Here is a 57,874-nt window from a genome sequence, read left to right on the forward strand (position 1 = left end):
GGGCCGAGTTACTACGAAGTGAAGCAACAGGTACAAGCAACAGAAAGAAAATCACAGCTCCAGCACTGGAGTACTGATTATTTTTCCTCGCTAGCAACAAACTCTTGATGACTTTAACAAAACACAATGAAAATGTTGAGACTGACTCATTTCTGACTTGGGAAGAATCTAAACTCCTCCTCCCTCCGGTGTGAGGGCGGATGAAGATGGGTACGATGCCGGTACCGTCCCTATGGCGGGACGGGACCGGAGCATCCCTCGGGCACGGCTGGCTCTGGCTCAAATGATTCAGAACAGTGCCATCTGCCGGGGCCAGGGGTGGGAGGGAGCCTCCCCCAAAGGTCCACTGCCTGGTGTTTTGCTCCTGTTCGTAATTTAATGTCGGTGTTTTGACAGAGGAGGCAACCGTTGATGAATGCTAAAGATTTTAGAAGTACCTTTTGCATTTCATTAAAATACCTGAGAAAATGTTTTCTAAAGGTCAAACTGCTCCCTATGCTCCTCACTTTATTTTTCTTTTTAATCATGAGGGAGTCAAAGGGATTTTTTTGTTGTTTTAATTGATACTCTCCAGTGCCATAAAAGCTCAATCAGTAAAGCACTTAAGCAAATGCTCACCTTTGAGTATCTAAGTGGCTTCTCAGATGATGGTGGAAATAATTGCATTTCCTCAAAGTCCTGTAGAGTGAGATGGGAAATCAGTGTAAAAAGGAAAAATATCCTATTTATAAAAGTAACTGTCCCTTCTCCACCAAGGAATCATGCAGACATATTCTAAATTCAGAATCATGCATGAAAAAAATAAAGCAATGAGGAGACTATGTGAAGCAAAAATTCAGTTTTAATGTGAAGAAAATATATATTGTAAAATCACTGCTTGAATTGGAACTAATAGAAAATGGACCACTTAAAGTCATTAGCAAGTTAATATTCAGCAGCTCAAAAATTCTTAATTATCTTTTTTAATCATTTATAGACTTTGCAGAAATGGTGCTTACAACCTCAAACACTTCCTAGACTTTTTAATATACTAATAATCTCTCTGCTTGTGTGTCTAAGAGCATCAAGAGCAATAATAATGCTAATTTTACAACCACTATACCAGTTCTAGTTTTACAGTTGAGAAACTTGGACACAGAGAGAGTCAAAAGCTAGAATTTAAGCTGTGCTTATTGATTTTGGGTGACCAACCTGAGTTACCTATGGAGTCTCAGATATAAAAGCTGTTTGCCTTATCACTTCATGGACTGTACAAAGAAGCTGAAAAGAGAATAACTTTTGTAAGAAAAATAAAGGACTTTCATGAAATTATCTTACTGAGGGGTTTTTGTTTTGTTTTGTTTGAAGAAATATATTTTTAGAACAACCTGCAATTAAATTGTGGACTTCAGTGCTATATTTTATTAGAGATATCAAAAGTATAAAAATATGTTCCAAAACGATTATCTAAATTCATAGATACTCCATCAAAGAGGTACAGTTCTATATCCTTGTTTTTCAGAACTGCCTTTTATAGTCTTATGTATATCCAAAGTACATTTTCAGTCAGTTCCTGCATCAGTTGTGTGTGCTCAGCACCACCACAAATCTATCCCTAGATCTTCCATCCTGTTCTCCAGGAGATGTGATACACATCATTAGTGGCCAATTGTGATCATCTTGTCTCAGCGCTCACTGCCACATCTACAGAAAGGTTTTGGGCACCCATGTGCAGTATGACTGCCTCTGTAGGTAGCTGGGGAGTCTCGAAAGACCAAGTCAGCTCCTTCAGAGCAGTGGAAGTTGCTTAAATCCCTGGTATCCAATTTTTACCAGCACATTTGACTAAACCCCAATAGGACAGGATTTTCTTACATGCTGGTGATCCCTCAAGCATCGAGTCCAAAGGAGAGCATCAGAGCATGCTCCCAGGAGAAGCTTCTTGCTTCAAAAGGAACCTATTGCTTTGGAATGAAAGACTTTCTAAAACTAGGTTTTTTGAGTTAGGATGTGATGAGTGGCTAGAGTTGCTATGGGAAGCTGTATAAAATGAGAAAGATAGGAGTCTTCAATATCTGCCTTGGCTGCAAGCAGGCCCACAAACACCTTTTCCAACCACATAACAAGAGTCACCCAACAGCACTTGCCATCTGTACCAGATCCAGCAGGTTCCTACATCAGTTTTTCCAGCATACTGTGTGATTTAAGATCTTGTTAAGGAGGAAAGCAGTGAGGGTGTAAACACAAAAGGCTACGTTTAATAAAGAAATAATATATCACGAAAAGCAGTTGCATGGTTATGAAGGTATCTGTACTGATCTAAGAGCAGAGCAGGAGTGCAAGCACAAGAAAACTGTCAGGAATGCAGATAGAGACAGAGAAGCTTTGGAGATCAGCCAGTCTTTCTTATTGGGAAAAAAAAATAAACCTCATTTTACCCTTGGAAGGTTTGAATCATCAAAGCACAGTGTCTTTTTCCCAGGAAGGGAAAACTGAGTCCATCTGGGAAAATAGCAAGAAATTAGTTGACTTTAGAGGAAAAAGGGGGACTATGATTAATATTATTTTATTTTGTATTTTACAGGTAAAGTACATGATATTACTCTTTATCACATTCTGAATTATATCACAGAACTGACAGGAACACCTTTTTCTGGGAAGTAAGCACGATGGAGAGTCCTGAGGCATGCGTCACTCTTATACAACATACACATATACATGTACATAGTCATGTATATGCCTATACACATACATGTATATGCCTATATTTTGAGCCCAGTAAGTACACCTGACAGTACCTCTTAGCACCAATGGATGCATCAAGGGACAAGATTTTAATTTGTTTATGGGATTACTTCTTGCAATGTGCAACGCAGCTGCAACTGACCTTTTAACATGAGGAAAATCACACTACTGGACAGTTACACTCACCCTGCTAAATTTAATCCCATGTATTTTTATGCCTCTCACAAATAGATAGGATTATCACTGGGAGTCTTCCACACGTGGGAATCAAATGTATTATCATGTCTTTAAAGATGAGTGGATCTGTCACTGATGTCCTAAAGCGAATGTAGTGCCTGGTTATCTCCCTACTAGCTCTCAGCTGCTCCACTCCCAAGGCAGAGGACGTTGCTAATAATTTTTAGATTGCTGACTATGCCCCAGCCGATGTTACAGGATAGTCAGGCTGAACAAACCTTAGGGAGCCTAGCCAAGGAGCAAGCATAAGCCTGATGTACTCCCCAGCTCAGCTTTGCTTTTCCACCTCTGGAATGGAGGCAGTATGCATGATGGCAGCCAGCGCATAGGGAGGTTCCCAGGATACTGCTGACCTGGCTTTCCCCATGAGTGTAACCCACGCCTTGAGTGCAGGCTTGTATCTGCAGAGCCAGGAATCGCTCTCTGGTTCTCTTTTACTTAAATATATCACTCCTATACACCATCTGCCTACAATCAAAATACAACATAAACATAGCAACAAAATCCACTTATACATTTAGCATCACATATCCACTGTGATATATTACGGAGTCCTGGGCCTTTCAGCAGCCTACATCTGAGTTTACTTCTTGCAGACACCAGGGTCAGGACAAGGCAGCTGGTGGGTGCCCAGGTCACTGAGATGGGATCAGGTAAGACCTGAAGCCCTTCAGTTTGATGTAGCCAGAATGCTTCCTCCTAGAACAGCCCTCCTGATAGTGTTCCAACCCACTGCTACTTGTTTACTGACGTGTGGTATAGGCACACTGGCAATCTTCATAAAGCAGTGCTGGATGCTTTTACATGCTGGAGAAGGAAACAAGTAGTATACAGTACACAACCCTGCTGTACAGAAACTAATTCCAAGTATTCGTCCCTGTAAAAAAGCTGGTGGAAGCCCTGCCAACACCAGTCACTTAAATAGAGGAGATCATTTGCTTTGAATTTTGAGTGAGCTTTAACACAGAAAAAAAAAAAATCTTTATTTCTGACCCACTTTTGCACTTATATGACAAAGTGCTCACACTTCTGACAAGTGTGAGAAGGCTCCTTATATGAGTGTTCTTACCTTACTTTCTGAATTAGATTTGCTAAGTGTTGGCTGCCTGCTGGTGAATGTGAAGTGAAATCAGCCATCAGTTCCTGCATACCCTGTTCTGGGACAGCAGCTTTGGGTGCTAAATCTTGAGATCAGTTCCCTGTAGTTCTGGAAGATGATGGAAGGATTTTAATATATATTTATACCTAAAACGGTCACATGTAATTGCATTAAGGTGTCAGAGCTATTTCCTGCATGCATTGGGATGTACCTACTGTCTTTGCACACTAAAGAGACGTCTGAGTTACAAACATAGGATCCTTCAAGCAAGTCACAGGCTAATTTAGCATATTTCCAAGACGTTTGCCCATGGCTGACAGATATGACCCACTTGGACATTTTTTTGCCCATCTGGAGGGAAGCCAGATTGGGGTGTCCAAGATAATTAGACTCCTATGCTCAGGCAACTAAATTCACATAACCCTTATGCTGTGCTGGCCCCAGATTAGCCCATCCCTACACCCCAGGAATAGCTGGGTGTTGTACAGCCCCTCCATAGCTTCACCACCAACCACAAACTCCGTGGAGCCAGCAGAATCTGTTGCCTTCAAACAGCCATGCCACCCCTAGTGAGTCACTGGAAATCTGTGTAAATTAGTCCCAGGATTTTCCAGTTTGTTTTGAGGCTTACAGCAGAGCCAGGTCTAGCAGAGCACAATGAGCACGGCAAAAAAACATTCAAGTGATAACGAAGAAGTTAAAGGAGTACCTTGCAGTTATGTAGAGATATGTCTTTGTGGTTTAAAAATATGAATACTTTTTAATAGAAAGCTGTGCTTATTAGTCATGTTCATGGGCTACTCACAATGAAAGTGTAATTAAAACTCACAGGCTATGCAAGAAAGGGAAAAAATTAATAGCTTATTTTGAGAAAAAAAAAAAAGATGAGTTTTATCCTCCAGCTTTTGGCCCCACAACAAAACACTACACAAATGCATGACTTCAATCATATACCGAAATTTTAAAAATCAGGTAAATAAAATCACTAAATTTAATCCCATGTATTTTTATGCCTATCACAAATAGACAGGCTTATTACTGTGAGTCTCCCACCAGTGGTAATCAAACATATTATTTTCCTTCAATTAACTTAGAAAATCTATGCAGTTAACTGTACAGAAATGATCACAGACACATATAAATACCCAACAGATTGTATCGCTATTTTAATTTGCCAAATTTGAAAGCTGGCACATACACCAGTACTCACCGTGTAAGTATTATATACTCACCGTGGTATTACAGCAGAAAGAATAAAATTAATGTTGAGCCTGAAGCATATCACGTCCAGATTGTGGCCATTTAGCCATCAAAACCTGAGAATGGTCATGGCTCATCGGTTGAATGGCATGTCATTAAAGTACAACTCAAAAACGTTTAGAGGCATTCTTACATATGAAAACACCAGGCCTGAAGAAACAGTACTGTCAGGTAGGTCACCCAGCAGTTAATTGCTCAGGACCTGGAGACGTAGGCAAGAACTCCTATCTCAGAGCTCCACTATCACATTATAAAAATGACTGATATTCCACAGGTTGCACTCTGAACATCATGTGCAAGATAGACTGAAGAATTCAAAGCTTAGACAAGAGTCATCGCATGCTGATTGATGGCCCTGTGTCACTCTGGTTTATGGGTTATGACCACTGGAGACTTCAAAATGAACTAAGTCAAACATAACAGCATCCTTTGCTCAGTGAAGCAAGGATGCAGGACTCAGAAACCAAACTGTTCTGTCAAAAAATAGAATATTTAGCTCAAAAAATCTGTCAGACTTTCAACACTTTGACAGCTTCCATATTCCATGCATGCAAAAGCAAGTCCATTGAATGCAGACAAAGCATCCAGAATGTTTCTTTGAGATTAAAAATCACTAACCTGGTATATTACCCTTAAATAATTCACACGACTCTTTTATGTAGGTCTCCCTCTCTCAGATGTTCTATAGAAGAAACATATTCATTAAAGCAAACAAAAATAAACTACTAAACTGTCCTTACATACAGTATCAAAGTATGCCAATACTTTAATAACACTGATGAATGGCATATATTAACTGAAAAAATAGCTATCTTTTATGCATACAAATATCTAGTGCGTCCATCCTATATGAGGACTGTCATTTATTGTGAAAGGAGGGATTTTTCTGAGCATGTAAAATGAAACATATTACATTAATGGTCATAATTTCCCAATCCTTCAAATTCAGCCATACTTGCTATAAGGACATCACTTTGTAAGATATTTACTTTTAATTTGCAATCTTCTGTTCTTTAATTTCATTAGGAATCCTTATGTCTTACATCATTCTTGCTGAAAAAGAAAAATCACATAAATTTGGATTATTAAGATTTTGCCATTTGGAAAGTGCAAACAGCATAACATTTATCAACTCCTACCAAATCCAACAAAAGAGTTTTAGATCAGTTACAATCTAAATAAGCAATCTAAGGAAAGACACGTATCCAAAATCATAAAAGAATAAGTGACCATAATTTTCTTAATTTTGTGCTAAAGGCACATATAAAAGATTTCAACTGAGGCCAGAAGTGGCCTCACTGTGGAAAGCAGTTGCTTTCCAAGAGACTTTCTTTCATGACAATTAAAGGAGTAACTAATGAACATTATTAAGCGGTAAAAAGTTTCTAACCACTCACAAAACATGCTGTCGCACTTTTGCCATTTACCTGACTGGTCATTTTTTATTTCTATAGCTTTCTCGCTTTGCATCTGTTTTGACTTTAAACTCTACTTTTCTTGTTGGGAAAAACTGACAGCAAGATCCTGCCCTTCTGTCTTGCAGATGACATGTACAATTGTATACTTCAGCATCCCAAGGAACAAGGCTGGAGCTGCACGAACAGAAAGTATGACACAAAGTACGCACAGAACCAGAACCTCATGTGCCTCCTTTACAATCTGTGGATAAAAGGATTGTCCTTTATGAAATATGATTTAGAGTGGAAAAATTACCTGCTTAGTGCAGAATTTTTAGATGCTTGTAAGATTTTTTAAAGCTTTACACATTACAATAGTTTTGAATACTTCACCATCACAACCTAGCTCTTCTCCCATTAAATTAAGAGATACATTATCCTACATTTTTAAGGAAGCAGGATTAGCCATGCACTTTAGAAATGAGGCTATTTAAGCAGGGTTTTTTTCAGACCTTTTATACAACATTTGGTTGGACAACAAAGATTTAGACTAAGGAATTTTCTTCGTTTCTACATTTACATACATTTCTTTATATACAGAGATTACTTAAAATGTACAGTTCTGAAACAATTTTATTGGTAGGCACATTACCATACTAGTCTGGATCTAGCTTGCCTAACTTCAGGAACTTGAAAAGCATCTATGTTAGGAGTCTCGTTGCTTTAGCTACCCCAGTTGTTACTAGAGGTAGACATCCACCAAGGTAATTCAGCTGCATCTAAGCCTCCTGATACCATGCATGTGCAGTATTACACATTCAAAGCGAGACCAATTGCTACTAAAATATGGAGGAAGTCCTGCCCAACATGTCTCATTTAATACAAACTTAAACTGTGTGATAATCTTACTAGCTCCTGATAGATGTCTCACATCTGTAATACCCTGGTGTGAGAAGACAGATTGTCAGACTTGACCAATACAAACTGGCTGTTCAGAAAAGGCTTTTCTAATAATTTTTCCACTATGGAAGAGTTGCACAAGAACAAGAAGAAGAAATGTACCCACTGGCTTTATAAATACAGCCTTTGACACCTCAATGTTTGTTTTTGCCTCTGTATCTTAACGGAAAGGAAGCAGAAAGTTATGTCTTAAAGCGTGAGAGCTTCTTCCCCTTTAAAGCTGCCACAAGGAGTAGCATAGTCTCTGGCCTGCCATGTAACAATGAAACACTGCTCATTTATTTCAGAACGGTGTTAATTCTTCATCAAATGTTAACACTCCCATTTGGTTTTATGCCAGTGGCCTGAAGGAAACAGGTTAACTGATTCACTGACCCATGGGAATTAAAAGACATGGCAACATCAACAGGCTTTATGAATCTTCGATCAACTCCTCTCCTCCTAGTTATATACAAATGCAATTCTGTTGATGTGAATAGCATAGTCCCCAGAAGAATTACCAAATGAGAGGAGAAACAAATCCACTAAAGTGTGAGTAGACTTTTATCAATAAGATGAAAAAAATCTAAATGAATATTTAAAAAGGGAGAGGGCAGGCAGATTTCCCACTTAACTATTCCCACCTGCATCAGCTCCAGTAACATCACAACAAAGAAGCTCAGTAGGACAGTGAAGCATCTGGAAACCAGCTGTTGCTAACACCGGGCAACCTCATCCTGGTACTCATCCACCTGTTAAAGCGTTCTTTTGTTCCAGGCCTAGGAAGGGGTGCAGATGTCAACCTGTTTCAACTGAAGATCATTTCAACCACTTAAAATGTCTTTTTGATTGAAAACGTGAACAACTTCTCAAAATAAATACACTAAATATCTTAAAAATGTATACCATTAAGGCTCCACCATTGTAAATTAAAGCTGGCTTCCTGTATCAGAACAAATAGGCAAGTGAAACTCATATATTTCTTTACTTCTGAAGAGTATCAGATTTTATGCTGTTAATGAATGTTCCTGATAAAATGTTGGTGGTTATAATTCAATTTTTATACTCACAAGAAGACCAACTAATAATTTTTACAGCTTTGCTTTCCCTCACTGCACTGTGTTTACCTGAATAAGGTCTTTTTACAACCATGCATGAAGACAGTCACTGCCAAGAGAGAATTTTTTTATAAATCTTATTAGGAGAGGTTTCTCATTGCTCAGGTATGCCACTAAAATGTTCTTTCTGATACCTAATAAGAATTCTGACACATGAACCTATTGTACTGAAGAAAAATGACAGCATACATGTTCAAATTTTGCTTGTTTGTAGCATCTGGTTTCCTTTCTTTAATTTGTGACATAGTCATACAAGGATTTCCTAGAACCAAGCAGCACTTGACTCAGGAAGTAATATTGTTGGGGCTTGCAGAATTTCAGAGAGGAATTTGGCTAATGATCACAAGTTCAACACTGCATGAAAATTTCTGAAGCTGCTTTCTGAAGCTTCACATCCAGAGAGATTTTCCTGCCTCCAAACAGATGTTTGTAAAAAAGAAACTGGAGTTATAATTTGGTTGGATAAGCAAATGTCTTCTGAACTGAGAATGGCAGTCTTCATGCAAACAAGTCCCAGCTTGAACAGCAGATGTGCCACTTAAGCAAAACTCAATTTAATTGTTCCAGATGAAAGGTCAAGATGTTTTAGTGCCTGAAGTAGCACAGGGTAGCACTTGAGCACCCACCAGTACAGCCAAGAATTCAATTTTTGGTCTCCAGACTTCAACTGTAAAGAAGAAGTGCATGTTTCATTTCAGAAAATAATTGTAAAAATAATTGTGCAAGTCTGATTGTATTTTGCCCTGACCTTGCAAGTGGCCTGTTGAATAACTTCACTTAATGCAAGTAGAGGCGCTCACAAAAAGCTGTGCTACAAAGCAGATGTTGTCCTGAATAGAAATCCTTTCACATCAGTTCAAGACAGCTTCTAAAAAGAACCCCCACTATTACTGTGGCATGAAGCGTGTATTTGGATAAACATAAACGCAATACATAACAACTTATTCTGCTTAGAAGAACTAGAATCCCGGGTCCAGCTTTAAGAACAAGATTCATCTGCTGATACAAAGGAATCAACAGAAATCCATGGTCAAATTACTTCTTCTCTTTTTGAGTGCTTATTTTGAAAAGCATTTCTGTCCTGCTTTAATTTCACAGCCGCAGGGCCGGCTGACACGAAAGGATGGTGAAAATAAATTACTTTTCCACTTAGCACTGCTCTGAGGAAAAGGACCGTAAGTGTTCATTTAGCACTTGCTCATCAAGCCATGCATGCCTGCTGTCTGGAAGCTTGGACACATACTCGTCGCCTGTGATCCATAAGCTAGCTCTTTGGTTACATTTGCTCTTGGCCTGCATCCGTTTTCACTGCTGGTTGCTCATCACAGAACAAACTGGAGTCTTGGCACATCAGTCTCCTACAGCATCTGGCAAAAATTCTGGGGCTTACTTTGGGAAGAAACAAGGATACAGCTGTGTCAGGCACCTTAAACTAAACAGTGCTCCCAGGTTCTCTAATGTAGACTTCTGCTACACCCATGTGTAGGCCTGAGAACACGAAGAGCTTCTATTCCATCTGTATCAAGGAATGCTGCCGGCATTAACATTGTCCACACTGAGCTTGCTACCAAAGTGGAGTCTGCAGCCAGCTGTGTATCATGTATTAACATGCTAAGTAATGTTTGTAAGTGAATTCCATCAAAATCTATATGTGTATATATATATAAAGCACAGCAAGCTCTGTAACTGTTTATAACAAGTTTCCGTTTTGCCCCTGTGGCTCTAAACCAAACCTCATTTACAAGTGGAAATGTGTTATTCTGCATAGTGAATACTTGACCTTTTATTTCTATAAAGTAATTTCCAGAAACAATGCTAAAAGCATTAGTGCCACTGACAGGGTGACACTGCAGCATTTCATATGCATATTGTCTTGAGAAAAGTGTCTGGGAAAAGCTGCAGGTTTCCAATTAAACTTTATCACCTGACTATGCATGCCCACAATAACAAGATTGCATATTAATACAACTGTGACCGCAACACATGCAGAGCTGGTCAGAGTTAAGCACACTGTGGGCTCCAACACTTCCTCTAGCAGGAAACTCTGCTGGAGAGAGGCTACTTAAAGCAAAGAAATATCTGGAGTGTGATGGTAATGGAATATTAAGTGCTTTACTGATAGGGACTGCACTCAGGTATTGTGCTTAAATGTGTTGTTGAATTAAAGCTTTAGGACTTTTCATTCCATGTTTACACTTAACATTTCCCTTAGTATTTATTCTGCTATTACATAAATATATCTGTGATGATTATCTCAACTGTAGCTGGCTGCAACTCAAATATTCATTAAAAATTCATTAAATAACCAGCATAGGATTGACAGTACTGTTCCTATTTTACAGATACCTGCAGTATTGCTCCTGACAACATATGGGCTGTGACAGTCAGGAGTCTATGACAGGACATACTTGTGGTTAACTAGATGCATCCCACAATACCAAAATCTTACTTTGCCTAAGGTGCTCACCAACTGATAGTCAGGTCAGTTGAATTCAGCCACCAAGAGATGAATCCAGACAACCAGCTTTAAAATTCAACAAGCCTGAAAGTGAAACCTTGGCCTGTCCAGACTGTTCTTTCGTTTCTCCAGAGTATATGCATTTTTCTAAACGAGAAATACAGGTTAGTATCTAAGGATTTGAACAGCTTTTGAGGGTATTTAACAGCTTTTGCAAGAAGGACTGTGTTTTGTCTAGCAGAGGCAGACGGGAGTTTTAGAGAAATGTCATACAAACACTAAGCATAACAAGGAAGAAAATTCTTTCACTCAAATGTATAGCTACAGATTTCAATATAGATTTTAATTTACCAGACATAACACCCTAGATAATATAGATAGCTAAATATAGGCAAAAACAGATTTAAAATCATAATACAGTGCTTGACACTGATGTAGGATTTGTAGCCTTCATCCACTTCAAGTCTGATCCTGCGCAAGTAACAAACACACTTTTTCTAACATGATTTGAAAGTCCTACTGTGATTCTTGATTAAATTTTAAATGCAAAAATAGTCAAATCCAACATAAAAATTACAACAAAACAGCCTTCCATGCCTTTAAATCATTTGTTGGTCATGTCCTCTAGCCTGAGAGATTTCTTGTCCAAGACAAATTTCTGTCAGGTATTTTAAAAATCTGATGTAATTCACTCGGTGAGTTTTTGAGTTTCCCACTTCTTTCAAATGTTCTTTCACTATAAACAAATGACCCCTGAAACACTCATTGCAGTGAGAAAAAAAGTTAATACGCAAATATTAAGGCTTTCCATTAATATCCAAAAAGGTAGAAAATAGAGCTTTTTGCCAGAAAACTCAACAAAGAATTATCTTCAATAAGGAATATTCTACTAATGATTTTTTTAAAGTGAAAGTGTCAAACAGTAAGCGGAAACATTTTATTGCTTAGATAATCCCTTTGCATTGTTTTTCAAGCTAGAAAACTGAAACCTGATTTAACAGGAATGAAAGAAGCTATTTTAAAGGAGATCTCACTTGAAGAACAGCAAAAAACCAACACAGACCCAACTCCAGTGTCTGGAAGCTAACAGAAGAAAACTGTGTCATTATTCGTCTGCTTTCTTCAAGTTTTGACTCCACTGTAGTGCTGTTTACCTTTGCTTAACTCCTTTCAGATGTTCTAGTCAGTACCATTCAAGTATCTATGCTCATTCATACAAGTAGCCATATTAATATCAAGAACAGCATGGTGTGGCCACGGATAGCCATGAAACATAGCAGCAGGATGCATTAATAAACAAAATACAATACAATAAAATACAATAAACACAGCATGTTTTACATGAGGAAATACTGGCCAGCAGTTTGCACTCAGGAAAAGGTTAACGGAAACTTGGAGGAAGCTCTTTGTGGAGAGTGCCTGTTCTTTTTTTTTGAGTGGCCCAGTAAACCATGATCTCAGACCAGAAACCCAGTCCCTGGGCCAGCCAGTTCAACTCTCACCTCCCTGTTTCACAACAGGACAAATGCATCATCCCATTGCATGCTTCAAAAGCAGTTTTAAAGTTACAGGCAGTGGGTTTCAACCTCACTCCAGCTTATCTGGCACAGTGCACTGTTCATAAGCTACTCAGATTCACAACTACAACAAAACAGAGCCAGTTGATAAGCAGCTCTTTGTTTTTTCTTTGTTCAGACACACCAGCTGATGTGCTCTGGGGATTACTGCATTATCAGGATGGTTGCATAATTGTAAGGGGAATGAATACCATTTTCAAACTAGCAAATGAACTTCCAGGTGTAGATATGAGAAGGACAAACAGAATTGTCACAGGCTTAACACAAAGAGGAAAACAGCAAATCCTCCCACGACAGAACTTGGAAGCAATGGTCACATAAAAACAACAAACCAACAAAAAAACAAACAAAACAATAACACAAGCAGAAGGAGAAATAATTATATCTTAACCATATATTTTCTGCTTATTCTGTGCTATTTGTTAGTTCTGTCATTGCCAGCCTTTGGAATTAAAACCTGATGTCAAAGCCAGAAAAAAGATCAAACGACTGGCTTAAAGCCAGTCAAGCAGTCTTCTTGATTTCTTGGTTTGTTTCCTGATTCTTTGGAAACCTTTCCTGAAATCATAAAGGGAATGCTGAACCAATTCACTGACTTGCTGAAACCAGAACAATCACCCAGCCCCTCAGCTAGGACCCCCTGTGTCTATGATGTTAGTTGCGGCAGGAAAGTCATCACCTGTATGGGGATTCCACCAAAGGGTGGAATTCTGTGGAAATTTATTCAGTGAAATTGAGATAAAGAAGTCTTTTTACCTAAATTCACCTGTGTAAATATCAGGCATCTGAACAAAGCCAGTTATAAAACTAAAGGCTGGCAACCCCAAAAGCCGATTCTTCCCTTCTTGAAAGAGGTGCACATATCCAAGAGAGAAAACCTGCTCAGGCAGATGGCAGTTTGCGATTTGGGTCAGGAAAGCTTCCATAGGTCCTTAATATTTTTTGCTACCATGTAGTCCTAGAAACACCACTGTCTGGACCAGCACATGAGAGTCTCATATCTAAAGACCTTGTATCTTCTTGTCTGATCAGCTCATCTTGGGAGCCATTTGTCCGAGTGCAGACATCTAGAACATAGCTACCTCTGCCCAAGCTAGTCATCTCTATACTTGCTGCAGAGAAAGGAGCACTTCTGATTGTATAGCAAATATTTAAACTAGTTAGAATCACTGAATAATGCAAGTTGGAAGGGATCTTTGGTTTCCATTCTGGTCCAAAACCCCAGCTCAAAGCAGGGCAAATTAAGACTGGCCTTGTCCACCTGATCAGATGAATCACTCTGGAAATGTCTGTTTCTCCCAATTAGCCGTAAAGGCAGCCTGGATTTTTCATTCAGGGTTAAGTATCTGCATTTGTTTCCTTTTAAATTTACACATGAATCCTGCTCTGAGCATCCATTCACCCAAGGGAATTAATAATATGAGTGCTGTGATAAGCACAGAGCATAGCAGTCATGGCCACAGCAATTCAGAACCAGCTGAAAGATGCCCAGACACTGGTTATGAGGGAAACATGAGTGCCATAGACACCTAAAGTAACTTTGGGCATTTATACCTCCTGCTGTTCCTCATTTTCAGTGCTCTGAGATCCCTGGTATGACCATGTAAAAGGATGGTGGGAGGCAAAAGATAAGCATCATATTCTCTACCTCTTCCGTGAAGACAAGAAGGAGATAAAAGGCTGAAGGTATGTTTAGAGCTCTGAAATCTGGAATTGCAGTAGATTCCACCTACAATCAACAGTTTTCTGTTACAATCCCAGCCGCATCAGTAAATCTTCCAATAACCTGATCTTCTCACCCTGACAACTGCAAATTTAACACTATGCTTGATTTCTTTGTTTTACCTGTCTCTGTATCTTAATCCTCCTTTATTCTCTCTGCAGAATCCAAAGAAAGAAATTCAGAAGATTCTGAAGTTCCTGGAGAAGAACGTGAATCAGGAAGTTCTAAACAAGATAGTCCGTAACACCTCATTTCCAATAATGAAGGAAAATCCTACGCCAAACTATATTACAGAGTTTCAAGGAATAATGCACCTCTTTGTTTCACCGTTCATGAGACAAGGTACTGAGGTTTGTTACTGTCATTGACTGTGTCTTCCTGGTTGTCATTCTGTTTTGAAATAAGCCTTGAAGTACAAGTATCTAGCGAATCATGGCTAATGGGCTTCAGGAAATACTGGTAAATTAATATTTTCTCTTTTTTTGCTTTGCTGTTTCTAGGGATTGTCAGGGACTGGAAGAATTATTTCATTGTGCCATAGCGTAAGAAATTTGATGGTTATAAGAAGAAAATGGTTGATAACTTTCTCAGTTTTAACATGTAATTGTGATTATTAGCATGGGAATTACCCTCTGCGATCTTCAGCCTGCTCCATTTTATATATTTTGCTTTTCCTTCACAAAATTCCTGTGTCCCTAGGAATTTTACGTCCCTCTTTCACACATTGCTGATTTTTCATTATCATGAAGTGCAAAAATTATGAGGAAGTTTAGGTTTCCCTGAAGAAAATAACTCTCCTGGATATTTCTCATTCATCCCCCCCACAGTACCTTTCAGCATGGACAAAAATATTTCAGACGTGCTTTGAGATTTTGTCTTTCTAAAACTGTAGGTGATATTGCTGGCATTTTCAAGTCGACTTCTAACAGAAATTAGGAACCAATGGGAAAGAAGGTGTCAAAAGAGTGCAGCAGGTGTGGTATTATACGTTATTCACATGTTGTACAAATGTTGATCAATAAGTAACAATAAACAAATTTAAAAGTGGTCAAGTATAAACACGAGCACATAAAGTAAACTCTTTTCTTCTTCTCTCATTTTAGGCCAGATATCATAAACTCCATTGAGATGAAAGCAACATTTCCAAAACCACCGAACACCCATTACTTCCTTTAAGCTTGTGGGAAATTAACTGAAGTGACTTGTAGCCCATTTAATTACTCTGTAGGTCAGAGGGAAAACAACATAGACTACAGAAGCTGGAGGAAAATACTGTCCTAGTCTCATTTAGTCTAGTTCAGTCTAGTTTAACAGAGAAAATGTTTGCTGGGAGTACTTTCTCTTTGGCCTGTGGTGAGTTCCAAGCATTTAGTAAGAGGAGCAGCTGTCAACAGTCCATTTCAGGCTACCTATTTCATAATGTCTAAAATTAATGCAGTTCTCTAAAGGGCAGCAGTATCTTGCATCAAGTTTGAAAACAAATGGAAGGCTTCCTACTAAACATAGAAGCTACACTGTCAGTTCCTGGCCCACCGAGTTTCCCCCAAAATGCAGGAAACACTGAGACCAGAAACATACATTTGCTACACTAGTGCAAAGGCAGGCATTTGAAGGGCTTTAGGTCAACAGAAATTCCTACACACAAAAAAAAAGGATGTCTCAGTAAATTGACTGCCTGAGAAAAAAAAATTATCTGGCAGAAGTACTGCTATTCATCACAGGAAGGCTAAATATCAGCCTGGGGAGCTTTCTGCTGCTTGTTTGCTTTTTGTTTATGATTAACTTGATATGCTATCTTACTATTGCCAGTATGAGGAAAAGGCGTTGCCTGCTCTTGGGTTGCTCCATGAAACCATGAGTCACGTCAGTGTGTCAATCCAACCCTCTTCACTCAGCGTCATAAGAGGCATCAGTAAATGGAAAACACGCTTAACTCACTAGCTTGCTGACATTTTATGAGTGGTGCTGTACAAAAGGTCACACAGATAACCTATTTGCTCCTCCTTTGAAATTGCTGAACCTATCAGAACTGCAAAATGCTGATGGTGGCTGAAGCCTAGTCTGAAAGGGAGCTGCACAGCCACTGCAAGGCTAGAGGCTTCATATAGTAAGGGAATCACATTGGGGAAGTCACCTTTGCTCTCACTTCCTTCAGTAATGCTTCATACAGCTGCAGTTCAGCTGCTCTGAAAAACAGATAAAAAGTAGCACAGGTCAGAGCGCAGTCCTTAATAGGACTTTTTAATAAAAAGGGGGGGCAAAAACCACTAGATGTGTGGCTACATAAAAAAAATGGCTTTTCTTATCCTGTTGATATCCTAATATATATTCAAAGGTGGAAATGTTAACCTTTATGACAAAATATAGCTTGCAGAAGGATAGAAATGTGGGATGTTTCCACTTTTTATGCCTTCTCAAGCCACCATAGCTGAGAGAGATCAACCTGTGGATTCAGTCATAATTTGCAAGATGTTATTGATTGTGTCAGAGTAAAACACGGAACACTGAATTGTTACCAGTGAAAATGATTGGATCTGTACTTACTAAGAAAGTTTGGGAAAGGGGTTAACAGCTGCATACATCCTCTGATAGGCCTGGAGACTACCCTGGTTTTAGTTTATTATTGACAACATGCTTCTGGGTATGACAGGAGCCTACAACTAGAGCACCCTTAACTTACATATCATTACATTTGTCAGTTATGTACAGAAGAGCCTTAGAGGATGTGTTTGTATACAGAGATTGTTTACTAATACCAACATACATTGGTAAGAGGTTTAGTTTATTTTACACAAGATACTGTAAATCCATGAGCATCTGCAGAAGGAGAGTGTACTTATTCAGGCAGATTTTAAACTACATTTTAAACTACTGACAAGCTTCTGGTGGAAACAAGTGACTCTCTTTATGGCGATAGAGCTCTGCATAGAACTGTAGTTGACATATATCCTGAATATACACCTACGTTTTATTTTCATCCAGTTACCTAGGTGCATGATTTTACTAACCTTCTTACACATATGCAACTTCTATGTCAGATAAAAAAGGACTTGTGCCAGTTCAATGCGATCCCACAGCAACTTCTTCAGTGCCGCTTGTTTCTTCCATGAAAGTGTACCCACAGAGTTCTGATAGCAGAGAAACTTTGTCACTCATGTCTAACAAATGTTTGAAAAACAGTGTTGCTTAATAAATGTTAACCGTCCACATGGTTCTGTTCTGTAGCTGTGCATTAACAGCTATCAAAACAAATCCACCCAAGGAACAACTGAAGATTCCTGCCTCGATACAGATTGAACAGGAACTGCTGTTATCATTTCTAGGGTAGTCATGACCACTCTTTAGCTTGACTGTCAATAGCAACTAGGGGAGCCATTTTACTTCCATGTGGAATGCAGACATTTAAGAAACAGAAGGAAAGAAGAAGCAAGCTTCAAAAAATTAAAGAAGGAGAAAAAGAAGGGAGCTGTTCCAATCTTCTTAGCTAGCATTCAAAGACAGACACTGCTTTCCTTTCAACTACGTTTACCATAGACCATCTGTTTCTCCAGTTAGGAAAGAGACTGTGGACATGAAGTAGTTTTTATTTAATTTGTCCTAAACATATACACCTATAATATATACATTGTATAGTTTTTACGATTTATGTCAACATATTCACAAAGAGCCTTATCTTCACAAGGTTAGTAATTAATTCTGGCACTTTCCTGAGGTGCGTTAACGCTGTATCTTAAGCCTGTACTGAAGCTTCCATTTCCATCACATCCTCAATGAGTAATGGAAGCCCTGTCAGCGTAGGCTGTAGGTGAGCCTAGAGGCACATTGAGCAAGTTAAGCCCTTCATACTCATAGGATGCAACCAAACTGTGCTACCAGACCTAAAGCCATGGGCTTAGGCTGGATAACAAGCCTCTGCTGCCCTCCAGACCAAGCACAGTCTTAGGCACTGTGCAGGTGGATCAGGAATGTTGTCATGCAGCAGTGCCCCATGGTTAATATTGAAGAGGCAAATTACTCACAAATTATTTTGCAAGGGCAGTTGGTATTTATCAGCACTGTGAGCTCAGACTGCCTTTAAGACTGTGTGAAGGCTCCCGGTTGAATTATAACCGTCTACCATTACCATGGAGACAGAGGGATTATGTTAACACTGCATCCTGCTTTGCCCAGGCAATATAAGTATAGGTAGAATCTTAGGTTACCCACTCAAAAATGAAGGTAACTAATTTTGTTTGCTTGTTAAAATTAGGCCTCTTGATTCACAGTAACTTGTTATTGTACCATAACCTTCATTCATCTGTATTTGCTACTATCTCTGTGTGTGGTTAAAAGGGCTTTTATGTTAACAATGGAACAGTATTTTATAGCCAGACCCAACCTGAAGTGCTCAAACAAAATGTTAATTTCCTGGTTTTAGTTTTACACAATCTTTCAACAGGCTTGGTGGGCTTTGTGGATGAGTAATAGAACACCAAACCTCTTACAGGTGTTTTCTATAGCGTTTGAAGAGCAGAATTAAGGACTAAATACAAAATTTCTTTTTTTTTAATACCTAATCAAATACTTAACACACATAGTAGCATCAAGATAAATGCAAAGGACAGTACTGCCCTTGCATCTTATTTACTCATATAAACATTTGGATTAGCCTCCCCTTTTACACTTTATTAACCTTTTCACTGTTCCTGTAGGCTTCACCATTCCACTCCAGTGGGAACCTACTGAACCTGAACCCAACCCAACAAAATGGGCACTCTCAGCCAAATGATTTATGGTTCATTTGCATGAGGCAAGGGGAATCCTTTAAGTTTACAAACTTAGAAGAATAGTTAATACTGTAAATCCATATCCTGCTTTTCTTTATACTAATTTGGCATGCAGAAAAGCCATAAAAGTAGCTCAAAGCAAGAATGCTGACTGGCCCAGCATGGCTCACAAGCAAGAGAGTTTGTGATCTTCAGAACCTGCTGTAAAGGCAGATTCTACAGCAGCAAGTATTTAAAACATCAGCACTTGTATGCTGGAAACACATTCCTCAGTTGCAAAATTACAGTAATTTTCTCATTCTGTGCTCTTCAGAATATTCTTGCAGGTCTAATAATTCCAATGACAGTGAACAAGCATTTGCACCCTGCCTTGATGTAAGGGCTAATTACAGCACTGTAGGACTTGGCTTCTCAATGAAAGCAGGATTTAACATTTGCTATGCTCTGCCTCAACAGATCTCATAAACATCTTGGCAATCGTGTTTTACATAAAAAAAATTATACTTAAAAAGATTAACTAATTATCTTTTACAAAGATAATAAAATAATGGAGTATATGAAGCATATGAATTATTCTTGTTTTTCTCCCTCATCTTGTCTCAAATTAGCTGCATGGAGTACTTATATTAATTTACTGGCTCCTTCTGGATAGGTGAGACATACAATTCTTGAACTGTTTAAGAGAATCATGCAAGACTATTGCTGGTATGAACTGGTATTTTTCCCCACAAAATATGGAGAAACTTGTACTATACAATGTAACGAACTGAAACAATCAACTATCAAAATTCTCAATCTTTTTCCTTCTATTTATTCTAGAAACCTTTTCGATTCTTCTACCATTCCCTAGCCAGGATAATTTGCAATTGCTGTTGCAATTCAGGACCAGAATGAAAGACTATCAAAACAACCTTTTACAACAGTTGTAATTCTATTGAACAAAATGGAGGGGATGTGAAGGGAGAACTGGCCTGTCTCTGTCAAATACCTGTCTCACAGAAGTAGGGAGCTCTGGGGGCTGGGGCTTATTGCTCCCTAGCCAGGATCAGTTTTAGAAAGCCTGCAGTGAGTGAGACAGTAGTTGATTGTCTTCATCACAAACACATCTGAAGACCTTTACGTGTCTGCCTTGGACAATCTCCAAAATCAATTTCCTTGTAGGCTAAGTCAAGAGATGACTCAAGAGTTGGATCGTAATACATTTTCTGAGGACTGACAGAAGGAGCAAGTTTACATGAAACCTTTTTTCTCTGGAGTTTTCCAAAAGAGAAGGTAACCTTTCCTGCAGTGCTCTCCCCAACACCCAGCTTCAGCTGGGGCTGACCTGGAAGGACAGAGCTGTGCAGTATAGCAGAGCTCAATGTCAAAAGCTTTTGCTACAGCGTGGTTTTGGAAGGTCTGTATGTAGAAGGGCTCTTCTTGAAGTTGTGTAAAACCCCCATGGTTAGACCACAGCAGCACAGGCGTAGGTAACCAGTTCAGTCTCCCAAAGCAGATGGGGAAAGAAAGAATTCAACAGTTTAGTGCCCTGTGGGGCTTCTAAAAAGTACAATAATAGATAAAAGTAATGGAAAAACAGCTTCTTGTGGTTTGTTTAGGGAGATCTGTTTCTTGTCAGCAACCTCTGTGAGAGATGGAACCATATGCTCCTGCTGCAGTTGTGTACCTGCATAGATTACAGTAGAAAAACCCACATATATAATATACAATGAATGCATTGGAGGAAAGAAAAAAAAAAAGACAAGGAAATCATTTCTGAGGTGTGTGTGAAGAACTCCTCTGCCTTTTGTCACTATTTGCTATTTGAATTTTTAAAAAAGAATGACAATAAGCGGACTTGGAAAAATGCAAATTACTTTTCCCCAAGAGCAGCATTTTGACTAACATGACTCTTTTTTTATTAAAATAAAACTGTCTCATGACACCACACTTCATTTCATGCTATTCGGTATTTATCCAGTGAACTGTAAATAGAATAATAGACCTATATTGTTTTTCCCAGGCAACTTCTCATTAAAAGGCAATTACTTATCATGACATGCCAAAAATTACTCAGGCACTACCAAAGTGCATGCATGACTACAATAAAAGACGTATGCACTTTAAAATAGGTAATGAACACCTACCTAAATGGTCATAAAAGTGTCTTTTACAAAAAATGAACTACAAGCCATTATACTTGGCTTATGCTGCTTATTCTGGTAGTCTTTCACACGCAATGTTTGATAAACAGAATCACAGAATAGTTTAACTTGGAACAGACCTTAAAGCTCATCTAGTTCCAACCCCCTGCCATGGGCTGGGACACCTTCCATTAGACCAGGTTGCTCAAAGCCCCGTTAAGCCTGGCCCTGAACACTGTCAGGGATGGAGCATTTACCACTTTGGGCAACCTGTTCCAGTGCCTCAACACCCTCACACTAAAGAACTTCTTCCTTACAGTTAAACTAAATCTCCCCTATTTGAGTTTGAACCCACTGCCCCTTGTCCTATTGCTACAGTCCCTGATGAAAAGTCCCTCCCTGGCATCCTTGTAGGCCCCCTTCAGATACTAAATCACAGAATCATAGAACAGTTTGGGTTGGAAAGGACCTTAAGATCATCTAGTTCCACCCCCCCGCCATAGGCAGGGACACCTCACAGCAAACCGTGTCACCCAAGGCTCTGTCCAGCACTCCATCCTTGTCAGGGATGGAGCACGCACAGCTTCCCTGGGCAACCCATTCCAGTGCCTCACCACCCTTACAGTAAAGAACTTCTTCCTCATATCTAACCTACACATCCCCTGTTTTAGTTTTAATCCATTACCCCTTGTCCTAGCATAATATTATAACCTCAATAACTTAATCACCCTGTGCTTCCATGAAGATATTCAAAACAGGGTCTTCAATCCACCCGCGCCTGCCTGAGCACACAGCTGTTCACCTCCTCACCTCCTCACGGTGAGAGTGAGACACACGTGCCTCCTAACACGCTCCCCGCACTCTCAAATGCCCTCGCAGCAGCTCGTACCCCCAGGAGCCCATCAGCAGGGGAAAGGGGGGCCGCGGCCGCGCTGCAGTCGTACCCCTTCCCTTCTGCCGCTATCAGTAGACGGAGAGCGTGCTGCTGCCAGCGCCGCCTGCACCCCCTGGCTCGGGCCAGTCGGGTTAGCCTCCGAGGCGGCCCGCCGGCAGTACAACCCGTGCCACGCAGTATGGGCCCGGTATCGCTGCCCCACGTGGCGGCCCCCTCCCACCCCTCCCCGTTACACCGCCTCGCAGCAGTAGGCGGGCCGGGGTGGGTAGGAGGCGGGACTCAGGTGACGGACGTTCCCTGACCGCCCACCGGCTCGGCGCTGCGTTACCGGCGTGCGGGGATGACGGAGGCGGAAGTGGGTCGGGGAAGATGTAGCGGTGCTGACAGCGGCTGCGGTGCCGGCGCCGCGCTCTCCCCGCCCCTGCAGCCGGCCGGCCCCGCCATGGAGGTAAAAGGGCGGCAGGCGAGGATGAGGAAGGAGGGGGGGAGTCGGTAGCTGAGGAAGGGGGGCGGGGGACGCACGACCTTGGGCTGCAGTACGCGGTAGGTGTGCGCCAGGCTCTCCGTCCTCCCCGCACCCCCGTTCGTGCGCAGCCCCCCAGCGGCGGCCGTTGGCGCGGGGTCAGCGCCTCTCCGCGCCTGCCCGCGGCGCGGTGCAGCCCCGTTGGGCGGCTGCGCTGAGGGAGAGTACGATGGGCGGCCCGCCTGCACAGGGGATGTGGGTGGGAATGGGCGCTCTGATCCCGGCCTGCGGCAGTGTGGGCGCTGTTGCGGGCTCCAGGGCTTGCTTAGTGCCTCGGGGAAGGAGGTGGGCCTGTCATCCTGTTGGCACGGCTGGCGGAGATCAGCCGGCGCCTAGTCACAGGAAAAAACACTCGGATGACAGTCAGTGTGTTGCGTGGTTGCTCTTTAAAAGTACCCACGGGTCAGTAAGCGTTCCTTTTCTGCTGAGATGATCTCATGTGTGCGCAGTATGTCAACGATGAAATGCCTCCCAACAAACACAAGCAAGTAAAATTACCGAAGTATGTGTATCTAGTAAACACCAAGGTGGATCCAAAGGCAGCCTTGAAGAGGTTAAAACACCTACATGAAAGTAACTCACCTGGATGGTGAGACACTGGCACAGGTTTCCCAGAGAAGCTGTGGATGCTCCATCTCTGGCAGTGTTCAAGGCCAGACTGAACGGGCCTTTGAGCAATTTGGTTTAGTGGAAGGTATCCCTGCCCATGGCAGGGGGGTGGAGCTGGATGAGCTTTAAGGTCCCTTCCAACCCAAACCGTTCTGTGGTTCTATAATTCTGTGGTAGTTTCTGAGCTGCATGCATTCTAATAGAGGTTTAACGCCTCCGCTGGCTGAAGTAATAACAACTCAAAAGGTGTTTTGATGTTACTTGGTATGAGTAGAGTTGGTGGTGTCTAAAAGTTGCATGCTGCTCAGAAAGTCAGTGTTTGTAATGGTCATTACTGCCACAGTTTGCATCAAAGTCTATTGCATTTATGTATCTGTTAGGCTTTCTAGGAGTATGTTAAGCTATTGCAAAAGTAAAGAGTGGATAGCAGTTAAAATACACAGAACATGATAAACTGGCTTAGAAACACCTTAGTGTAGATAAAGTAGGTTTTAAATTAAATGTGTGTGTGTATGTGTGTATATATATGTATGTATATATGTATTGATAAAGCATGGGAGCATGCCTTGGTTTCAAGATGGTTGAATGAAAACTTGCAGGATTCAGTACTTAGAAGTGTGCCTACTATCTGCTGACTCACATCGCAGATGCATCTAATCAATGAAGATATTAGGATTTTTGTATTAACTCATCTTCCTCGTTGTTATTCAATTCAGATGGGTGGAGCCCTTTACATTCTACAAGCTTCTTATAGTTAATGTTACCTGAACAGCAAAACTGGATGTATTACATGATACATAGTTCTACCTTTCTATATATTAGCTTAAAGAAGAGTAAAAGTAATGTGTAGATCCATCTGACTGAACTGTAGCATGAAGAGACATATGTTATCATTTTCTAAACAGTACATACAATTTGTTATACTTAATTACACTGTAGAAGCATACTGGTTGTAGGGACTGTTTTACTAACTGCAGTGCTGAAATATTACGGATGTAAATGTTAACACAGTTTTGCATACCAGTGAATTCTGAAACTTAAATTATATAGTTTTTTTTCTAATGCAGTATTTATGTTTAACAGGTACATTATTTTCTAGTAAGTTTCTTTTGCCATCTCAAAAAAAACCAACTTCAAGCCAATGTGGTACAGAGAGAGAAAACTGTAACTGCCTTGGTCTGTACCTGAACTCATATTTCTGATGACCTTTCTTATTATCTATATCAGCTGTTCTCTCTAAGTTGTTAGTGATTCTCCATTCTATCAGTGTTTAGATCCAGCTTCTGTTATAAGATGGGATTTTTGTCAGAATAGAGTAGCCAAATAAATTGAAGGTATGTATGTATACATACCTAGCTATATAAATGCAAACACCTAGCTATATAAATCCACAAATAATTATATGTATACCCGTTCACTTTTATTCAGACATACGCACACAGGCTAGTAGAAAGGAAAAAGCAGTGTAAAGGTCAGAGCTTGGAAATGCTACACTTAATATATTGGAAGTGTCTGTTCCATTTTCCTTTGCCCCATCTCTGTTACATGTCTTTCTTCATGATCCTGCATATAGGTAAGCATATCTCTTATAAACCACTGTAAAGTAACATAGTCTCCCAGATTAGATCTGTGGAAGTTTACAGTAGAATGCATTATGCATGTATGTTAGGAATAGGGAGCCCAGAATTTACAGAGCCTTTTCAAATATGTGTCAGGCCAGGACTTCTAGAGCTAACCAGTGTGGTTTTCTAAGGAAAAATAGTGCATGTGGGAGAGTTGTGTTATATTTTGTTCAAAAGGGCCTGAACTTTGCAGAGTCTTTTCAGTTCTGTTCTTTAGGCTAACAATTTTAGTGATAACTAGTGTATGTGTGTTTAAGAAAGACAGAAAAAGAAGTTGAGTGGTATATATGGATGAAAGGTTCCCAAAGTTTGACTTAACTGCTGCTCCTCTACATGATTTTTCTATTCATGCCTTTTTTTAATGAGTCTTTTAAGAACAAGATAGTGAGTCATGGCTTTGTAACCTCTTGTAAATAGAATGCTTTTTGAGTAGTGTATCAACTCTAGATGTCAGTTTGGTAATGGAATCTTCAGATCATACTGGTTTGGAAATCAGTAGTTTTCTAGTCTGCTGTTGTATTGTACTAATCATGATATATGTCTATCAGATTTCTTTTTTTTTTTTTACATTATCCTTCTGAACTAGACCTGCAAATATGTTGTTTTGGGTTTTTTTTCAAGCTCTCGTTATATTCGGTTATTCTTGCTGTTTGCAGCTTTCAGTTCTTTCAGTAATTTTACATTTCAAAAGTTCAGTTATCGACCATAGTGCTTTAATTTGTTACAGGTTCCAGATGCTGGGCAAGAGATGGTGGCATCTTCTGTCACACCAGGATCAGGCAAATCAAAGGTAATCAGCCTTCACAAATGTCATTTATTTGAATAGCAGTAATTGAAAGGGTTCCAGCTTAGCCTGCAATCTGTGACTAATAGGAAGACATAAAGGTATTTTTAAACTGTTTTCTGGACTTCTTGCGAAAAAAAAAAAAAAAGAGTTATAAACACTAGGCAAAGGTGTTTTGAAAAATATATGGGGGAAGAAAATTCTCTTATTGATATGTCCTCTTCCTGTTATAATATTTTATAAAGTATCAGTAGCATGCAGTTTTGGCAACAGTCTGTTTCATGTGCCTGTTAATGTTACAGCATGCTGCTTTCAAAACATTGTTTAAAGTATATTACTGAATTGTAACCCTTCCCAAGTGAGTTTCCTTGTCTAACTGATGCTGCCCACTTCTGTGTTCTAGAATGAGTTTTGAAAAGTATAGTGTTAGAGGTAGTTTCTCTTACTGCTCTTGAAATAACAAAATTTGATAACAGAACAGCAGTAACTTGGACTGTTCTTTCAAATGTGTGCTAAGACAGTTTCTTGTCCTAAAATTTAGCCTCTTGGAGTTGAATGCTAAAATGCCCTGCTTTCTGTTTATCTCTAGATTAGAGGAAGCTGGTTTCTCTAATACTTCGTTTTTTACAGCTGGACACATTACCCAAAGAAGATCTTATCAAGTTTGCAAAAAAGCAAGTGATGCTTATACAGAAAGTGAAGTCAAGATGTACAGGTACCTTAATGGGAAGAAAACAGTTTCTGCCTTAATGCTCGATAATAACAGACCTTTTCAAATATCAATGCATATTTTTGCTAGGTAGATTTAAATGCTAATTTCATTATTTTTTTTGTGGGAGGGTAAGGACTGAAGTCCTTTAAGCGAGGAAGGGAAGAAAAAGAAGCATTGCTTTTGTCAAGTATTAAATTAATTCTGATCTGGCAGTGTGGCATGATGGAACAACGTAGTTTGTGCAAGAGTTGAAATGGCACTTGTCATTGTCTGTTCCACATATCAGTTGCAGGGATGCCTATTGCTTTTCAGAAAGCAGATGGGAGGGGGAATGTCTCTGATAGATTTTTGCATAATTAGTACTGTTGTAGAGTAAAATGGTTTCTTTAAAATGGTTAACTACATTCTATTTGATCATTTACTGCTTTAACAAGAAATTGTACAAGTATCAAACAAAATTTTGTGTTAACCAACTAAAACTATCCTGTGTAGATCTGTGCTCTCATGTACTGTTCTTCTCTTCTCTGCCATCCCTTTTTGTTTAGTGGTCCATTATTTAGACTTTCCCTGTGTCACTTCCCCTTGTTTGGAGTTACAGTTATGCTGACTGTTGGTAGCTTCGCAGTGAAACAGTAAGGATAGGTTGGGCTATAGTAGGCCTTTCCTGAAGGGGGTTATTCATAAGGTCTTGTTCTTCTGCCTGCTGCCTATTTATAGAGAGCCAGTAGGAACTGAATATCTTTTCTCTGGCTTAAACTGATCATGAAATAGAAGGTAAGAGTGTTATCAGACTGATTTCTATCTTTCGTCCCTCTACCCAAACAAGGAAGTCCTGCTTCCTTAGGAAACCATGCTAAATGTCAAGACCTGAGAAGCAGTAGTCTCTTTCCATTAGCCCCTTCTATCACTCAGTAAAAAAAAAAGACAAAAACCAAAAATTGATTAAATAAAAGATGTTTCTGATTTGAATAGGAGCATCGTTAGGCACTGGATTTACATTTAATTTGCTACTGTGAAGGAGCATCAGTTCATGCTGTGAAATTTCTATGCTTTTTTTTATTTTTTTAAGAACTAGAGAAAGAAATTGAAGAGCTCAGATCTAAAGCAGCTACTGGAGGAGCTGATGATATTATTCAGGTAGGAATACATGGTGGATTTTTAATGCATTACACAATGTTATCTGAAGTAAATATACAGAAATAATTTGGTAAATAATAAGTAGCTTTAAAACTGTTATTCCAGTTGAATGTAATAAATTTTTGGAAATTCAGGGCTCTTCCTAAACCCTGTTTTTTCCTCCTTTCTCCACTTTTCAGAAAACACTCAATTTTGTGAGGAATAGTGCAGAATTGTACAACTTTCTCAGCAAGACTTTTTCCTTGCGTAGCTGTTTAGACAGGCTTTTGTTTTAGAATGTCCACTGTGGAAATACTTCAGCCATTTAGAAAACTCCTGAGACAGTCATTCAGTGAGATCAGAAACCCATAATTAAAGCTGCATCTCACAAGAAATACTTGGAGAAAAGTAACAGTGGCGAGAACATCTGTCTTTCTCAAAGTAAAGGTCATAGACAAAATATGAAAGTAAAAATTGGTAGTAAGGAGGAATTTATCAACTGGGAAATTGGTTTTAATAATTTGGATGGAGATTTCTACAAAAGGGGAGCTCCCACCACCACCTGGTGAAAATATGAGCTGATAAGAAATACAATTTTGAACAGAAACTGTTATTCAACATCATTGTTAGCCTAGCTATTCGAGATCTGTTAAGGTTACATGTAAGGAGGAAGTTCTGTACTGTGAGGGTGGTGAGGCACTGGAATGGGATGCCCAAGGAAGTTGCAGATGCTCCATCCCTGGCGGTGTTCAAGGCCAGGTTGGGCAGGGCCTTGGGTGAGATGGTTTAGTGTGAGGTGCCCCTGCCCATGGCAGGGGGTTTGGAACTAGATGATCTTAAGGTCCTTTCCAACTCCAAGTATTCTATGATTCTATGATATTTGGGCTGAAAGTAATTTTTAAAATCAGAGTCATTCTTTTAATCGACAAAGTCATTTAAGCATATGCGAGTTCATGCAGTTTGCAAAAATTTATCAAGCTTCCAGTGTTAGGAATTCTTTTTTAAGTGATCTTTCTCCCTTAAATTAGGCTCTCACAGAAAGACTGGATGTTGTACTTCTGGAAAAAGCTGAAACTGAGCAGCAGTGCATAGCTCTGAAAAAGGAAAATGTTCAGAGAAAGCAAGAAGCAGAGGTACTGAAATAAGCAATAGAATATTATTAAAACATTTTAGAATTATGTTTCTTTTTACTGTTTATTTTTACTTGTGTATTTCACTTTCATTTTAATATTTTTCTTCACTTGCCTTTTTAACCTAACCCCGCCCAAAAAAAAAAACAAACCCTAAAGACTTCATATGTTAATGGCCATCTTCTAAATTTCTTAATTTATAGTTTTTAAAGGAATGAGTATAAATATTAAAAATTTTATATGCATCAGCTAGATCTACAGCTGTTCAAAAAGAATTCAGTCTGTATATTAGTTGTCTGCATACATGACAGTTTCAATCAGTCAGATCTGTCTTTCTATGGGAATTACAAGGTTTACATTCAGGTATTCACAGGAAGGAGCCTGTCAGCCAAGGCATCTATATTATGTCAGTAATCTTGATAATGAAGTCAAGAGTGAATTGCTTGCAGCTGATGAACACTGTTATATTCCAGATACTTGAATCTGGTGCATTAAAAGCAATTTGGTCTTTAATACATTATCAGAATAGTTGCTAAAGCTGAAGTCTGTCATGACCATTTTGTGAAGTTATGCTGGTAAGCATGATTTAAGACTTAATTTTCCTTTCTCATTCTACATTCTCATTCATTTTTGTCCTCTCTGCAGTGTCTTCTGAATTGAGTTGTCCTAATATAGTTACATATTTGAAAACTGTAGCAGTCTTTAAAACTAAGGACTTCTGTGTGCAAAATTACCAGTATTTAATAACTTGCCTGTTTGTTTAGGCTGCAGTGGCTAAGACAGAAGAATTGCAGAAGCAACTGGAGCAATCAAGTACTGACTCTCTGGAAGAAATAAAAGCTCTGAAGAGCGAATTAGCAAATGCACAATGTAAACACAATGAAGATTTAGCAAAGCTAAAAATGGAATTAGAAGAACAAGTGAAGAAACAAATAGGGCTGATGGAACATATTGAATGTCTTAATGATAGTCAAAAAGAAGTTAAAAGATTACAAGATGATGTCCAAAGAATTAAATCTACTTACGAGGAGCAAATTTTGTGTCTGAGCAAGCAGTTGGAAACTGTGAATGAAGACAAAACCAAAGAAGTGACAAATCTGCAAGAAACTGTGAAAAGCAACTCTGAGCGTTACCATAATGAAATAAAAATTCTGAATGAAGAACTTAAAAAATTTAAAATTGCCCATCAGGAAGAGGTGTCAACATTGATTCATCAGCTTGAAATAGCCTCTAAAGAAAATGAAGAAAAGCAAAGTCAGATAAATCAGTTACAACACAGTTTGGCAGAGGAGGGCTTAATAAAAGAGAAAAATGCGAAGGATGAAATATGTGCTAGTACTGATCAGCGTGAATATGATTTGGAGCAGCTGAAAGAAGTCTTAAATAAAAACGTAGAAAATAAGGTAGGCTTTGTAGATACAAAAGAAGAACCTTGTGTAGAAGCAACAATGGAAGAAAAGGTTAGGCAGCTGGAGCGTAGTTTGGAAGAGCTCCAGTCCCAACATAGTATATTAAAAGATGAGTTAACTTACATGAGTAATGTTAAACTAAAACTGGAAGAGGAAATCCATCACATAAAGGATGAGTACTTTCGTGAGAGGGAAGACTTGGATTTTAAGATAAATGAATTGCAGCTTACTAAAGAAGACTACTGTTGTACAATTGAAAAACTAAAATTGGAGCTTCAGGCAGCAAGACAGCACTGTGAAACTGCTGTAAAAGAGCGTAAGTTAGAGACTCATACTCTGAAAGAACAACATAAGAGAGAAATTGCTGAACTAAGTGAAACTTTATTATCTGGTTCTGAAAAAGAAAAGATGGCATTAGTTTTTGAAATGCAGGAACTTAGAGACCAACTTGAAAAGCTAACTCAGGAAAAGGAAGAAGCAGTGTCCAGTTACAACAGCCTGAGAGAAACAATGGAAACTTTACAGGCTGAACTAGGGGAATCTGCTGGAAAGATCAGCCAGGAGTTTGAATCAATGAGACAACAGCAAGCTTCTGATGTGAGTGAACTGCAGCAGAAACTCCGGGCTGCTTTCAATGAAAAGGATGTTCTTCTTGAAACTGTGAATCACCTCCGGGAAGAAATAGAAAAATTGTCATCTAATCAGCCAGATATAGAAGAACTTAAATGTAAAATTCTTAGTCTACAGGAGGAGAATAACACAATAACAAGCTCCATCGACAAAAAAGAGACTGCTATAAAAGAACTGGAGAAGAAGATTATTTCTCTTACTGATCAAAACAAGAATATTTTAAATGAAGTGAAATGTTTGGGTGAAGAGAGAAAAACTCTTCAGGAAAGGTGCAAGCAAGAGCAAGGAAAAATTCAGGAACTTCAGCAAGAAATAGATGTTGCTAACCAGTACAATACTGACCTGAAGAAAAAGGTGGAAGAATTAACAGAGAGACTGAACGAAGCTTTAACTAGGAAGAATGAAAATGCTCAAATGCTAGAGCAACTGGAAAACCAGATTGAATCTCTGATGCGTGAAAGAGAGAGCTTTTCATCTGAAGCGTATACTCTTCGTGAGGAAAATAAGAAAATAACTGATGAAAAAGGCAAATTAAGTAAAGAGCTGGAAAAGATTACCTCTGAAAAAGATGGTTGGTTGGTGTTGAAAGAGCATTCTGAAAACTTAGAAAAGAAACTACAAATGATGACTACAGAAAAAGACCATATATCAACATTACTTGAAAGTGAACAAGAGCACAGATCCCTTGTGAGAACTCAGCTGTACCACTTACTTGAGCAAGTGGGGCCCAGTGTTTCGGGTTACAGTGAAGAGTGTGATTCTCTTAACTTGTTAGAAATTGCAAATGAATACATGTCCAAACTAAAAGAGCAGCAGTGCCTTGCTCTGCAGAAGGAGGCGGAAGTTCTTCATTTGCAGCGGGAAGTTGAGAGGATAGAGGAAGAAAATGCAGCTCAATATACAGAACATAGATCCCTGATTCAGGATTTGGAAAAAGAAAAGGAACTCTTGAAAGAAGAATTGGAAGAAGTGTTGTCTGAAAAAGAAGCACTTCAGTGTGATCTCCAGGAGCTGAAGAATGCCAGTGAAAAAACAAGGATTGAAAATCAAGATCTTTTTGCTAATACCAAAGAGCTTACTCAAAAACTTGCTTTTTATGAAAGTCAAATACAAGAACAGCAAAAAGGATCAGAGAAACAAGACAACTTAAATTTCATTCTGGAACAAAAGGAAACTGAACTTAGGAATGTGAAAGACGAACTGAATTCTCTAAAGGTTATATTTTGTTATTGAAGTATACAGACTAAACCTCTAAAGTCTTCAGAATTAAGGTTCAAAAAATACTTTCAATTCTCTTTTTCTTCTTTTTCTTTTTTCTTCCCTTGGCCTGGAAGTGAGTTTCTCTTCTATAAATGTAACACGTTTCTGAGTTTCCTAGCACGTCAAAATCTCCTCCTTTCCCCCAAGGAATAAAGAACAAAACCAAAGCAGTCATAATGATCTGTTGACAAAAGTTGCTTGTATTTCAACCTCTCTTCCTATCAATATCCCTCAGTAATCATTTAACTAGATGGACTAACCGACCTCATAATCTTTTACCTCTAAATTTCTGTGGTTCCATCTCAAACAAAACTCCCGCTTGATCTGTATTATCTACTCCTAACGTCAGGTCCTGGGAGTTGATGATTATGTAAAACTGACAGCTGCAGAATTAGTGGTCTCCCTTTTTGTTTTTTGTCCTCGGACAGGATGGAAAGCAGCTGTTAAAAGGTTGGAATGTTTTCCTTTCATCATAATTATGCTTTTCAGTTACAAAGCTGATACAAAATTACACAAAGAGTTTCTTGGTAGTAAGAATGTAGACATAGTCCAGCTGTAGCTGAAACTTCTGGTGACTTGTTAGGGGAAAAACATCACAAAGACATTTTTGTAATACTTCTAATATCTTTTGTTTATAATACAGAATTCAATGGAGACAATGGCTGAGAAAACTGATCAAAACTCTTCAGTAGCAGAGCTTCAGGAAAAAATTGGTATCTTTCTCACTGTTCTCTTTCATGTAAACAGTTTGGGGTTTTGGATTGTTACTTTTTGTTTCTCTGCATAACTGTCCTGTATTTCCTACAGCCAAGGAAGGTGAGAAGTAGGTAATCAATGCAATTTCCTACAATATTCCTTCCATTAAGGATTTAAAATGTTGTTAGCTATCTTAGATTTTATATTTCTTAAGGTCTTCCAGTGTGCATATGGCTGTAAATGGTGTAGTGGATTTAATTTTAATTTGTAAATATGGGAAATAATTGTGTCAAGAATCCCTAAGGCTGCCAAGAAGAGAGGAAAGCAGTGCTTTGACGAAACTGCTATTGCCTCGTTGCAGTTATCGCAACACATTAGAAAGGAAATGGTTCTGAGCTGTTACAATTATATGTAGAGTAGCCAGGAATATGGCTCTTGACATTAAGTGTGATGGAAGCCTCTGAAACATGGAAAGATTGTCCCCAGGCTGTCTATGCGGCTGGATGTTTTGGCTTAAATTTAAATGCTTAACTGAATGAAACATCTAAACATCTCCTCCTGCTTTATATTTTATTTTCAAGTCATGCTTGTATTTATGTTCTAATTGAATTTCATTTCAATTCTTGGCGGAGAGGAGAGGTGAGAGGCATATTTTTCTCTTTCTCATTTATTTATTTTAGGAAGGCTTGAAAAAGAATCTGCAGAAAAAGGAGAGAAGCTAAATAAAATTAAGGTTGTTGCTGTGAAAGCAAAGAAAGAATTAGATGCCAGCCGAAAAGAGGTACCCTGACTGCTTCTTCATATGAACAACATTCTGCATGTGGGGTTCTGTTTTAATGACATGCCTTTCTTTTTTAAAAGATGCAGACTCTGAGGGAAGAATTGGAGTTGGCTCGGTCAGAAAAAGATCAGTTGTCTGCTTCAATGAAAGATGTCATTCAAGGAGCTGAAAGCTATAAGGTAAGAATAGTACTGTATTTGCAAAAGACATTTAACAGTCAGAATAAACTTTGCTTTTGAAGCCTAGTCTGTATATATATATATATTGCTATTTATTTGCACAGGAATGTTTGGCAAAAGAAATTGTGTCAGTGCAGTTGACTAGAATGTAAGGTTCTAGTAGCGGAACTGTTTGGCTGCTGTCAGAAGGGAATAAGGCACTTCCTTTCTATTGGATGGTATTTTAAACCTTTCAAATCTAGCATCATACATATCAAATAATATTGCTGAGGCAAAACATAAATCCTTATAAGTTCTTCAGAGTATGTTGAATTTGTGATCAGTTAGGAAGTCCTTGAGTGAAAAAGACATAAACTAACAATTCCCCAGGAGCAAGTCTTGGAGCATGTCTCTGGGCACATGAAGCAGAAGTTGGTCACTAGGGACAGTCAGCATTGATTCACCAAGAGTAAATTGTGTTTGATTAATCTGATTGCCTGTTGGAATTGTGGATGGCAGAAGAACAGGGCCTCTCACTTACCTTGGCTTCAGGAAGGCTTTTGATCCTCTCTCACAGTACTCTGGTATCCACACTAGGACTTTATGATCTAAATGGGAAAACAACTGAATAGGTGCTTAAAAAGCAGTTGCATAGTTTGTCTTAGAGAGTAGCAATTAATGGCTTGTACTAGATGCCAGTAGCAAATGGGGTACCAAAGGGGTCTGTGGTGGGACCTGTCCTGTTTAACTTCAGCAGTGATCTTGAGAAAGTTATGGAGGACACATCCATCATGATTAAGGAACTGGAATAAGTGATGTACAAGGCTGAGAAATTGTTCAGTCTGGAGAATACTTGAGAGGGACCTAATAGGAGCCTTCCAGTACCTACAAAGGCATTACCAAAGGAATAGAGTCATGTTACTAATGGTAGTGCAAGATGAGACATAGTAGTCCTAAACTGAAATGAGAGATTCCAACCGGATGCATCACCTTATTTTTGCCCTATGAGGATGGTCGAGCTTTGGAAGGTGTTGCCCAGATAGGTAGTGCCGTCTCCATCCTTGGAGGCAGGTCATTTCCAGGCAGGAAAGACCGGACTGAAGAAAGCTCTGAGCAACCTGTTTTGATCTCACTACTGACCCTGCTTTAAGCAGGAGGTTGAATGTAGACCTCCCGAGGTCTTCTCTGACCTGAATCACTTTAGAATTTCATGAGCTGAAAAGGGTTTCTCCAGAGCCTATGAAGAAATAATAGCTTTAATTTCATTCTGATATTCCAGTGTTGCAGTAAGACAACTCATATGCTGAAATATTAGGAAGATAAGTAAGCATCTGTGGTATAGAATATGCTTATGCAATGTATATTGTAAAAAATTATGGGTTTGTGTTTGTATGTGTTAAGAATCTTTTGATGGAATATGATAAGCAAGGAGAACAGCTGGATTATGAAAAGGGCAGAGCAAATAATCTTGAACATCAGATAGAAGACCTCACAAGACAGCTACAGGTGTCATCCCAGCAGGTCAGTGCTGTATGTGATTGCTACTATGTATGGTTTCGTACTCTTAAGTGTGTTTTGAATAGTGACTTGAAAATCAGGGTCTGGGTTGTTTGGTTTGTTTTTAGTTTTTCAACATCTGGTATTTTGTCTGGGCTGTGACAAAGGTAAATACATCTAGAATGTCTGACTTTTTCGATAGGAAGATTTAATTTACCCCAGGTCAGCTCACAGAAAAGAGCAAGCGATCACTTCTGGCTTGGTTTGGCCATACAACTCTGCTGCATCTACCAGATATATTAAAAAAAGTATCAAACTTACATTCCGTCACTGGTTTCACATCTACATACACTTCTCATGAGGTACAGCACCTTTAGCTGTTTCACTGGTTTGGGTTTTTTTTTCTTCTGTTTCTTAGACAAAATATGGTTTTGTTGTTTAATAAACTGTGTGTTTAAACATACTAAATCAATTATGGGGTTCTGCATCTTTCACAAGGAAGAGACTTCAGGATGCATTGTAGAGTGCTATAGTGGCATTTGCAAGAGTCTAAGATGGTAATTAAGCAGCTGTGAGATTCATTTTTGTAAAGCTAACTGCAACAAATAATGGGATTTAGGATTTAAAATCCCAGGCCCCATACATAATTACACTGAAGATCCACCTAGACCGCAATTTCCTTATAAATGGAAGCTAGTAGTGAATAGGATAGGAAGAAATGGCAAATAGTGGTATGTATTTTGCTGATTATGCAGGCCTTGGATTTTTCAAGCTTGTTATGAAGTATGTTGTAAGTAAAAACACTGGTTAGGTAATTAGGAGCTAATTTCACTTCATTCTTAATCTGCATTATAGAGACTCTGAACAAAGTAATCAAATTGTGACTTTAATTTAGCCTGTTTCTTAGTATGGTTTAAACAGTTAGATGGAGAAGACTCACTTGCAGGAGTGCTGTTTGTAAGGGAGTTGCATAGAAATCAGAGTTTGTGTTTTAAATATAGACAATATCTTAGCTGAATTTGCATGGAAATTTGACAGATTACGTTTTTATCTTTCCACTATGGTTATTTCAGCATGATCAGTTACGCTCCGCTAACGAAGACCTCCTGGCTCGTGTTGAAACACTGCAACATAATTCTAAGCTGCTGGAAGCTCAGATACTGGAGATACAAAAAGCCAAGGCAAAGGCTGACAAAGAACTAGAAGCTGAAAAGTTTCTAAAAGAACAGAAAACAAAGGTAGTATTCTGTAGAGATGGTGCATGAGCTAAAGCATTGCTTTCAGTGGATGTGGCTTCTTCTTAGACCATTGTAAACTGTAGGTTTTATAGAACAAGTTCTATACTTTGTCTTCTTGTTACTTGACTCGGTCTTTTTTTGAGGGCTTGATCTGTTCACTGAAAGAATTTTGCAAGGCTGCCACTCTAGAGTAGTCTGGGGATGACAGAATGTGAAAAAATACTATATAATTTGGGGTTTTCTTTGGTTCCTGGCAATTTCCTAAAGTAAACAAAAAAGTAATCAATTATCTCTGTACAACCTAAGTGCATAAATAGATGCTGACATCTATTTTTAAATTGGCTGGCATAATTGAGAAGGATTTAAATTTCAGGAACATAGTGGTGCTCTCCGAGAAATGGAGGAGCTTCAGATGCAACTTCAGAAGGAAAAGAAACATCTGCAGAAAACTATGCAAGAACTAGAGCTGGCCAGAAAGGTAGAGTTGCTGTTTGTGTTAATGCTTAATGCACTACCAAAGATTTCGGCACATCTTGCTGTGTTGAATGTCTCCCTTTCTGTTCTGAGGATTTGAAAGGCAAGGTTTGCAATATGGAAAACATAAGACTTTTACACGTGGTTTTATGTTTGGAGACCTGATGTGTACTTTGGGTTTGTTGGAAGGTTTTTGGGGGTGTTGGGTTTGAAGCACTATTCAGAAACTGCCCTTGTAAGGGCTGAAGATTATAGAAACTGATATCTGCAAAATACCTACTAGTAAAATTCTTAAAATTAGCAACGAGTTATTCAAAGCTTCTGGGTTTTGTTTATAAACAGATTATTTACTGAGGATATGGAAACCTGATGGGTGGGTGTTGCTTGTGGATATGGATAGATATAAAGGTTTTTTTAGATGGGTAATACAGTTTTTTAATATAACTAAAAAAATAAATCTTAGCAGCCAAGGCAGATAGTAAGCTGTAACTTCATTGTGTGCAATTTGCAGGATGCTCAAAAAAGTACACTGATGGATATGGAAATAGCTGATTATGAAAGGCTAGTAAAAGAACTTAATCAGAAGATCACTGATAAAGACAGCAAAATAGAAGATCTTGAGCAGGAGACAGGGATTCAGAAACAGAAGCAAGAGACCCTACAGGAAGAAATAAGTGAGTAATGTATAAACAGCAAGAATCACTATGGTATAGTTAGTAATGATAAAAAGTAGCATCCAGAAACAACTTCTCTCAGTCATTGACTTGAGGAAGTTTTGCAGGGATACTGAACAGTTACATAGTCAAAATTACGTTTCCATAAAGGAAACTTTACTAAGTTGATGTAGCATTCAGTAAATAAAAGCCAGGTTGCCTGCCTGATTAACTTAATAATAGAATCAGCTAATAAACATAGTTCATTATGAGTTCTGAAATTTGGTGACTGACAAGGGTTTTCATTCTGACATATCACACATAAAAGTTTACTAGTTAGTATGTGGTTGAAAAATTCATTCCTTACTATCCTTAACTGTAAGTCTCAAAACAATCTCATTTCTTTGAAGATTTTTGTGGTACTTGGGAATAGGATACTAAACTTACTCTAAGCTAGTTTTTTGCAGTTCTTAGGAAATATGTCAGATTGTGGTTAAATATTTTCCAATATTGTTAAGGAAATACAAGACAGAAAGTTTCTTTTGCATATAACTGGTGTTTTCTGCATTAAGAGTCACTGCAGTCAACTATGCAACAGGATGAGGAAAGAAATGCCAAGATAAAACAACTCCTGGTGAAAACCAAAAAAGAACTGGCTGATTCAAAACAAGCTGTAAGTCCATTTTTTTTAATGACTGCGTAGTCCATTTTTAAACTAGCTTTTAAAAAATGGACTGAATTAAGTTGCTGAGATTTGGGGGTTTTTAATAACCAGATAATTTTATCATGCAGGAAAATGACCATCTAATGTTGCAGGCATCATTAAAAGGGGAACTGGAAGCCAGTCAACAACAAGTGGAAGCCTTTAAGGCAAGAAACTTCACTTCCTTATTATTATAAGGTTTCTTATTTAAGTAATAAGGGTGTTATTTGTACTGGGTGGATGGAATATAGGCTGAAAAATAAAAAGGTTACTGGCTGTACTAGGTTATTAACTCTATTAAATGAGTTTTGACCCTTTGCTGCTTTCTCCAGATATTTCACCTGTGATGTTCTTTAAACAGGTTTACCCTTTCTTGTTCTTTTTTCCTGTTCCACCAGAATAGAGGACTGTGTAGTTTGAAATTTGTAGTTGGGATGTGGTTTAAAATAATTACTTTCAAAAAAGAAATAGCTCAGTTTAAAACAGAAGAACCCAGTGTTGTCAGGAAAAATCTTAAGTGTTGTCTATCCGTATAGATTTTGTTGGCTGGGCAGAACAGGAATTGAATGTAATAAGAAGTTGCAGGGAAGTGAAGGAGAGGGCTTGGCTTTCTTAAATGCTACCACCCCACCACTGTAATTTTATCTTCAGTTATCTCTTTAAACAACATGACATTTTAAATTAAGTACACGGTAACCCATATCTATTTTTTTATTCTACTTTTATTAGATTTTAATTTTATATTCACCAGTTCTGCATGGGAATTACTGTAGCAGAATCTGTTGTTCTCTGTGGCACTTCCCTTTGAGAAGGAAGAAGAAATTTTGTCATAGTGAAGTTTTCAACTGACTTTTTTTTCAGATTCAAGTGGCTGAGCTAACATCAGAAAAGCATAAAGTTCAGGAACTCCTGCGAACTTCTTCAGAGCAACACCAGCGTACATTGAATGCCTACCAGCAAAAAATGGCAACCTTGCAAGAAGAGTGCAAAGCAGCCCAGGTACTCTAGTGGGAGTAATTGTCCATTTAAAATAAGGAAATGCAGCAGGTGGTTCTTAATTTGGGTGTGTGGGGTTTCAGTGTAAGATGCATTTCATTTCAGATAAATAAGGGAGCAATAGTTAATAGCATAATTTATGAAGGGTTTGTTTTCTGTGTGATAGGCTGAACAAGCATCTGTTACATCTGAATTCGAGAGCTACAAAGTCCGCGTTCATAATGTTCTAAAACAGCAAAAGAATAAATCTGCTTCTCAGACAGAATCTGAAGGAGCCAAAAAAGAAAGGTAAACTCAAGATTTTTATATGCACACAGAAAAATACTGATGCTTCATTTGTTGAGCTGGCCTTTGCTAATTGCTAACCAACAGGGGAGTTCCACGCTTCAATAAGGAGAATATCAGAAGGGAGGCAGTTTGCTTCCCCAGTTACTTTGTGGTTTTGGGGTTTGTTTGTGGGGCTTTGTTTTTTTGTTTTGTTTTTTTTTGTTTGGAGTTTTTTGATTTTTTTCTTTTTATTGTGCCTTTTTTTAAAGCTCTATTTCTGCACATTTATCTGATCTGGAATCTAACTGTTGCTCTGCCTATCTGAACAGAAGAAAGATCAATTTATACCATGGTGGTACTGCTAGTTTCTAATTCCTTGATTTGTCTTTTTTTTTTTTTTTTTTTTACCAGTCATTTTTATGTAGATTACCTGTTGTTACAGTCAGAGGGAGAAGTAAGGTGTTAGGAAGGTTCTTACGAATTTTCTGGCAGAAATTGGCCAGCCTATTCTGTATAGGCTTGACATGTCATTTTCTCTGATGTAAAGTATTGTTGCAAAGTGCCACTTCCAGCTAGGAGAAAAGAGCAGAACTGTTCAGTGTAGGTAAAGCTCTGGTCATCAGTTCCAGCAGATTTGTGAAATGCTGTTGTCTTATCAGCTGTTATATGAGGAAAGACTTGGGGTGAGGGCAGGGAGAGTTTCACTGCCTAATGTCCCCTAAAACAGGTAAATTCAGATTCACTTCAGAAAATGTCTGAACCCACTCTCATAAGTAGACTGCTTCCTGTAAGGCTTTGTTTTATAGTTACTGATTGCTATCTTTGGTGCCAGACTGGGCGTTTATGTGTAAGTTGTCAAAATTAATTTCTGATACAGGTCTTAAAACAGTACATGCAATTGCGGCTGAAAATCCACCAGAGGGAGACCTGTGCTTTTGATTGGGGCGTATGATTGGTCTGGGTTTTTTTAGCGACATTTACCTCTTCCTTTCTTTTGAAGCAAGCAAGCTGCAAGAGTTGCATTTCTTTATATCTCCTTTTTGCAGAATTTTAAAAAGCGCTGATAGTGTCAGGTTTTTGAGAGAGGGTCACCCTGGGGAAAAAGTGGGCAAGAAATCAAGTAATAAACAGATGACATAGTTTTCAAAGGAATTATTTGCAAGTATCAGCTCTAAGGATTAATGAGATACACTGTTAATAAGATAATGGAGATGTCTGCATATATGAATATAGAAAGCATAAAAGGAGAACGTGTGTGATTTAAGACTTTCCTCCTGGTATATCTGATTTTATTTTTTACCAATATAGCTTATCTGGTTTTATATATTGATGTTGCCTTCCAGTCCTTTGCACAAAATTTACTCAAGACATTTGTCTGTTGTATTCAGTGTCATGGAACTGATGTGCACTTACTAAACAAAAAAACCTCCACCACTTTTAAGAAGAAATTGTTTATCTCGTCTGCATCCCACATGTTATTCTCCTATGTCTTGTTCCTTCAAACCAGCTTAAAGTAGAAAGTGGCATCAGTCTCACTTTCTAACCCTATAGTTATATTCTCAGCAGTTCAGATGGGATGTGATAAACCTATTTGTAACTGTATTGAAACAGGATCAGAACTTTTCTAATTGTTTCTGCAGCAGTCACATTCTAAGATTATTTTGGTTACAGTGCTGTATTGATTTAATGAAAAATAAGCAGTTTGGATTAACTATCCAAAATGTTGCAGATATAGGTTCTGAATTAATGTAATTATTTTTAAATATATGTTGCTTATTTCTTTTTCTTCCTCTTGTAGAGAGCAATTGGAAATGGTGATAGAGCAACTTAAAGTTAAGCTGCAAGATGCTCAGCATAATTCACAGCTGAATGCGTCTGAACTTGAGATGTTGCAGTCTGAACATGACACCTTGCTGGAAAGGCACAATAAGATGCTGCAAGAGACTGTTGCAAAAGAGGCAGAACTCCGTGAAAAGTATGGTCTGATGATGAAGAGATACAGATATTTTATTTTGTGTGAACTTTAAGGACTGGGCATGTAGTGGCCTTTAACTGTACTTCCAAAGGAAAGAGCATGATTAGTAAGAAAGTTAAAGGAGTTTTTAAAAGCCTTCAAAAGTTTCAGCAGTGAAAGTGAAGTAGTAGCTAATCAGAGAATTTGAGATTTCTGCCAGCTTTCTATATATTAACTATTAGATTTAAAAAATAGCATTGTTAAGCACATTGATTGTTCCTAAGTTCAGTGCTCAGCACTGCATGTGTGTTGGACTACTCAACTAAATTTGGATGTTTCCTATTGCAAAAATAAGGTAGTTAAATGCAGAGCAAATGATTTCACTGACAAACTACTCTGTCCCCTGTCCGCGCAGTGCCTTTCTTACAGAAGGTACTGTGGTTTGAGTCTGTGCTTGCTACAATCTTAATTTGCACATTAATCTGTATCACTTCTTGAAAAATCACGAGTACCTAATACTTGAGCTCTTCAAAAGGGTTCTTTCATTGACTTGTCTTCTCTGTTTAGGGTACAAAGAAGTTGACATGAAATATTCATTAGAAATTGCAGCTTAGTATTAGGAACTGTTGGCTTTTCATCACTATCTTTGTACTGGTTTATCTGTTCCTGATAGCCACATAATGATTCATCAACTAAATTATGTCCTTCTGCATTCAGCTGATTTAGTGACCAACTAAATCACGTCCTTCTGCATTTTTCGGGAAACAGCCCGTATCATAGTAGGTTCCCTTTGTACCCAGAGAGACAAGCTCTTTGCTACTCTGGCTATATTTAAGTTTGTATACTTATAAGGGCAAGGCCTATGCTTAGTCTTTCCATACATGCACTTGTTTAATTGCTTGTGACAATTTTGTCTTGCTTCTGGAGGATCTCCAAACCATGTACAATTTATGTGTTACTGATGTTTTTTTGCTGACAGCTACATTCTTCTACCCTCTTTTGTGCTGAAAGGTGAACCTTAAAAAAGATTTAACTTAGCTTCTTAGATACTTTAATTTTCAGAAGTCCTGCTTAAATCTTTGGTAAATAATGTTAAAGGAAGTGGAGTATAAAATAAAGGACATGCCCTGTATGACACTATAAACAGTCATGTCGCAGTTCTAGAATTTAAGAATATTTAGACTACAATGTCTGATGCTTTTATTTTTTTCCCAAAGATGTCTGAATTTTGTATTTTGAAATAGAAATCAAGGGTTTATATAGTATAATGCATTCATGTGATAAGTGTAACTTTTTCAGTCTTAAATTTTCCCTGCAAAAGAGGAATTTAAATGTGAAAAAGCTGCACAGTCATTCTAAAATAATCATACATACAAAAATTGAAAACTACTTTACACTCTTAACATTTTTGAGATGTAAAAATGACAATGTTTTGCTGTCAGTTTCTCATGGATTTTATACATGCTCCTTTCAGGCTCTGCACAATACAGTCTGAGAACATGGTCATGAAAACAGAGCATGCCCAGGCTTTGAGTCAGCTGACAGCCCAGAATGAAGCTCTCCGGAACAATTTCAGAGATCAAGTTAGGAATCTGCAAGAAGAGCACAGGAAGACAGTAGAGACACTTCAGCAGCAACTGTCCAGAGTAGAAACTCAGCTCTTCCAACTCAAGAGTGAACCAAGCACTCGAGGTAACTTTCAGTCATAATCTTGGGTTAGACACAGATTTGTGTACCTGAGTCTGAATCTAACACATGCTCATAACGTGTGGTTCTGTAATACACTAGAAACTTCTGCTGGAGATTCTGCAGCATGCTGTATCAATTCACTGATACCAGATAAGGAAGTGAGTCTTTGTTATTACCGTCCCTTCAGAATCTTGAGATACTTGAATGCATACAGAGGAAGGCATTATGCTGGAAGGAATGTGCTGTGAGGAGCAGCTGGGGATTCTGGGTTTGTCTAGTTTGGAAAAAAGGAGGCTGAGGGGTTACCTCCCTGTTTTCCATAGCTTCCTGAGGAGGGGAAGTGCAGAGGGAGGTGCTGAGGTCTTCTCACTGGTACACAGTGGCAGAATGAGTGGGAATGGTTCCAAGCTGCGGCAAGCAAGGCTCAGACTAGAGGAGAATTTCTTTACCAAGAGGGTGGTCAAATCCTGGAACAGGCTTCCTAGAGGGGCAGTCAGTGTCCTGAGCCTGTTAGTGTTTAAGAGGCTTTTATAAAATGCCCTTAACAACGTGCTCTAACTTTTGGTCAGGCAGTTAGACTAGATGAACATAGTAGGCCCCTTCTAACTGGAACTATTCTATTCTGTTCTAGAATCTGCATCACTGTCACCTCTTCTGCAGTATTTGCATTGTCAGACAGATGGAGGGAAATTACTTTGTAAATATTCAGTGCCCTTCCTATCAGTTTGCCTCAACTATGAGGGATAAAGCTAAAGAAGAGTGTATTGAAAGCTGTTTTAACAATGTTCGTTATTGGTATACTTGTTACTTGATCCATCTTCTAATATAAGATTTTACTGTGTTCAAGCTCAAGTGCTATTTTTGTATCTGTAAAGTTACTAATTAGGATGTAGTTGGACATTTGCCAAACAGCAGGAACAGTTTAAGAAGTTACTCTTTCCATATGTTACTGAAGCAGCAGGGCAGTGCACGCAGTATTAGAACAATTTACACCTCCCACAAGACTGGTTAAAAAAAGCTAATTCTGTTTTGCATTAAAAACATTTGACACTCCTAGCTACAGCACATCTTCAGGGAGAGTTCCATGAAGGTTTCATAGTCACTGAAATAAAAATCGCCAATCGAGTTTGGATTTTGAAACAGACATTAGTTGGAATGGTCATTTGGAGGTGAAAGGCTGTATTTTCTATTATAAATGTTATGTATGTATTTGGCTTTCTCCTCTTCACTTTTCCTCCCCTTGCATTTTGAAGACTATTATATATACTGCTCTCCAGTGTGAGACAGTCACACTTATGAAATAGCCCTGCCACTTTCATTCTGATGACAAACATCAGTATTTTTCAGCTCCAGCTGTTTCAAATCCAGCTACGAAGAACTTGAGAGAAGGGCGAAACACTGACCTTCCTGTTCTTGATGTATACACTGTAGCTAGGGAAGAGGGAGAAGGTATGGAAACAACGGACACAGAGTCCGTCTCTTCAGCCAGCACTTATATACCATCCTTGGAACAACTTTTGAACTCCCCAGAAGAAAAACCTGGTAGGTAGAACATGCGGCTGTTTTAAGCACTTGTGTACACAAGTTTCAGAAGTTTCTGTCCTCAAAATATCTGAGGAAGTTGTGTTTTCGTGCTTTTGGGTGCAAGGCGCAAGCCTACTTAAGTGCTGCTGAGTTTACAGTATCCTGAATTTCTGTAGTTTTGTCCTGCAGTAAGGACTAACAGTAAAACATTGCTACAGGTTTTAGTGACTTAAAGATGTCATACTTGTGACTTTATAATGGGAAAAGACTAGATGAGCAAGTCAGTGAATAGTTACAGAACTTTTTGTATTCTGGACTAGTCTACTAGCAACAATAAGTGCTGATTTAACTCTTATTAATGAAAAGATGAAATGTCTGTTTATCTTAATGTAGCTTATTAGAACAGGATCTTTTTTTTTTGTAGTTTTTTTCTACCAGCATGCAGACAATGTTCTAAGAGTCCACAAAAAATTGAAAAATACATGGTAGCATCTAATTGTGTGGTAAAAGTCTGCTGAACATCTTGTGGAGAACTGTTGAGAATCTCCATCTATGGGTAGGAAACAAGGAGTAAATTAAAACCATGTATCTTGACATACTTAGAACTGATTTGCCAATCTCCTTCTAATATATATACAAAAATAGATCACAAAACAAGCATGCAGCAGCAATGATGCCTGTTAATTTTTCAGTTTGACTTTGCATGGATTTTGTTCCTAACGAACTACGTTAATCAAGTCCTAATGGTAAGTAGATGAAAATGCTTTCTGCTTCTCTCAGTTTTCTTTTCCAATTAATTGCAGAGCCACCTCAGTGGCAAACAGAACTCACCAAGGATGAACTGATTCAAAAACTAAACACAACAGCAAAGAGTGCTGATCACTTGAATGAATTACTTCGTGAATCAGAAGCAACCAATGCAATCCTGATGGAACAAATAAAGGTTAGCAGGCATGCAGGAAATGTGGGGACAGCTCTAATTTCTGTGGTCTGTTTCTTAGCCGAAATGTTTAACACCAGGAATGTTTAGAAAATCCCAGTCTACAAAAATTTGGTGATGCAAAACTTAATTTTGGAAGGGCTTTATCCCACAGAACTAATTGGGGCTTCAAGAGTTGACTTCAACTTCTCGGGTTTTGTTATACCCCCCCCCCCCATTCTTCCCACCTCCCCCCCCCAGTTTCTGGGCAGTGAGGGATGCAGGTTGATTGTGGGGAGGGGTTGAGGAGTAAAAGCTGCTATAAAAAAAAAACCTCAAGAGTTTGGAAGTTTAATGTTTAGTAAAGCGCCCTTGCTGTTTTCACTTTGATACAGGCTGTAAATCCCAAGGGAAGTATTGTCTGGTTTTTAGCTGTCTTTGATTAAAAGAAGATACATGTCTAGAGATACATGTACGAATAGAGTTTGGTTTGGTTTGATTTGATTTTACCTCCTTGAGTTTTCTGGAAGCATTTTTGACATAAAAATATCCTTTAAACATGCTAAGCTTTCTTTTATAAAATGTTTTTGATGAATGGTAGTATCGTTAGGTCTTTGATCCGCACTGCTAGCTTGAATGTTCAACTATTACTCTTTATCACTGAAATAGAATATTTAGTACTATTATATTAATAATATTGTTATAAAATATTAAATATTTAATATATTGTATAATAGTGTTACAACTGCTGCATAGATTTTATTACAGTAGATTTTTTTATCAATAAAAATATATTTCTGGACAACATAATTGTGTTCAGTTTTGACTGGGTTTTTGTCCAGAATGTGTTCCTATGCACCCATTGTTCTTTTAGAAGCAAGCTGCATAATTCGCTTTTTAGCTTTTCAAAAGATCTTTGTTCAGTTGCTCATTATATGAAGCAAACAATATTGCATATTTTTTCCCTCATCTGCAGCTTCTTAAGAATGAAATAAGAAGATTGGAAAGAAATCAAGAGAGAGAAAAGTCTGTGGCTAATCTAGAATACTTGAAGAATGTTCTACTGCAGTTCATATTTCTAAAATCAGGAAGCGAGAAGGAAAGGCTGCTTCCAGTAATAGACACCATGTTGCAGCTCAGCCCTGAAGAGAAGGGGAAGCTAGTTGCAATTGCCCAAGGTATGTGGTGGTCAAAACATGGTTGCAAAAAAAGGAAGTGGAAATAAAGGTAACTGAAGTTCTACACTTTCTTTTATAGACTTTGGAAGGAAAACAAAACTTAGCAATGTAATGCCAGTGCGCTAGCAATAAAACCACTTTGCTTTGTTGGGACGTTACTGTGCAGTTTTCAGAAAATAGAACAAAATCACATTAATAAGGGAAGTGGCAAAGTACTGCGTTCCATCGTAGGCTTGCATTTGGAAAGATGAGGTGTAAATTAAGACCATAGCATTTAGAGCACTCTCATGAACACTCATTGGATATTTCTGGAGAAAGGTGATAAATGGCCTGTAAAACATCATGAAGTACCCAAAGTAAAGTGGACTTGGTGGTAAAATCCATGAATATATTTATGGCAGCCTAAGAGTTAGTATTGAATGTTACCTCTTCAACAAGTTTAAGAGGACAGCATTTTAATAAGGACAGAAGCAGTGGGAGAAACAAGGTCATGTAACCAAATCATGTAACTTCTAACATAATAAACTTAGCTTAAAGTATGTTTTTCCTCTTCCTTCAGGTGAGGAAGAGAGTAGCTCACGGTCCTCTGGGTGGGCTTCGTACTTCCACAGCTGGTCGGGACTTCGATAAGAGTGAAAACGCTGAATCTTTAAACACATTCCACAGCTGCAAAAAGAGAAGTCTTTATATAGAAGAACAACCTGTTGGTGTTGTAGCATTGAATTACAAGCTTTTATTTCTGTGTGTTACTTTTGGCTTTTTAGACTCTTCTAAGAAAGAAGCTGTTAGTAGCTGTGAAAGACTGTCCTATATTGCACTCTGATACAGCAGTGAACTGATCCTGTTGTAAATGTTAAAGTTGATGATCAGTAGTATAATGAGACATAACAAATTAATTGCAAATTGCTTGGAAACAGAATTTGACAAGCCTGTGATGGCTCTTTTGAAACTGATTTAAAAACTTGGTCTAATGTAGTAACTGGAATAACGAGAACTAGACTTAAGGCATTTTAACGTGTTTTAAAGTTTCACGCAATTTTTTCAGTTTGCTAATCTATATGGTTAGTGTTATTCTCTGCACGATGAAGAGATTAAAATTGTTCTTTCCTCTCTGGTGATGCTTACAAAATGTAAGTCCATTAAGAAACAGAAGTGGCATTTTCTGCTTTAACTTGACTGAATTTTTAGTCCTGTGAGGGGATTTTTTGTGTTTGTTTGTGATGGGATTTTTGTTTTGGGGTTGGGTTTTTTTGTTTGCTGGGGTTTTTTTGTTTGTGTGTTATTGGTTTTTTTTTGCAGAAACTGGATTGAAAATATCAAGGCAGCAGTCCACAAAATATAGAGGGTGCCTAAAACTATAGGAAATACAATGCTTGGCACATCTGAAGGATGGCCCTGTAGCAGAGATTAATGGCACCAGTGGAAGTCTTGGGATAGTAATCCAAGAATCAGAGGTCATAAGTGAGCTGAATCTTTGGGAGAGACAGCTTAAGCTATGGCTTTTTAACTAGAGGCTGGAAGTTTTGTGTTCAAGAACAGGAAGTTCCATTACTGTAGTGACCTCTGTGCTTAGGTGAAAAGGCTAAACTCATTCTGATTTACTCATACTGAAGACACTAAAGGAAGAATCTGAGTCTGTAGGTCAGACTCCTAACAATAACTTCTGAGAGAAAAGGAGGGAGCTTTTGTCAGTAGATGCATCTTTTCAATTTTCTAATGATTGAAGATGTTATACCCTTCTCTCACTTCTCTGTGTTTGCACACATTTGCACAAATCTTCTGCATGGATGAGATAATCTCAGTTCCAGGTTATTCAACAGAATGCTTTGGTTTTCTTTAAGAAAAATAAATCTCTGCCATAGAATTGCTACTTCTGTTACCAACACAGCAGCTTTTTTTTGTTTTTTTTTAGCTTCAGTCTTCTTTTCCCCTTTTTATAGTCCACGCTGCCTTTCATCAGCTTAATTTATTTGTAATTTATTAAGATGCAGACAAATTTTTTTAAACTCTGTTTCAATCAAAGTCTTTATATCTTATTCAGTCAGATTTTCACACTCTCTGTGCTGTTTTACAGAGAATCACTCCCTGGCATACGTATACATACCAATACTAAATAGTATTCTTCCTTTCTTATTTATCTTAGTTGAGGCCCTGAGGAAAGGATGCTTATTCTTTTAATATTGCCTTACTTGGGGCTGAGATTAATCTAGGCAGCACATGTTGCAAATAAACTGCAGTAACTGTGCTTTTGGTTTAAGTTTTTGCTTATATATATTGCAATACACAGTTGTCAAAGCCAACAGGCTTTATATAGATATTTTAATTCTTTTCCACAGTCTTAAGCATATTTTTTGTTGTTTTTTTTTTTTGTTGGGGGGGGGGGGGGCAAGGTGTTGTGTGTTTCTTTGTTTTTCCTTCCCCCCTCCAGTGTGCATTTTAACCAGAGTTGTTATGGTTTGTGCTACTGGTGAAAACACTCTCTGTGGGTAGATCACAAAACTGATAAATAGTAGAGAGCGGATGAGACTCTTGGATATCCGTAGCGTGGAAATGTAGATAGCAAGCATAAGGCTAAGTTTAGACTTTTGAAACAATTACCATATCTTCAACATTCACAGTTTGCTCTGGGTCTGGGATGTTGAATTCTAACTACTTATTCACAGCTGAATTTAGTTAACATCACTCAAAAGAATGCCAAAACAGAGCGACAGACAGGAGAGATTTGAAACATGCATAAAAATAAGTGCAAGTCATTCTCCTGCTGTGATTTTAACAATGGAAGCACATGAGTGGAAGGTTACAACTTTGTCTTAGTTCAAATGCAGTTTGCTGCTGACCTGATCTCGTCTCTTCTGCATGATGTCTGCTTGGCTATCACTGAAAAGCTGTGACAAGTTCCTTTTAAAATGCACATATTTCAGACCTGTAGATTAATTTAATGTTTTTAAGCTGTGAATAGATTGTATGCAAATGACATATATATCTGGCTGTATTAAATACCGGCTCCTTATTGGTTTCAAGTCTGAGTTGCATGCTCACTGGTTTTTAGTAAAACTCAACTATCGTACTTCTGAATGTAGTGGACAACTTGCATCACTTTTTTTCTTTTTTTTTTTTCTTATAATGGAAGATTAAGATCTTAATTACTGTAAAAATATTTTAATAACTGTTACTAAGCTCCGTTCTGTTGCTAAGATTACCAGAATTTACCTTTGTGGCAATAAACTGTAAGCAAATGTATCAAAGTTTAATATACACTTGCAGTAAATGGCATAGAAAAATGTGGACTGGAAGCAGGATTATTTTGCTTAGAAAACTTTTTATATGTCATATATTTGCATTTGTAATGTACAGCATTGTAGCTGTGGTCTGCTTTCAAAAAGCAATTTGAAGATTTAACCAGTAATGCTGCTTCTTGATACACTGTGGTGCTCTTGTTTGGAAGAGCACTGTGCTGAATTTGCTTTCTGCTTCTTTTGATTGTTTGTTTTCTTTACAGTGCCATATTTGTTAGGATGTTTCCCAGAAAACATAACCCCTGCCCAGAGTTTACAAGCTTAGGACCAATTCTTACTCCTTTATGAGCCTGCCTTCAGCCCAAGCCTAAGGAGGGTATAATTAGAAAAAAAACAAAAGCCATTCTACTGATACTATGCAGACTATTAATTGAAACCCCAAAATGGGAGTGATTCAGAGTTCCTAGGCCTGTGTGTGCCCCGTGGCTGATTTTTTTAAGTACCTGTGCTGACTTAAAGATGGGTTATACACCTTTCCTGTTGCCTTTACCTGGAAGGAGACTCATCTGTGCAAGCAAAATGTGCTCCGTTTGAAAGACTGGAGGACCAGAGCTTGTCAGGCTGTAGAGCAGATGCAGCTAGTTGGATTTAGGGGTCAGGATGGCCAAAGGGAACCCATGTTAGAAGTGATAACTGGAAGAGTAGAGTTTCTTTTTTCTTTTGTGACCTTCCTTTGCCAAACTATAATTGAGAGAATATGTGGTTAGTTTATCTTCTAAATTTAAATCTTCCTTTGGCTATCACCCTCCATCCTTTTGCTTTGATAACAGATTATATATTCTGAAATTGTGGAGGAATAGTTAAGAACTCTCCTTAGTTTGTACTAAGTGGCTTTGAAGGCAGCTTAACTGCCTGTGCTTCATTTGGCTTATACCCTGGCTTCATCCAGTGCACCAATACTTCTTCAGCTACTTGCTAGTTCTGTTGGTACTGTGAAAATATCTTTCTTAGGAGCCTTGCACATAGCAGTTACCATCCGCAAGATGAGAAACCAAATGTATGAAGGGGTAAACATTTATTTGTTACAGTAATTTTGTAATTGCTAGTCTGAATAGACAAGTGTTTGGTTGGAAATGTGTCTTTTCATGGCCTTTTCATGTGGCTGTCACTTCAATAAAATTCACCTTCACCCAGCAGAATGCCTTTCTCTTTTCCCTGAATGCCTGTTCCTACCTGAGACAATGCTTCTCAGGTAGAAGACAGAAAACAAGGGGATGCTAACTGAAGTATTAAAGAGAAGATTGTATGGATCTGGTGTAGTAGCTGCAGTCTTTACTTTGGAACACAGTAACAGTGATGGATACATCTAGATCGATGGAAGAGGAAGAGAAATTGGTTTGTTACAAGGGTTTGGGATTTTGGGTGGGTTTTGATATTTGGTGGTTTTTTGTTTATTTTTGGTGGGTTGTTTTTTAGGAAAAATCAAGTTTTAATGAAAAAAAGGCTCATTTAAATGACTTCAAATATGTTACTAGATTGTTACTAACAATCTGACAATGTCTGACACGAAGGAGAGGAGGGATGCAGAAGGTATTAATGTGCTTGTCAAAAGGACTACACTTAGTTTTTTTTATTTTAAGCCACCTTATAAATCAGCACTTCCTACTAGCACTCAACTACAAAGGGCACAAATAATTCCCTGTGATAATTTTTCAGTATCTGCACAAAGATTAGATGCACTGTGGATGATGAGGCGGTTGGTTTGTTTGTTGATTCAAGTGAGAGTTTGGTGTGTTTATCTTCTTGCTATCCATGTTTGTGTTAGCCTATGCTTATTATACAAATACATGGTCAGAGAAGGGAGTGTAAGGTAAAAAAAGTTGACGTAACAAATGGATACAAAATAGTCAAAACCGAAAGCCTGATATTTAAAGTCAACTTTAACAGCTTTCACATAAATGTATACATGCTATGGGAAAGGGAAATAATAATCTGACTGCTTTTCAAACTGAATTTGATCTAAAATTTATCATTGTCTTGCAAAGATGCATCTTGGGTTCAAGAGCTTCCCTCCTGTCCTGTGTTCCTCAGGCTCGCTCTCAGGATCAAGGCTGGGCTGAGTAATGGAGATTGAGGATTGAGAATAGTAAATCAAAGTGGAAAAATGCAAGTCAATTACTGCTCCAACAGTCCAATCCACTTCAGTATTAGCAAAACATTTATTCTATTTGTTGTCAGTGAATCCCTGCAGGCTTCTTAAGAATCCAAGGTAAAGATAATCAGTGTAGAAACCAGTGTGCTGTTCTGGGCACTGGCACAGTCCTGGTCTTGTGATAATGGCCTTTGAAAGTGTTTTAAATTGATAGACAGCTGCAGATGAGTATAGGATTTAAAGGGGTTTTATTGCTTCATTGCTTGAAAATCAAAGCTTGTTCTGAGAATACTCGGACTGCTTCCAGAGTAGAAGTACATATTAGTTCTTGGATCTCTTGCCCCTTGCAGCATGCAGAACATCCCAGAAGTAAAAACCATAGAACCTATTACAGTACTCCAGAAGAAGGTTTTACCTAGTACTGGTTTACTGTCGTCATTCCCCTTGTGGAGTTAAGTTGCTGATGCTCAGCATTACTTCTGCCAAGGCAAAAGGCCGATTGTACCATTTTCGGCTTTTAGCATCCAAATATTTATACAGACTAGTTCATGTTCCTCTTGTGAGTGGTCTGCAGCAACCGAGGCAAAGCCACCAGCCTTTGCAGGGGACAGATGGATGTCACTGATGCAGCCTCTGCAAGAGCAGAGAAGCAGACGGAGGCAATAACTGCAACAGCAACTCCTGTTGCTGACATGGTGGTTCTCTGCCCCTCCCTGAGGTTCCCCACCAGCCTTTCTCTGTGAAACTGGTTAAACCAGTTGTTTGCAGAGCAGTGGGGGATAGGGGATATATCAGGCTGCTCTTGCAGGAGGACGATTGTCAGAAAATGCAATGAAGCGAACCGTGGGTTTTGTAACATTCTGTGAAGGATGGAAATTGCAGTGACAAAAAAGCTTAACACTGAAAATTACTTCAGTTACTTAAATTATTTCCCACTGGAACCTGGTCCCCCCTCCTCTAGTTCTGCGGAAGTATTTGACTGACTTTTGTGCTGCCTGATTCTTGAGCTGCATTTCTTCTCTTTGGAGGACCTCTGAATACTCGCATTAGCAAAACTATCAAATAACTAAACAAAATATGGTTAATTATAACTAATTGCATCAAATTGGCCTCAAGCAATGACTTTGCTTTTAACCTAAGGCAATACCACTGATCTTGCAACAGCTAACACATGCGGTAGAGAAGGATGGGTTTGTCAGCAGGATTTGCTATCAGATTTGTCCCTACCTTTTGTAGCTGGACAGCAAAGACTTTGAAAAACTCTTCCTGATGGGTGGGTTAGGAATTTGGGGTGGCTCAGGGAGTGATTTATTTTTTATGATAGGTGGAGCATAATGAGAAAAGCCTGGTAAACAGAAAGGGTGATTGTGGATTAAATTAACTCTTTTTATAGCTCTGTCTACCAGTGTAGACTAAGCTTTCAGTTAGTTAGGAATGGACACTCCGAGCTGGTTTTTTTTAAGCATTACTAGCAATGAATGCTGCTGAGGACATTTCTGTTACATGCAAGTGGCGAACAAGCTTAAATAAAATTGAGAATACTGCCATGGTTGCCAAAAGTCATTAAGTTACTTTTCAAAGTACCTGTTCCATTTTGCTGCCATCAGCTTTTTCTTTAGCTGTTATTGTGTCCATCCAATTCCTGACCTTGTCATGAAGCAGAAATTTATGCTGCTAAATATGGAACTTTTTTTTTTCATTTAATCAATGTTGCATGGTTTTAAGATTGATCTATAAAAGTTATATCCCTGTTCCTGAACAGTCTCCTTCCATCTTCCAAAAACAGGTGAAGCCAAATATGCTAGGTGTGCCTGAAATGCGTGAAGCAGAAATTCGGCTTTGCTTTTATAAGGATGTCAAAATTATCATTAAAATAAAACTCTTAGTATTCTGTATAACCTATATACAAGGTTTTTTTTTAATAGCAAAGATTTTTATGCAGATCAAACACAGTGGTCAAGACTTATCTCTACACTTGAGTTGGAAAGTTATTAATGCTGAGCAAGAACATGAAACCTAAATTATTTGTTACTTGTGAATTCATTGACAGTTTTGCCATGAATGTTTACCAGTACCCCCTGTATTCAAAAATTATTCATACTTAAATGGTCAAAGTTTCCTTTGCTGTTGCTTTAACATCAGGCTTTGGAGGCACAACATGAAGAACACTGACACAGCTTATAATTGAAATCCACCTTGTATATTAAGGTAAACATGCACAAGGCTGCTGTGTTAACAGGCACCTGGAGTCAGGATAGGTTTAGATTACCTATTAGGAAGAAGCTCTTTATTGTGAGGGTGGTGAGGCACTGGCACACGTTGCCCAGAGAAGCTGTGGCTGCCCCATCCCTGGCAGTGTTCAAGGCCAGGCTGGAGCAACCTGGTCTCGTGGAAGGTGTTCCTGTTCATGGCAGGGGGGTTGGAACCGGATGAGCTTTAAGGTCCCTTCTGACCCCCATTCTCTGATCCCGTAAATATGCCATCTGTGGCTACATAAAGTTCTGGGAGAAAGCAAATGGTAGAGCAAATACCACAGTTGCAAGCTACTTACTCAAATCTCTTCATATCACTATGGCAAAATTGTGAAATATTTTTTCTGGAATGAGTCAGAAATGGGTGTAAAAATGCTGGTATTTGTGGTTGGAGACAGGCAGTCAAATTCTTTCATCAAGCCTTCCTATCTGTCTCCCCAATATCCCTTCTTTCTCACTTCTTCCCCAGGCCTACAGTAATGGTCTTGTTTGGTGTCAGCAAAGCTGACAGTAGTGTGTATAACTGAATAGATAAAGGTTCTGTGCAGTCACTTCTATCACTGCCAGCCATGGTACTGTATGTTACCATTTCAACAGTGATGGAAGACTTAAAGTTCTCTGGAAACAGAACATCAGAAGCATGTGTCTCCTTAAAACTGCTTTTTACTCTCATCTAGCAGGGAGAGAAAACCAAACCCAAACCAACGTTAATTTTGTGATTAATATGCTGGTCTGGAGACACGGAGTCCAAGTCCCTGCTTTGTCACATGCTTCCTTTATGAATTTAACCTTGATTTCTCTGTCTCTGTTTCCTCACTTGTCTGCTGGATATAATGGCACTTCTCCTCCTGATGCCAAGTACATTAGCAGTAGAATGTTTAACTTTGTGCTGGCTTTGTAAGCAGGAATAAGCAGGCAGAAGTACCATGTTTTTTAAAAGCTGCATGGGGAGAAAATAGTTGTAGCTTCTCATTACACTGGGCTGGAAGGAGTGACTTTTTTTCTTTTGAGCTCATGGCATGTGTTTGTGAATCCTATTAAATGATTTGCCTAAGTATTCTGGACTGAATTTTACAAGTTAATTAGAATGCCAGCATGCTCTAAGATTATGTAATGGGGAATTAATAACAATTAAGAATTGCTGTTTCTGTTGTATGGCAAGTCACAACTAAAGTTAAAATCAGACCCTAAAGCCGAGGCGCAAACTTGCTGCAAAGTACACAACAGAGCCTAGGGAGGCAGCCCATAAAACTACATTCCTGGCTGTTCTTACTACAACATTTCCAGAAGCTGCTAGTTCTTAGTGTCTGGCACATGTACGTGTTTGGAGGAGGCTCTCCCGCTCCCTGTGAATGCCGTTGCTACTTTGAAATTACACTGCCAGCGGACGAGGCTCTGGGGATGTCATCTCTAAAAGCACTGGAAAGCTGCACACGGTGCAATTCACTTGCCATTGAATCTGTTAACGTGCTCTCTAAAGGCAGGACCGTAACGGCTACACTCATTTGCTGGCACTGCCTGTTAATTATTTCCAGAACTCACTGTTTTGGAGCTCGCTGCCCTAGCAGCTGCACGTCTGCCCAGCCACCTCCCCTCTGTTCAGCCTGTTCTGGCCAGAGGTGCTGCTCCTCAGCTGGGCTCAGCAGGCAGGGGCACCCACCTCGTGCAACTTCCCAAGGAGGACCTGCAAGGGAGAGGCCCTGAAATCCTTGCAGACAAACTGGGGTTAATTAAAACCATTTGTGAAGCTGCCTACAAGTAATGGCAGACTGCCCAAAGCTGATGAGAGAAAACAGAAGGGTAGTTATTACCTGCAACTGGCACAGAATGAGTGCTTATTTAGATGATGCAAGGAAGCTCTGCTGACACACTCATTACAATGAGTGCATATTTTGATTTGGGTTGGATTTGGGTTTTGTTTTTTTTTTTTTTTTTGAGGGGGGGGAGTGTGTGTTTCATTTTTTAACAGAATCACAGGCTGGTTGAGGTTGGCAGGCACCGCTGGAGTTCACTTTGTGCAAACCCTGCTCAAGCAGGGCCAGCTACAGCCAGTTATCCAGGACTGTGTCCAGACAGCTGTGGAATATCTCCAAGGATGCAGACTCCACAACCTCCCTGAGCACCCCGTACTAGTGCTTGGTCACCTTAACAGTGAAAAAGCATTTTGTGATGTTCAAAGGGAACCTCCTGTGTTTCAGGTTGTGCCCATTTCCCCAGAGGTCCTGTCACTAGGTACCACTGAGAAGAACCTGTGTCTAACATCTTTGCATCCTCCCACCATGTATGCACATGGATGAGATCCCCTAGAGCCTTCTCTTCTCCGGGCTGCACAGACCCAGCTCTCAGCCTCTTCTCATGGCAGAGATGTTCCAGTTCCTTAGTTGTCTGAGTGGCTGTTCATTGGACTCTCACTTGTATGGCCACATGTCTTGTATTGTGGAGCCCAAACCTGAACCCAGCCCTCCAGATGTGGCCACACCGGTGCTGAGCAGAGGAGAAGGATCACCCCTCCCCCTTCTAGCATACCACCCCTTCCCTTTTCCAGCCATATACTTTAATTCCCTCTTTGTGCAGAAATGTATTCCCCGTGATGCTCAAATTTTGCTATGTTTGGGTTCATAAACTTGTCAAGCAAAACTGAACCCCGTGGAGGAGCAAACAAACAAATAAACAGACAAAACCCCAACAGACATGTTGAAGTTTGTGTGTTTACAGTGGTAGCCCTGTCCAGAACCATGTTTGCAGCACTGCCACCAAATATCTTTCGTGACCCCAAAATTCACATTCTTTTCCTGGTCCTAATGGATACTGAAGCAGATGCACTCCATGGGCATGCAGTTCAGATAACTCTTCCTGACGTGTGTTCACTTGTACCTGCCTATGCTGATTTTTCTGGCTTAATGTATTCCCTGAACGTGTTGTCTTCTTGGAGCCACAGGGACTTCCTCAATCCTGGCAGGCAAATATTTGCATTTTTCCTTTCACCGTGCCGCTTCCTTGTTCTGATACGAAGGCTGGCAACAGGCTGGCAATACAGACAGCTTAATAAGCCTATGTTTTCCATACTCCTCTTTCCTTTGTCTATACACCTCTGGAACTTGCACAGTTTGGAATGGGATTGCTTCTCTGCAAGTTGAGCAGGGCCTCACCCTCAGGTTGGGCAGCTGTGGTGGTGAAGGCTCCTACTTACTTGTATTTGCCTTCTAACAACGGTAGCAGAACCTGGGTGAGGCGCTGGCCCTTTCCTACATGATTGCTTGTTAGTACTGCTGTTAAACAATGTTGATTAAAAACTGAACCTTGCCCCAGCACTCACCTTAAGGAGCCTTAGGTTACATTGTACAGTATTACTTCTAGCAAGAGAGCTATCGCCTCACCTTAAGCCATTCTCCAAGT

At 38.9% G+C, this 57,874-nt stretch overlaps 1 protein-coding gene and 1 long non-coding RNA gene across 4 annotated transcripts; one reads left to right on the forward strand and one right to left on the reverse strand.

Moving 5' to 3' along the window:
* Nucleotides 1-3,928: 3,928 nt before the first annotated feature.
* LOC133279209 (uncharacterized) lies at nucleotides 3,929-22,769 on the reverse strand. Its single transcript, XR_009746808.1, has 6 exons — nucleotides 22,645-22,769; nucleotides 16,553-16,718; nucleotides 10,018-10,159; nucleotides 8,964-9,441; nucleotides 6,310-6,373; nucleotides 3,929-4,168 (listed from the first exon to the last, which is right to left on the reverse strand). It is a non-coding gene; the product is annotated as an uncharacterized LOC133279209 (long non-coding RNA).
* Nucleotides 22,599-51,267, forward strand: GCC2 (GRIP and coiled-coil domain containing 2). Of its 3 annotated transcripts, none has more exons than XM_061472645.1 (23): nucleotides 22,600-22,764; nucleotides 25,798-25,860; nucleotides 26,485-26,569; nucleotides 27,636-27,703; nucleotides 28,711-28,815; nucleotides 29,577-32,066; nucleotides 32,755-32,824; nucleotides 33,488-33,588; nucleotides 33,669-33,767; nucleotides 35,148-35,267; nucleotides 36,317-36,481; nucleotides 36,855-36,959; nucleotides 37,467-37,629; nucleotides 38,181-38,281; nucleotides 38,401-38,478; nucleotides 39,173-39,310; nucleotides 39,474-39,595; nucleotides 41,373-41,549; nucleotides 43,003-43,220; nucleotides 44,649-44,759; nucleotides 45,545-45,684; nucleotides 46,637-46,838; nucleotides 47,398-51,267. In XM_061472645.1, the coding sequence occupies exons 1-23, from the start codon at nucleotides 22,657-22,659 to the stop codon at nucleotides 47,466-47,468; spliced, it is 5,100 nt and encodes a 1,699-aa protein (XP_061328629.1). In that variant the 5' UTR covers nucleotides 22,600-22,656; the 3' UTR covers nucleotides 47,469-51,267. The 3 variants fall into 3 exon arrangements, with proteins under 3 accessions (XP_061328631.1, XP_061328629.1, XP_061328628.1); XM_061472644.1 differs by having other exon boundaries at nucleotides 22,601-22,764; nucleotides 44,565-44,759; XM_061472647.1 differs by lacking the exons at nucleotides 45,545-45,684; nucleotides 46,637-46,838; nucleotides 47,398-51,267 and having other exon boundaries at nucleotides 22,599-22,764; nucleotides 44,555-44,753.
* Nucleotides 51,268-57,874: the final 6,607 nt, after the last annotated feature.

The sequence above is a fragment of the Pezoporus flaviventris genome, unplaced genomic scaffold, assembly GCF_033815535.1.
Source record: "Pezoporus flaviventris isolate CSIRO_AGI_PZ_B2104156 unplaced genomic scaffold, CSIRO_AGI_Pfla_v1 ptg000072l, whole genome shotgun sequence".
Taxonomy (NCBI): Eukaryota; Metazoa; Chordata; class Aves; order Psittaciformes; family Psittacidae; genus Pezoporus; species Pezoporus flaviventris.

Coding starts and splice junctions, on each gene's coding strand:
- GCC2 (XM_061472644.1), top strand. CDS start 22,657: ATGACGGAGGCGGAAGTGGGTCGGGGAAGATGTAGCGGTGCTGACAGC. Junction 32,825..33,487: donor AGAGCTTCAGGAAAAAATTG/GTATCTTTCTCA, acceptor TATTTATTTTAG/GAAGGCTTGAAAAAGAATCT. Junction 45,685..46,636: donor TCCTGATGGAACAAATAAAG/GTTAGCAGGCAT, acceptor CCTCATCTGCAG/CTTCTTAAGAATGAAATAAG.